Source organism: Salvia hispanica, chromosome 1 (genome assembly GCF_023119035.1).
Source record: "Salvia hispanica cultivar TCC Black 2014 chromosome 1, UniMelb_Shisp_WGS_1.0, whole genome shotgun sequence".
Classification (NCBI taxonomy): domain Eukaryota; kingdom Viridiplantae; phylum Streptophyta; class Magnoliopsida; order Lamiales; family Lamiaceae; genus Salvia; species Salvia hispanica.
Window position 1 is genome coordinate 33900280 of NC_062965.1, and position 62363 is coordinate 33962642.

At 35.7% G+C, this 62363-nt stretch overlaps 7 protein-coding genes across 11 annotated transcripts; 3 read left to right on the forward strand and 4 right to left on the reverse strand.

Moving 5' to 3' along the window:
* Positions 1-14452: 14452 nt before the first annotated feature.
* On the reverse strand, positions 14453-15211 carry LOC125205878 (transcription factor MYB56-like). Of its 2 annotated transcripts, none has more exons than XM_048105055.1 (2): positions 14882-15211; positions 14453-14795 (listed from the first exon to the last, which is right to left on the reverse strand). In XM_048105055.1, exons 1-2 carry the CDS (start codon positions 15164-15166, stop codon positions 14646-14648), a joined length of 435 nt encoding a protein of 144 aa, XP_047961012.1. In that variant the 5' UTR covers positions 15167-15211; the 3' UTR covers positions 14453-14645. The 2 variants fall into 2 exon arrangements, with proteins under 2 accessions (XP_047961012.1, XP_047961020.1); XM_048105063.1 differs by having other exon boundaries at positions 14453-14802.
* A 6878-nt stretch (positions 15212-22089) lies between these two features.
* Positions 22090-24970, forward strand: LOC125201667 (protein NUCLEAR FUSION DEFECTIVE 4-like). Its single transcript, XM_048099875.1, has 3 exons — positions 22090-22493; positions 22576-23393; positions 24221-24970. Exons 1-3 carry the CDS (start codon positions 22164-22166, stop codon positions 24693-24695), a joined length of 1623 nt encoding a protein of 540 aa, XP_047955832.1. The 5' UTR covers positions 22090-22163; the 3' UTR covers positions 24696-24970.
* Positions 24971-26912: 1942 nt separating this feature from the next.
* Positions 26913-29540, forward strand: LOC125202051 (endo-1,4-beta-xylanase 5). Of its 2 annotated transcripts, none has more exons than XM_048100367.1 (7): positions 26913-27179; positions 27256-27290; positions 27427-27571; positions 27686-27858; positions 27965-28081; positions 28145-28930; positions 29031-29540. In XM_048100367.1, the coding sequence occupies exons 1-7, from the start codon at positions 27113-27115 to the stop codon at positions 29364-29366; spliced, it is 1659 nt and encodes a 552-aa protein (XP_047956324.1). In that variant the 5' UTR covers positions 26913-27112; the 3' UTR covers positions 29367-29540. The 2 variants fall into 2 exon arrangements, with proteins under 2 accessions (XP_047956324.1, XP_047956325.1); XM_048100368.1 differs by having other exon boundaries at positions 27977-28081.
* Positions 29541-36837: 7297 nt separating this feature from the next.
* Positions 36838-39783, forward strand: LOC125201360 (auxin transporter-like protein 2). The gene is made up of 8 exons (XM_048099436.1): positions 36838-37029; positions 37097-37282; positions 37364-37476; positions 37534-37717; positions 37962-38059; positions 38701-38908; positions 39002-39259; positions 39377-39783. Exons 1-8 carry the CDS (start codon positions 36871-36873, stop codon positions 39662-39664), a joined length of 1494 nt encoding a protein of 497 aa, XP_047955393.1. The 5' UTR covers positions 36838-36870; the 3' UTR covers positions 39665-39783.
* A 1462-nt stretch (positions 39784-41245) lies between these two features.
* Positions 41246-43285, reverse strand: LOC125201362 (eukaryotic translation initiation factor 4B3-like). Its single transcript, XM_048099440.1, has 2 exons — positions 42218-43285; positions 41246-41445 (listed from the first exon to the last, which is right to left on the reverse strand). Exons 1-2 carry the CDS (start codon positions 43156-43158, stop codon positions 41388-41390), a joined length of 999 nt encoding a protein of 332 aa, XP_047955397.1. The 5' UTR covers positions 43159-43285; the 3' UTR covers positions 41246-41387.
* Positions 43286-44648: 1363 nt separating this feature from the next.
* Positions 44649-46028, reverse strand: LOC125194908. The gene has a single exon (XM_048093124.1). The coding sequence runs from the start codon at positions 46026-46028 to the stop codon at positions 44649-44651; it is 1380 nt and encodes a 459-aa protein (XP_047949081.1).
* A 3223-nt stretch (positions 46029-49251) lies between these two features.
* Positions 49252-52391, reverse strand: LOC125201361 (probable magnesium transporter NIPA6). 3 transcript variants are annotated; one of them, XM_048099439.1, is made up of 10 exons: positions 51977-52106; positions 51385-51454; positions 51083-51139; positions 50912-51002; positions 50644-50804; positions 50436-50563; positions 50182-50319; positions 49994-50086; positions 49809-49926; positions 49252-49717 (listed from the first exon to the last, which is right to left on the reverse strand). In XM_048099439.1, the coding sequence occupies exons 3-10, from the start codon at positions 51090-51092 to the stop codon at positions 49626-49628; spliced, it is 831 nt and encodes a 276-aa protein (XP_047955396.1). In that variant the 5' UTR covers positions 51093-51139; positions 51385-51454; positions 51977-52106; the 3' UTR covers positions 49252-49625. The 3 variants fall into 3 exon arrangements, with proteins under 3 accessions (XP_047955396.1, XP_047955394.1, XP_047955395.1); XM_048099437.1 differs by lacking the exon at positions 51385-51454 and having other exon boundaries at positions 51977-52391; XM_048099438.1 differs by lacking the exon at positions 51385-51454 and having other exon boundaries at positions 51083-51215; positions 51977-52107.
* Between the last annotated feature and the right edge of the window lie 9972 nt (positions 52392-62363).

Below are 62363 nucleotides of genomic sequence, written 5' to 3' on the forward strand. Positions count from 1 at the left end.
TTTGTACACATGGACGAATAATCAACTGTCATGTGGCAATCATAAAAATTGCTCAAGGGTAAATTTTCTCGGCCATCGCAATATCCAATACACTAGATCTAGTAATTTTTTCCCGCCTCATAATATATAGATTGGTACAGTCCGATAATATTGATATTGCGAGCCTAGCGTTTATAATATTGCAGTCTAGCGTGGTGTCACAGTGTTATTTTAAGAGTGTTGTCATTTTAACGCACCCCTATATATATATATATATATATATTATATTCTTCCTTTCCACCTAGCACACAAAATAAAATCTCCTAAAATCTCGTGTCGTCCCACAAGTGTGACATCTTTTATGAGGCGGAGGGGGTAATTAATTTCACATTGATTGGTCCTTAAAAGGAAAGATAGACAGTTCATTAATATTAGATGTAAAATACATGGTATGACATCAAACAAACTACATAAGAAATCACTTTCGATCATGAAAAGAACGGGTTCAAATTTTTACAATAGAGTACAGTTAAAAAAGATTCAAGGAAAACACACAAAGAGAATATGCTTGCCATGATGGAATCAAATGTGATTCTTATTTTCATTCCATTCATTTGCTTGGTATGATTGAATGAACGAGGGAATTGAATAAATTTGTAAAGGAATACTAAAAATTATCATTTCATTTTCACCTTCATTCCATTTCATCATACCAAATATAACCAAAGTGTTTTTCGTAATGAAGAAATGGACATTGCGATATGCAAACTTTCGCAAATTTAAATTAGACCAGAGAATGAGGATGATAGGGTGTTAAAAGATGAAAATGAGTGAGAAATTTCAAATTTAAATGTGAGTTTTCAAATTTTAAAAATATTATTCCCTCCGTCCCATAATAGATGTCACACTTTCCTTTTCAGTTTGTCCCACAAAAGATATCTCATTTCCTATTTTTGGAAAAAGTTTCCTATCATATTTATAAATATATTATTTTCTCTTTCCACTTAACACACAAAACAAAACCTCCTAAAATTTCGTGTCAATCCCCAAATGTGACAACTACTATGGGACGGAAGGAATACTTTTTTTGCTGAAAACTATATAGGTTGTATGCAACGCAATCGATTTTCTACTCCAACGCTTGTACTCACGTCTACAACATACCAATAGGCCAGCACCACCTATGAGAATGGGAGATTAACTGGGAAATCGGCGATTTCGAACAGACGATTAATTGTCAATTTACGATTTAAAAATATACAACCCTAAATCGTTCAGTGTAACCCAACAAGGTGCTTTCGGTTTGAACTAGGCACACTACTTCTATTTTTTGAACCGGACCGGCGGGCCGGAAGCAAGCACGCACATGTGTTCACAATTCTAATTTGATTATATTTTATAGAAATAAAATTGGTAGGAGTATTGTTAGGTTTAGTATACAGAAATGCATGTTTCGAGCAGGTATGGGCACGAATAGAATCTTGCTTGTATACGGAAAACTCTACAATCTACTAATGACCCAATTCAGTATTATTCGAGCAGTACGCACGAATAGAATCACTATTATTATTACATTGTGTTTGCTTGTGCATTTATAAGATGTTTTATAAACATTTAAATGTATAAGAAGCAAACAAAGTCTAAGTCTTTTGCTTAGTAGACCGGTTGTGGGCGTCGTCCACTTTAAGGTAACACAGTCGGTTCTATGCAATGTTTTGCAAAAGAAAAAGAAGAATTTCACAACCCAGATAGGCTTAGACTACCTATCGTGAAAGGTTGCAATGTCAGTCCGATTATTTCTAAGCCTTATTGAAATAAGATGACGTTGGTGTGGTATAGCACTGAATGGATCTAACAGCAAGACGTGTCTTTATGCTATCTACTGAAAGACGAGGTCTTGATAATTTATTTCTTAATTAATGTACGTTAGCATTGAGCATACGGAATTGATTTCCACTACTTTGACTTGCCAAAAGGTGCGGGTTTTTCATAATCCAAGAATCCTGGCATATTGGGTAGTGTAGATTAATATCTAGCGGTGCTAGAATTGCTATTATATTGAATCGTGCGCGAGGTGAGTCTTGTTTGATAATGTCCTCAAGAGGAGCACGAAACAAGGTTTTATTATTCGAGAAAACTGGCCAGTTGGAATTTAATTATTCCATGAATAATAAATGAGTGTTTCTTGCTAAGTCCACTCTTGGAATTAATAAGATGTTAATTAATTAAGTCTATAGCAGACACTAATTAATTAATGGACATTTCTATCTTAAGCGCGAGAAATAAATAACAAACAAAACGGAAGCCCGGATTACTTGTAATTTCGGATTTGGATGGGGAGTGCAATATTACTTCTGTAGTGGCTGCTCGTAATATTCCAATATAAGCTTGTATTAAATTGTGGGTTCAATTTAATTAGTAAAAGCTAATTGGGGGAGCCTATATCCAAAACCTTCCATAGATCCCTGACTGGGCCCAAATATGAGCTTAATATAAATAGGAGAATAAATGAGACAGAATTAAGATTGAGTAATTATGAAAATCACGTCTACTCCTTAATAGAGTAAGGGACAATTTTTTCATCACTCTTCTCCTCCGTGAGGAAATTTTCTGTCTTCTTTATGAGTCCTAGTATTTTGATAAAATCAGTCCACACAGATTTCGAAATACTGTTCGGGAACCAGTGAGAAGATCTGTGGTATAGTATCGAAGATCATCGTGGAGAAGGCGCGAGCAATCGACGATTCTTTGGAGAATCAAATTGGTAACTCTAAACCGTAGTATTCATGTTTTGGATTTATTTTCTTGGAGCATGAATTATTTAGCATGCAATTATATGTTTAACATGTGAATAGATTAATCGCATAATCGGTCAAATAGATCATCGTCTGATTTATTTGTTTTGTACAAATCCTCCGCTGTGCAAGGGACACCAAACCCCATCATAATTATTATTTTTAATTACTCTATGCTGCAACCATTACTAATTTATTCTCCGTTAATTTATTGGTTTAGAAAATCGTTAATTATTGAAATGGAAATTCGTTCGGTCTGTATTTGGGCCGTGACGAAATATTTATAAATTACCAAATGTGGCCTCAATATGTTACTACTACTCATGAAAAGCCCATAACATAATAGGGCCTGACTAGGGTCCATATAAAACGGACTAAAAACTTGTACACTACTAAATTAATGTTAATATCTTTACCTGAGATGATATTTATACTTTGTAGGTTAGTCAGCATGCAACTTTACCCCTAACTCCTTGAAAGGTCATTTAATCTAAATTCAATCATATTTTAAGAATTCTAATCTCACATTACGTATACTTCCTTCATCCCACAAAATTATGCATTTTTTTCCATTTAAGTCTGTCCCACAAGAGTATGCATTTTCTAATTTTTGAAACTCTTTCTTTCTAATGAGGTGGGACTCATCCTCTACTAACAATGCCGGTTCGTCGATAGCTTGAACCGTAACCGGCCCGGATACCGGTTATCCGGTTCCGGTTTAACCGCCGGTTACCGCCGGTTTTTCACCGCCGGTTTTTCACCGGTTCCGGTTCCGGCTCATTTTTTTAAAAAAATCTTAGAGTTATTTAAATCTTAGAGTTATAACTTTTATCTATAGTAAAATCCAAAGAGAATTGATAACGATAACGATAAAGAATTGCAATTTTATTGATTTGAAACTTTGAATGTAAATTTCTACAATACAATTACAAGTTACAAAATACAACAATACAAGTACAACTATACACTTGAATTTAAAATTTAAATACAAAATTACAATTTACAAAAAACATATTAAAAGTAAAGTTGAAACAAGAATGGGGTGAGTAGAAGTGATGAAGAAGGGGGTATTTATAGATGAAAAATGGGGGGAAAATCTGATATATAAAAAAAATAAAAATTTGAATTTCAAATTTGAAAACGGTCGAAAACCGCCGGTTTTCTCGACCGAACCGCCGTTTTCAGGTCGAGACCGAAAACCGCCGTTTCCGACACCTTTTCGCACCCTACGCGCAACCCCTACATGCGAAAGCTCCCGGGAACCGGGAACCGCTTTTGTGTCGACACCGCCGGTTTTCGACACATAAACCACGCCGCCTAACCCTACATGAACCCTAATCGCCCAACACAGATACCCTTCATCCCACAAAATTATGCATTTTTTTCCATTTAAGTCTGTCCCACAAGAGTATGCATTTTCTAATTTTTGAAACTCTTTCTTTCTAGGTGGGACTCATCCTCTACTAACAATGCTTTAATTATTATTTTTTTCTATCTCTCTCTTACTTTACCAATTTTGCATTAAAACTTGTGCCCAATCAAAAGTGCATACTCTTGTGGGTAGAGATGTCCACAGTTCCGGAACCGGCGGTTACGGTTCAGAACTACCGATTTCGGTTTTAAAAATTGTCGAACCGGAACCGAACCGCGAAGGTGTTTCGTGGTTACGGTTACGGTTCCAAAACCGGCGGTTTCACGGAGTATAATATTAGATTTGAATTCTTAAAATAGTGAAAACTTAGATAAAGTATGACCTAAAGAAGTTCAGGGGTAAAATTGGAAAAAATAAATGGTGAATGACCTGAAATATGATAAATGATTTTCTATAGACTTGTGATGATATTTTTTTAGAGTTTAGGACTTATGTGTAAACTTTATTTTTCAGGGACCAATTTTGAAATTCACTCTTACTTAAATGAATGATCTACACATTTAACCCTAGGTTTGAGCTTCTATCACCACAAACCCTTAACAAAAAAAAAATATCGTCATTCTCCCCTAGCATTTAACTTAATACTTTCGTTTCTTGCTAAGAAAAACGTTTCTTTTCACAATATTAAAGAAAATGTAATTTTGTTCGTTTAAACGGAAGAGAATAAAATAAGAGAGAATAAATATAAAGGAAAAAATGAGGAAAATTAGGTAAGAGAGAGAATAGAACAGTGAGAAAAAAGTAAGAGAAAGAATGCTAAAAAAGAAAATGACCCACTTACCTTAGAACTTCCCGAAAAAGAAATACCAATTGTAATGTATATGTAACTTACTTTTAATTTTTATTACGAACTTTATTCAATAATGGGATTGGCGACTTTACTCTATACCAATGTTAAGAACGAAACAAAACATGCCAAAAAAAAAGAGCAAGACAAATGCAACTATATTACGTAATGATTTTATTTTTTAGATACTAAAAAAATCCATTTTGTAATTTTAAGCTCATGTGTAGGTCATAGCAGGTGGTTATTTAATTCGTATAGAGATCTTTTTGATGCTATAAAAAAAAATTAATAAGAATTATTTAATTTTATTGCCAGTTCAGTCATCGAATTGATCTAAGTCTCACCCATCTACTTTTGCGCTAATATCAGCATGAGTCATGCTCCAAACAGAGATTGAATTGAAGGAGCATTATGGGAGACAAAGACAAGTCGAGCTTGAAATAATTGATCATTTTTTTTTTTAAAATTATTTTGAACAACATATAAAGAATTGAATTATTGTAAGGTGGCACTATAAGGTATCAAAAAGATTGAGGTTTTTGGTACCATAGTACATGTTTGATTCCTTATCAACCCAACGTATCTCGTCCAAAAAATATGTTATTGTAATAGTCTAATTTAGCTATGATCAGAAACAATATATGTTTCTCAGCAATCAATATTGTGATGTCATTTTTTGTATTTCTGTAGCATCTGCATATTTTATAATATTCCCTCCCAAAATCCAAATACTCCTATTTTGTAGTACTAGCTAGCTGAATCAACGGACTATATCGAATTGCATCTTACCTAGTTGATGGGAACTGGCAAAGCCAAATATACGTCTCTCTCTCCCAAATTTAAAATTTAAAATTTAAAAATTTAAAATTAAATTTTAAAATAAAAAATAGAAAACAATATTAATTTAACAGTTACAATAAAGTCGAAAAATCATGGAAAATTCGACGAAGTTTCCATTCACAAAGTCTCTATGTCGGCAGCTACCACCCATTCCAAAAAAAAATCTTAGATTTACATGCTTTATATTTAATAAACTAGTCATTTTAACTTGATGATTATGACAAACTTTTCACCTAACTATTAGTAATATATTTGTTAAATGTTAAACTATGTACATCTTAATAGAGATTGATCGTTCATTCCATGCACTTCCGTATCCACCACCTACAATGTTGATTTCAACTTGATTGGCATTTCAAATTTAATCTATCACAATTACAAAAATATCAATAAAAACTTTCATCAGTATTTTTATGTAATAATAACAGATAGCATAAGACATTAATCACTCTACGTTTTAGCCATCTCATTTTTCATACTCCATTCAATGCAATCAATTATAGATTTATAGATTCACAAGAAGCTGACTTTTATTTGGATAAAAAACACCAATAATTGGGTTGGAAATCACAAAGTAGTAAGTACACGCTTCTACATAGTACTAAATTTGGTGTGTAAAATAAACTAGTCGACCAACATACATCACTCATTTTCTTCACGTAATGAATATCTAACTAGTATACGTCCTCTAAAATCGACAAAAAAAATTCCAATTTTCATTTTGCATTATCAAATATAAACCACAAAACAGTTATGTAAACAAGAATAAAATACAAAGGAGAGTCGGTAATTTGGCTGATTTGAACAGCCAATTTTGTTATTTTATTTTTACATAAAAGATACTACTACAAAAAAAAAAAAAAAAAAATCAAATTCAAATCACAGCAAAAGTACAATTGAATTGGCGTTTTCCCAGAAAATAGCAAGCTGGACGCAACTTGCTGTTAGGAGAAAAGCGTGACAACGATGTAATCTTCAAATACACGACAAAACCATGCATACTAATTTCCCAGTAAAACACAACAAATGATTTCTTTATTTACTTAGTTAACCTAAGAAATTGATTAACCTTTTATTTATTATTAGTGTACTTATCTTTCCTTGTTTGAAGATTACAAGTGTTTAAATTTTGGCATGCCTGTTCCTTTTGTATTCGACATTTGTGATGATGTAATCTTCTGAGTATATAAAAGTATAGTTTAATAGTATAACACAATTATTATGAAATAAACTCCAATTTCATGTAACACAATAAGAAACTCAAAATCACCGTAGTACTATAACATAATAATAATTAATAGGACTCAAATCAATCTCATTTCATCGATAACTTCTACTAAAGGATAACCCATTTTCACTTTCTTGCAATCATAACTCAACTTTTCAATTTCATTACTATTTTTATTACTCTTAATTTTATATTTATATTATTTTATTTATATTTTAAATTTTTTAAAATTAAAATGAATGATTAAATATAATAAAATTACTTGATTAAAAATGTGAAGCTATTAGAAAAAACAGCCATTAAATAAAATATATATATTATAAAAAAACAGTCATTTAAACAAGATTTTAAGAGAAGTTATTAGGTGGAGTAAGTAGAGAGAAAAAAAGTCAGTGCCTTTTTCTTCCCTTAATATTTGTGGTCTGCAAATCTTATCACCTATGTGATAAGCAGCCGTCTCTTGATTAATCATTGTACCCATTTTCTATGTATCACATTATTTCTAATCTTCCTTTACTGAACACTTGATTAACCAAATCATCACTTTAATCTTATTTTGGTGCAAAGTGAAAAACGTTAAGTAATAGTGAAAGAATTTAGTAAAACATTTAATATGGCGACTTAGTGCTGTGATTGTATTATCATAAAATATTACTATAACTATAAATACGTGTAATATTTTGTAAATAAGGTAAGGATTAAATATCCTCAAAAATAAGGTTTCGCAAAAACACAACACATGCATTTGTTAAAGTTTTTTTTTACGTACACTTATGTACTGTTATTTAAAATAACACGGCATTTTCCTATTGAAATGTATTGTTCTTTAACTTTTATACACTTATACATCATCTTCAATAGTTTTTTTTTTTTTTTTTTTTATATTTTTATTTTTATTATGAGGTGCCTGCATATTTCTATTAAATTGGTGTCGATAAATACATATTTTTGTAGGCAAAAATACATGCTTATTTATAAAGATCCAATTAAAGAACATTATCGAAAGCAATAATCAAGGAATTACAGAAATTAAGAGATTATTAGTAGTCCTTTCTATTCTGTGATCATTGTAATTTTAGTAGTTATCTCCTTCCTCATTTACTTAGATCAATCATCTCCTATAACCATCTCAACAGAAAATGAATACAATAAAATCAATACTTGATCTTCCACTTTCTATATTATATATCCATCATAATTCATGTATTATAATTCATGTATACATATTGTAAAATGTTCTTTTAGCTGGTTTTTGGTTGTCTTTGTTGTATTTTAAACTTTATGCTAGAGCCTTATGCTTTATGCATAAAAAAAAATCTTAATTACTATTTTTTTTTTTTATAAATAGCAAATGCTCGAGCCACAAGACGACGAGCTACAAAGAGGCAAGCCCAAATCCGAGACCACCAATAAAAGCGAAACCCCCTACCTCCCAAAAAAGGGATCCAAAACAAGCAAAAACTACCAAACAAAGCAGCCCCAATAAGAGCATCCGCAGCGGAGGGAAAAAGCCGTCCGTCCGTCCGTGCCAGCGGCAAGGACGAGCTCGTCCGCCGCTGCAAGCCGTCCGTCCGTGCTGTTGAGCAGCCCTACGTGTCACGATTTGATTGGCCGTTGGCAAAATATGATTTTTTTTTAAATTTGAAATTAATATAAAAAATAAAAAAATATATTTTTGGATTCCGAAAAAATAGAGCCGTTTATGGTCGTTTTTTTAGAATTTTTTGAATTTTTTTTATCCCAAAATCATTTATAAATACACACATTCATCATCCACTTTTCACATCAAATTATCTCTCATTCATACTTTTAATTTTTAATTTTTAGGATTTGAATTATGCAATTTAATTTTTTTTTTTTAATTTGTAATAGTATTCCGGGTTTTTTTAATGAATTTTAATATTGTGGAAATGTTTTTATTAAATTAAATAGTGGAATGGTGGGACCCTTGAGCTTGTCCTTAGCTAAGTGTGCGGATGTGGGTGTTGTGCTCTTAGCTAAGGACAAGGAGTAAAAGTGGGTCCGGGCCCACTTCCGTGCTCTTAGCTAAGAGCACGGATGGGGATGCTCTAAGCATCAAACCACCCATCCTCTCACTGAGCCAAACCCATAACAAAGCCACAAAAGAAGGAAAAAACAACAAGAGCCCGGAAAATTTAAAAGTCAGCACAACCTACCTCTTCGTGGAGCTCTTGTTCTTGCCCAGCCTCTAACAGCCTTCAAGGCATTCTCTAACAACCCTGGTGCAAAGGGGAAATCCGGGCACCATCCTTTCGCCCAAGTTCAAAGGCGCCAAAAGAGTCGCTTCTTCTCGAACTCCCAGTTAGGTTTAAAATCTTGGAATGCCATTTTGTTTCTAATATCCCAAATTGTCCACGCGACAACATAAAACATGGTGGTCCACAAATGCTTATCAAATTCTTTTGAACGGAGTACCCACCCAAGAAAGCAGGCATGTCTTTAGATCTTTGGGAAGACAAAAAGATAAATCCCAACATTTGCAGCAGTGATACCAGAGATTGCTCGATGATTTGCAGCAAAAAAACAGGTGTTCAACAGTTTCAGTCTCTTCTTTGCACAAAATGCATCGAACATCCTCAATTCTAGCTGCTCCCAATCTGAAAAGCCTCTCTTTAGTGTTGATTTTTCCTTGAAGAAGAAACCAAACTTCAAGTTGTGCTCTTGGAGGAGCAATATTTCTCCATGCGAGCCTCCCTTGAGCTTGTGGTGAGCTCTCGTCCTCCATGATCTTGGTAACCTGCAAACCAAAGTCAGACACCGAGAAGGAATTTGATAAGTCACTCGACCACACCCTCCTGTCATTTACGTTTTCAGACAGCTTTGTAAGATTCACGACGCTGATGAGGTCTCTAAAGGATTCTTCTTCCCACGCAAAAAGATTTCGCCTCCAATTGAAGGCCCATCTCCACTCCTCATTCACCCATATACCCATTTCTCGAACAAAATCTTGTTTCTGTGTAGACAACATGAATAATCTAGGAAAGCTAAGTCGAAGGCTATTCAACCCTGCCCAATTATCAAACCAAAACCTCGTGTGAGCCCCATTGCCGATCTTCATCCGAATGCCTTTCGAAGCCACTTCTTGTACCTCCTTACTAAAGCTTTTAAAGTCCGTGATCTGCCCCCAAACACATGATCGGTTCTTGTTATTCATTCTAAGAAAATCCTCAAGGTGTGTGGTATCATGATTAGATTCAACAATCTCTTTCCAAAGTGTTCTTCGGTCGTTAGCAAACCTCCACCATCATTTGAAAAGAAGAGAGGCATTCTTAACTAGGATATCGCCTACTCCCAAGCCTCCTTAGCTCCTCGACTTTTGAATAGTTTCCCATGAAATATTTTTAGATCATCCGATTATTGTAACATTAACGAACTAGTAATAATTTTGTTGATAAGTTGATTACTTTACCTTTATATTTAAACTACTTCTGCACTGCTACTTTTGCTAGCCTTTTTCAGAGTAGAATATTTTGTAATACATCAAAACTACTAGCTCAACAAATTTGCCCATCATTGCTTTTTAACTTTTCATGTTAGATACTTTCTATAACAATAATATTCCCTCCCTCCAAAAATAATAGAGCGAATTATATAAATAACATGAATTTTAATGCGTAATTGATAACGCAAGAGAGAGATGGAAAAAAGTAATGGAAGTATTATTAGTAAATCACGGGATCCACATTATTAGTACTATTCTCGTCCCACAGTAATAGTCATATTTCACTTTTTATCATAAATGAAAAGTAGGTCTCACATTCCACCAACTTATTCCACTCACATTTTATTATAAAATAATATATATATATATATAGAGTCCTATTAACCACAAATCCACCCTTAAAGACCGAACTAGAGACCAAATTAGGACCCTTAGATTTAGTTTTTAATGGATGAGATTAGACAATACTTTAATAATTTCACTCCTTCATTAAGTAATTAATTTACTTCAATCCAGGGGTATTCACAGATTGTTCGTCTTCACTTCTCTCTCTATTTCTTCTCCAAATCGACGAAGCTCTTCTCCAAATCGACGAATCTCTTCTCCAAATCGACGCTGATTTCTCTCTGTAAATCGACGCTGATTTCTCTCTCCAAATCGACGTTGATTTATTTCTCTAAATTGACGGTCATCTTCTACTCCAAATAGACGATTCAAAGCTATTTCTCTGGAAAAATCGAAATGGTTGACACAAGGAAGTCCTCGGGCGATAGTGGACGCCAATTGCGCCACACCAGAACTTCCGATGAAGGTAATACACTTTTAAGCTTTCCAGATATTTAATCTTAATTTACTTCATTATATTCTGAAATTTGTTTCCGATTTTAATCGAAACAGATGTAGGACTAAAATATCATCGCAAGAAGACAGCTACTGGAAGAAAAATTTATGAGGAAGAAGGTATAAAAAATATTTGTTATGAAGTAGTAATTTGATAAAATGAAGTTAAAGCACTAATATATTATCCTATGAAGTAGCAAATTCGTAAAATGAGGTAATAAAGCATTGTAATGAAGTAATAGACACTAAATATGAACTATCTATATACTGTGTTGTATAGGTTTAGGGTTTTAGGATTAAACTTAACTGATGTGTGGTTTCCAGATTAAAATGAAGTACATATTCTTTTTAATGAAGTAGTAAATTGATAAGATAAAGTAATAAGTTATGATAATGAAGTAATATAAATAATCTGCTTATACAATAGGTTTTTATTACTAAAATGAAGTAATAAAACATTATAATGAAGTAAATGACTCTAAAAATGAAGTAATAAACTATTATAATGAAGTAACATGTTTAACTGATGTGTTGTTTGCACATTAAATGAAGTAACATAGTATTCTTAGTGAACTATATGTTGTAAATTTATTCTATATTCTTATGTATAGGAGAAAATTCGTCTCAAAAGAAGAAGAATGCAAGAATTTCTTTAGAACTGAATGAACTATTTTTTAACTTGGCTTTTATTAACTCTGTTTGAACTAATATTTCAGTATGATGAAGTAACTATCATACTGAATGCACTATTTATTAACTCTGTTTGAAGTAATATTTCAGTATAATGAAGTAACTATCGTACTGAATGAACTATCTTTTACCTTGCCTTTTATTAACTCTGTTTGAAGTAATATTTCAGTATGATGAAGTAACTATCGTACTGAATGAACTATTTTTTACCTTGTCTTTTATTAACTCTGTTTGAAGTAATATTTCAGTATGATGAAGTAACTATCGTACCGAATGAACTATTTTTTACCTTGTCTTTTATTAACTCTGTTTGAAGTAATATTTCAGCATGATGAAGTAACTATCGTACTGAATGAACTATTTTTTATATAATACTACTGGTTGGGTCTTAATGTACAAATGACAGATGTTACATCGCCATCAAACTTTAGTGTTTACGCAAGCCTTATGGAAAACTTAAAAGCTAATATAATGGAGAAGGTAAAATCAGAATTTTCAGAAGTATACATCTCAAACAATGAAATAGCTTGTCCTTGTAATGAATCATTTTCTAAATCAATATTAGTTCAACATGGATCAAATGTGAGATCGCATATAGATAATGAGCCAAAGGATGATGGAACCAAGTTATAAATCTAAATTACATGATTAAAAATCTTTATCACCCTACTACACACAACATACAACCATGTGACATGATCCCTTTACTTGTTTTATCCATGTTTACAATGTCAAACCTAACAAGCACCGAATACTTTTTACTTCATTATATTTATAATTTGGTTCATTAGGTAGAAGATCCAGTTCATTATGAGTTAACTATCTTATTTAATGAAGTATTTTGTTATGTAATTCTACTTCCATTTTGCTAAGAAATAGCATTGAATGAACTAACTAACCTATTTGATGAAGTAGTAAATTCATGGGATGAAGTAACTGTGTTGTATGCATATTTTGTGAAGAAATAACAGTTGAATGAACCAATTCAGCTATTTGATGAAGTAATAACCTCATGGAATGAAGTAATATAAACTGACTGTTTTGTATGTATATTTAGCTGTGAATTATACTTTTATTGAACTAAAGAACCTAAATCTTGAAGTTCCGAACTATTTTAATGATGTAACATAAACTATGTTTCAGACTTTGAATTGTTGTTATGTGTTTCTTGTATATAGGTGAAGAAAACGTTGGGGTCCTCCAACTCTAAGCTGGGTGAGAAATCAAATTTGAGGAGCGAGATGAAGAGTTTTGGGGGATGTAGTTGAGGCATGGTGACATGCTGATGAGGGCATTTGTGCAGTCCGTCCCCACGCCTAACAAATGGGTGGTGCCCAGAATCACGGCTCAGCCCATTGAGATTTGCTTGTGTGTCAATTTTGGATGATTTCTTGTATTGGACAAGTTTGTATTTTTTCTTTTTTGTGATGGAGAGTTTGTATTGGTTATGGGGTTTATACAGTGAGGATGGTTTGTTGCCGTTTAAATTTTTGGACGTAAAACAAAATCTCATTTCAAAAGCACATAATGAAGTAATACCTACTAGAAATAAATTACTTCATATGATCTGTTTATTACTACAAGCGTTAAAAAATCGAACGAAACCTACCTAGTGATGCTAATATTACTTCATTCAATCTGGTGATTACTTCATTTAGCTAAACTATTACTTCATACTGATTACTACAAGCGTGAAAAAATCGAACGAAACCTACTGGGGGGAGTTTAACAATTGAGATTGGTGCAGAAAATGTGATGCGGTTTGTTTGATTACTCAATCCGTTTGTTTAACAATTGAGGGGAGTTTTGATTTATTGAAGCTAGAGCTCTTCCGTGGACATTGCAGAAATGAAATATGCGTAAAAGCATTTGAAGTCCTAATGGAATGGAATGAAGTAAAAACCTAGTTCAATGAAGTAATTATGTTTTTGAATGAAGTAATAAATCTATTGGAATAAATTATACTATTGTTTACACTGAGTAAAGTAAAAACCTAGCTCAATATATTACGTGCTGGAATAAAGTAATAAACTTACTTGAATGAAGTAAAAATCAACTAAAATGAAGTAAAAACCAACTGGAATGAAGTAAAAACTTAGTTCAATGAATTCGAATGAAACATGTGTTAAATCATTGAAAACCTACTGCATGCAATGAACTAAAAACATGTTAGAATGAAGTAACGACTCATTTAAATGAAGTAATATGGAATGAAGTAAAAATCTGTTCATTTTCAATATATTACGTACTGGAATGAAGTAATGAACTTACTTGAATGAAGTAAAAACCAACTGGAATGAAGTAAAAACATTTTCACTTTAAATTTATTAGATAATGAACTGAAGTAATAAACTTACTGTAATGAAATAAAAAACTACAAAAATAAAGTAATACCCACTGAAAATAAATTACATCATATTGATTAATTTTTTGCAAACTATGCATACAAAACAGTTCAGTTCATATTACTTCATTATTTGAGCTTATAACTTCATCACGTGTGTTATTTAGTTCATTACAATACTAATTCTTCGCAAACTATACATACAACACAGTTCTCCATCCGTTCTTCTCCACTCCGAAAAATTCCTTCAATCTACCGCTATGATTTCCAACAAAAATCCTTCAAAATCCTTCAAAATACATACAACCGGTGCGCCGCCGTCAGCCTCTCTTCCTCCTCCGTGAACGCCCGCCGGTTTATCCTCGGGTTCAGCTGGTTGAACCACCGCAGCATGCAGCTTTTCCCTTCCAAATCACAAAAAAAATATTGAATTTCAATTTTTAATGTTGAGATTATTGAGAAAGAACTGATTAATTTAATTACCAGATCTTCCGTCCAATTATTAAGATTCCTATTTTGGTGGCCGTAGAGGGCAACGAGCTCCTTGAGTTTGGTGTCCTCGGCGGGGCGCCAATGGCCTCTGGCGCAGAGCTTGGCCTTGCCGCCGCCGTGGGAATGCATGTCGGAGAAATCCTGATCGTCGGATTCAACAGCGGCGTTGAGATCGATGAGATGATTGGCGCCGGAATGGGAGGAGGTGAAGCCCCAGTTTTCTGGTGCGACATTATTGTGGGCGATGGAGAGATTTCTCATGCCGAGAAAAAGCATTGGAGAGGAGGAGGAAGGGGAGAGTGATGAGAGGTCAGAGAGTGATGGGAAGAATTGAGGAGGAAGAAGGGGAAGTAATCATAATATATTGATTCCCCAAAATACCCTTCAGCAAGCTTTGTTGGGTAAAATAATGAAATAAAGGTAAATTAATCCTAACCACAAGATTTAGAAGATGGAGGGCCCTAATTTGGTCTCTAGTTCGGTCCTTAAGAATAGTTCGACATTGATCACAACTCTATATATATATATATATATAGGGGTGCAACTCATATCTCATTAACTTATTCAACTCATTTTTCTTTACATTTCTTAAAACTCGTGCCATAACTAAGACGGATGGAGTAGTATTTAACTGTTTAAAGTTTTCATATTTAAAAATTAATTTAATTTTGACTATCCAAAATAATAAAACTATTCTATTTTTGTGGACGGTAGGAATTTATGCTTAACTATATTTTTCATTTCGTTTAATATTGTTGAAGCTAATTTTTGGTTTATAATATATTGCAAATGTAGAAATTAAATTTAAAAATATCTCTATTCAACTACAAGTGGCCGTAGTTGTTGAAACTTGAAACTGAATTTTCTTATAAGTTGTGGGTCCTATAAAATAATTAAAGACGATAAACAGCATATATCACCTAATAGGACCAGTGTCTTATCATCTCACTGTCATTATATCTTGTCCAAGTTCTCATAACTCGCTAAAACGACAACGGCTTATATTTTGGTGTTAAACCAATATCATTATGTCAACATTTTCTGCTTAATCAACCTACTAAGTACTAAGAATATTTCCATTATGCTATATTAACATTGAATTGCATCAACGGAGATACTCAATTTAATATAATCGAGTTTACAAATTTTATGTATAGTAAAATACTCTAAACAAATATCCTTAAGGCTTAAAAAATTATTCCTATATGGAGTAAATGCTATTGCACGTATCTTTTAAATAGAGATCTAAGATATTTTATTTTTTAAAATGCACAAAAAAAATACACCCTCGGTTCTATTTTAAGTGAAATACTTTATAGTATTCAGAATGAGATTTTATGTTGTTTTAAATTAGAGATACTTATATTTTTATTTAAAAATGTACCCCCTCCGTCTCATAATAGATGACACACTTGGGAATTTACACGAGAATTTAGGTAATGTTGTTTTGTGTGTTAGGTGGAGAGAGAAAATAATATATTTATATTAATGTGAGAGAGAGCTTTATCCAAAAAAAAGAAATGTAATATCTTTTGTGAGACAAATTAAAAAAGAAAGTGTAACATCTATTATGTAAAAAGGGAGTATTAATTAAAAGGGGACATCTAAGAAAAATGTATCACTTGTGTTGAGATAATGATAGTTACACTATGCACATGTACTTAAGAATAATTTATATGTAATTTACATGTCAATAAGAACACTATTTTTTATAAAAATGATTTATATATTAAGATAACTAATTTCATTGTTACTGCATTGATTTTTTTATATCTTATGGTGATTTGCTTAAAAAAATAATGAAAAAATGAAATAATCTTTGGAATAACACAAAACATAAATAAAAAATAGTTATTAAATTATAAAACAACTATAACAAAATTTATGAAAATATATAGAGTACTAGTACTATATTAAGTTATAAAATAACTTTACAACTAAATGTAGTAAATAAGTTATGTAGTGTGTTACTTAATACTACCATAATTAATCCATAATCTAAATCAATGATTTTTTTTCCCTATCTAATCCTTCTCATTCTATAAATATATAAACTAGAAAAATAAATGCAAACATAAGCACCATTCAGTAAATATGCCAACATGGTTTTTTATTTGCAGGTTTTTTATGATATAGCAGTAATAGTACAATACATTAGATGACAACTTTAATTGACTGCGTGCAAATAATGATTGCACTGGACTTGAAAATATACAAAGCACCTGCGTAAACAACAGTGCGAAGTTGTTTCATTTTTACGAGTGGTACGCGGTTGCTGTGGGTTGTGGCGTTTGTGCTAGTGTAAGGTTGAGTAGGAGTTGTTTCTTTGTCTCGCTATTTTTGCTTGGTGTGCGTATATGCACACCAAGTGACTGTGATCTGTTATTTTGTTTTCTTTGTTTTTATTTTGTAACTCTCTGCTTGCCTCTTGGGGGGGAGGGAGGGTTGAACTGGTGCATCTAATGCACATATCAATAAAAAAAAGTGTGAAGTAATGGTATACTGAATTACTGTATATATATATGAAGAAAAATGACATTAGATGATGAACTCAATGTAAGTTTTGTGTCTCACATATGTGACATGTGATAGAATCCTAAATAGAATTGGATTTTAGTATAATATAATATTTGGTATAAGACACATTTTACCCTAATTAATTGACTATCAATTAATTATTGTCACATATCAATTAATTAAATAATCATATTATATTTCTCCAAAGAGAATATATGTCCATATATATATATATATATATATATATATATATATATAGTTGTAATCAATGTCGAACCCTTCTTAAAGACCGAACTAGAGAACAAATCTGGGCCATAAGATCTAGTTTTTTGATGAGATATGTTGCTGTGTAAATTTTTTTCGCTCTTCATTACAAGCCAATTTTACTTCATTGTATAGGTTTATTACTTCATTATGTACGTAATACATTGAAACTACAACATGTTTTTACTTGCTTCAAGTAGGTTTTGAAATGATTCAACATATGCTTCATTCGAATTCATTGACATGAGTTTTTACTTTATTGACATTAAAAAATGCAATTTATTCAAGTGAATTTATTACTTCATTCAGAAACGTTATTACTTCATTGGATAAGGTTTTTACTTCATTCCAGTAGGACTTCAAATGCTTCTACACATACTTCATTCATATAATTTATTATATTATTCCATGTGTTTATTACACCATATCAGCGTCGTAGCGGTGGTGATAGATATTGTAGAGAGAAAGAACGGCACGCGACGGCGAAACTGCATTTACGTACTAGAATGAAGTAATAATCCTATTAGAATGAAGTAAAAACCTACCGGAATGAAGTAATATATTATGGAATGAAGTTAAATATTCGTAACGTGTTAGTATGACTTATTTACCTTCGGATGAATAAAAATAGACTGGTGATGAAGGAGAAAATAATTTATAAATTTGTGAATCTCATCCATAAAAAACTAGATCTAAAAGTCCTAATTTGGTATGGTTCGGTGGTTCGGTCTTTAAGAGTGGGTTTGTGGATAATGGGACTCTCTCTATCTATATATATATATATATGTGTGTGTGTGTGCCGATTGATTGCCAATGATTGGAAAAGATTGATTACATAATCTTTTTATGGAATGAATCTTCATTCCCTTGGCCATCAAGTAAAGAATCGTGCGTATATATCATTAAGATTTGATTAGAATTGATTGTGATCAAATAGTAATATTAATAGACGGAAGATTATATTCTTGGTCAATAAGAAACGTATTTACTAATTATTTTGGGCCTCTTTGATGGAAAGGGCTTTTAAGGTTTCATAATTAGGGTTTGTCCTCTCTCTGCCTATAAATATAAGTGTGGTGATTCCATCAAATCACACACATTAAGAGAACACATAAACGAGGGAAAGAGAGAGAAACAAATCCTTGGAGTTGCGCCGCCACTACGCCGGAAAAGGTTCAAGGAAATCGTCTCCTCCTTCCTCAATCGCTTCCGCTATGGATCGCCAAGGTATATTTCGATCCTATTATGCTTATGGTTTACGTGAAATACATATTGTTCGAAGATCTTGCTTTATTTATATTCAATTATGTAATCTTGAATATATGATGATAAATAATGTCCAACATGTGGTATCGGAGCATGGTTGAGAACTCATGTATTTTCGTATTATTGAAACCATAATTTTTTGAATTTATTTTTGATAAATTATTATGAATTGAATCGGTAGTTTTAATATGGTCAGCATGTTGCAAATTGAAATTAGTAAATTCAATTAATGTATTACGTGACTTTAATGAATTCATATGCTTAATTGAGAATTATGTATTATTGTATATTTGGTTTCGGTAAATCTCTTTCGGCATTTTTAATTCTCTTAATTTCAATTACCAAGAAAACAGTTTAAGAAAAATATATATATGTTTTCATATAATTATGCACGCATCATATGCATATTGATTTTGAGGATTTATGTTTAATCAAAATCTTGTTTTCATAGTTTTAATCATGGATATTTTTAATTGATGAATTGTCAATTTATATTTGTATGTTCCCTATCGTGAACTAATGGTTTTCCTTCCATGTTTGAAATATATTATTTCCATATTGATTCTATTTATGTATATGGAATTGATTTGGGTATTTTGATTGTGTATATACTTTATGTAAATTGAGTTTGAATATATGCATTGATGAACTGAGATTTCAATTAAATGTTTCATGATTATGAATCTACCGAGACGGTGGAATGAATGATTATATAATTCAATTCTCGTTTTAATATGTATTTTGATTATATTATGTTTATTTTGCAATCACCAAAGTGAGGCAAAATAAGGAGAGTCTATAATCAAACTCATATTAAAATTTGTTTAAGCAATTAATCTTTATATGTTCTTGATTATATTATGTTTATTTTACAATCACCAAAGTGAGGTAAAATATTAGGAGTTTATAATCAAATTAAGTAAAAACCTGCTTAAGCAATTAATCATTATACATTCTTGATTATATTATGTTTATTTTGCAATCACCAAAGTGAGGTAAAATAAGAAGAGTTTATAATCAAGTTGATATGAAAATCCATTTATGCAATTAATCATCATGCTTATTGTGGCTATTCATTATCTTAAATAGTTTGTTTGTCATAAAAGGTCTAGATTCCCAAAGGAAATAGTCTTTGCGACATAATGATCATATTTATTTCAGAATAAATCGTGTTATATGATCTATTTATGATTAAAACTATTAAATATTGATTAAAACTAAAGCGTATGTCGTACCTTATTGATTAAATAATAGACACTATCAAATATTGATTAGAACTATTAATTTGTTATTTAATAGTAATTTTAATAATCAAAAAAATTTATTGATATTTAAAAATTGAAATTTAAAATTTAAGTTTATAAAACCAAATCTAATATTGATATAAAGGAACAAAGTGAAAGATGGCAAAAGAGAAGAAGAATGATAATTTTGAAATAATATTAGATTTAGTACATCACTGAAATAATATTAGATTTAAAATGTAAAAAGACTAAATTGCCCAAATCCGCCAAAACCCTCCAAAAGGGTATTTTCGTCACGAAACAGTGAAAAATGACCATTTTCGAGATAAACGCTTAGTCCAGGGTTGTCTGGGAATATTTTTAAAGTCCAGGATTCATTGGCGAGATAAACGCGTAGTCCAGGGACTATTTTTGAGTTCACTCAAGGAAATTAGGAATATTGGGGTGACAAGAGGTCATCCAATGGTCCGTAGAATGGTGGTGATGGCGAATCGCCGCAAGTGACATTTGTTGGCGATCGTCGATGTAGTATGTCGGACGGAAAAGTAAGTGTAAGGGGGAAATGAGTGCACCAACATGTGTTTTTTTAATCTTTAGTTTCCTAAACTAATACATAGCGCTGCCTCATTAAAATTCGTACACATAATTAAACATTGAAAATTACTGATTTAAATTTTGGATTTAAAAAATTACGGGACTGAGTCGACTAACTATATCAACCTAAAATTATGATATAAATGTCAAGTATTTATTTAATTTATTTGCTATATTAACGTTATTCTTTTATAGCAATCATGAAGTATACAACTATCTAGAATCAACGGCTGGTACCAGTTTAAGCATAGTATTATATATTGCAACTCGACGATTTCTCCTAAGGTGGTCCGCCACCAGTATTTGCAAGTTGCATTTTGGGTTTTGACTATACATAAAAGTTACTCCACTATAAACAATCTGTGTGTAAAGAACCCAAACATTTTTACGTGTGCTTGCTATTTCCTAGTCAAATAATATGTGAACGATGAAATAAACTTTATATGTATGTACGTTGAAACTTACAACAAAAGTCTACATGTATTTGGCTGATGATTGATATACATACGTTACGCGTATGTATAAATACCCTCATTTAAATCAATAAGATTGTAAAATACTTGTGGTATTTTTTTGCTTGACGCTTGATGAAAACTTAAGAAAAATATCAAATCAATCATTTTTTCAGTAAAGTCTTATCTGTTTATTTTGAAATTCTACTAGAAGACATAAACTACTACACTATTTAACAATCATAATCAAAAATTGAAAAAGGGTAACTAAAAGTTAGAAATAAAGTTGAAAATATCAATTTATCTAGGACGATTCCAAAGACATTTCTAAACTTCTCGAATAAAAGATGATTTTTCTAAAAAATATTATAACTCAAACATCATATTCTTGTGAAAAAGACCAAGGCAGCTTCCTTCCAAGCATACACACTCTAAAAAGCAAAAATATGCGCACATATAAATAATAGAGAAAAGATAACACATTACAAAAATGAAGTTTTACTTATTTTTTTAATTACCACCTCCAACACAGACATTCTCATGATGCAATCCCATATCTTATTCTTTAAGTTTCGCTGAGACGTAGTTTACGGAATAAAAATCTAATCTGTGTTCACATATAGAAAAATCCAACAACAAAGAATTATATAGAAAACTTATAAAATAAAAATACTGGTCAAATGTTTCCTGTTTTAATTTTTTTCATTATTTGTTGATTATTCATTTTCTATAGCAGCTGACCCACTAGGCCACCATGTACGGCGCAGTAGTACAACTCCGATTTATTAAAAAAAATTGAAAGAAAAAGAAAAAAGGGGAATAGAAAAAAATGGAAAATCTCTTTAAATAAAGGTGCCAAACAGACATGTCTCACAGCATTCAAAACCTCGATAAATTTCTCTATCATTTCCAAAGAAATATTTCCCACATTCTGCCATGGGAATAAAACTCTCGCCGGCGTCCCCTGCCGGAAGATGGCTCGGCCTTGTCACCGCCGTCTGGGTTCAAGCGATTTCCGGCAACAATTACACCTTCTCTAACTACTCCGACGCCCTCAAAACGCTCATGGGACTCACTCAGCTGCAGCTCAACAGCCTCTCCGTCGCCAAAGACGTCGGAAAAGCATTCGGCATCTTCGCCGGCCTCGCCTCCGACCGCCTCCCCACCGCCGCCATCCTCCTCATTGGCTCCGTCGAAGGCTTCGTCGGCTACGGCGTCCAGTGGCTCGTCGTTAGCGGCCGAATTCAACCCCTTCCTTACTGGGCGGTAAGTGTGCAACCCTAATTTCACATTTACACCAAAATCCCCAAATTCTGACTGAATTTTTACTCAATTGATTCAATTGCAGATGTGTATCTTTCTGTGTATGGGTGGAAACAGCACTACTTGGATGAACACCGCGATTTTGGTCACATGCATTCGGAATTTCCGGAAGAATCGGGGCCCTGTTTCGGGGATTCTAAAAGGCTACGTCGGTTTGAGCACCGCCATCTTCACCGACGTCTGCTCGGCGCTGTTCGGCGACGATCCGGCGAAGTTTCTGCTGATGCTCACCGTCGTTCCGTTGATCGTCTGCCTGTCCGCCATGTTCTTCCTCCGCGAGATCCCGCCGTCGAAATCCGCGGCGGAGGAAGGCGAGGAGACGAAATTCTTCGGCATAATCAACGTAATCGCCATTGTAATCGCTCTCTACTTGCTCGCATTCGACGTCACCGGCGCTCACGGCCGCTTGTTCTCGCAATTCTTCGCCGCAATTCTCCTAGTTCTACTGGCTTCGCCTCTTTTGATCCCAATTTACCTCAGCGTGAAAAATTTCATCCGTTTGGGCAGCGAAGCAGTCGACGTGGAGCAAACTGTGACGGAGCCGCTCCTGGCGGCGGCGGAAGAGGCGGAGAAGAAGGTGGAAGTGGTAAACCCGGCGGAGAAGAGGCGGCCGGTGATTGGAGAAGAACACACAATTGTCGAGGCGCTGCAAACCGTGGATTTCTGGATCTTATTCGGGTCGTTTTTGTGTGGAGTTGGAACGGGTCTAGCGGTGATGAATAATACGGGGCAAATGGGTCTGGCTCTCGGGTATGCGGATGTATCCATATTCGTTTCACTCACCAGCATTTGGGGATTTTTCGGCCGGATCTTATCCGGGTCGGTTTCCGAGTACTTCATCAAGTAAGTTTTACTATTACGTCTGCTTTGCTTACTTGCTAAGTTTTACTACAAAAGTTCCTCCTTTTCCGCGTTATTTCGATATTTCGATACAAATGAGAAATTGAGATTTTCTTGAAATGGCTAACTTGTTAACTCATGAAGGCAAGGTATTAAAATGTAACACATGGCATTAAAATATTAACTAAGTTTACATTGATAATACAATGTGATCATGTTAATAATTTTAGTACACTCCGTTTGATGATTTAGCAACTTAAGAATGATTTAGCAACTTAAGAAAATTAACTCCGTTTGATGATTTAGCAACTTAAGAAAATTAATATCTGATCACGACTTTGTGAAATTGTGTTATAATTTAATAAAAAAAATGAGTCAGTTTACATGTAGCCTTCCAAAAAGAAATTAATAGTGGGACTGAGGGACTTTTTGGCCACATGTATGGGTCGTGCGAGACATTATACTACTAGTAGTATTTATTGACCATTGAAGGCATTAAAATTGCATCAATTGTGTTAAATTAAATACAAAGTCTCCCTTACTGGTCGTACACTTCAAGCACAGCTTGAATCTACTTTACAAAGCTCTACTTTTCTTTCCAACACCCAACTTAGTAGTATTTTATATGTGGAGTATAATTTTTGATCCACTAAAGTAAATGGTGGCGAAACTTCCTATTCTGTGTCGTTCTATTATAAAGAGTCACCCATCGTAGTCACAACAAGTGGGTTAATAAATGCTTAATCAAAGTAATTAATCTTATATCAATGATAGTGGTTTGGTCATGATATTTGTAATGGTGTAACTTATAGAAATATTTGTAACTGTAGGAGGGCTGGGACACCTAGGCCTGTCTGGAATGCAGCTTCACAGATTCTAATGGCAGTGGGATATGTTGTGATGGCCATGGCTATGCCAGGATCACTCTACGTGGGCTCCATCGTGGTCGGGATCTGCTATGGAGTGCGCCTTGCCGTCACAGTCCCCACAGCGTCCGAGCTCTTCGGCCTCAAGTACTATGGTCTCATTTACAACATTCTCATTCTCAACCTCCCGCTCGGCTCCTTCCTCTTCTCCGGCCTGCTCGCGGGCTTCCTCTACGACGCTCAGGCGACTAGCACAGCCGGAGGTGGCAACACGTGCATAGGTGCCCATTGCTACCGGCTGGTGTTTGTGGTTATGGCGGTTGTGTGTGTCATTGGATTTGGCCTTGATATGCTGCTGTGTGTGAGAACCAAAACAGTATATGCCAAGATTTATGCTAGCAAGAAGTCTAAGAAATCATCATCTAATATTGTTCAATGAGATAGAGAGAGAGAGAGAGAGAGAGAGAGAGAAAGGGCTGACTGGGAATTTTAGTCTCGGAGATGTCCTATTGTCAAATTTGTGTGTTTGATTAGTATTTTTGGTGATGGGTTTAAATCAAATAGAGGGTGACTAACCCTTAGTATTTTGCTTAAAAATGTGATATTTTATTAAAATTGTCTTTTGCAATTGTCAATTTCATATACAGTAGAAAATTCATAGTATTGTATTGCCCCACGTATCAATGAATTAAGAGTATTGCTCAATTGTATTAATAGCATACGAGATCTTTTTACTTTGTGGTATAGTTTATAGTTTCTGATGTTTTCTGTATAGAAAAAAGTACTTTTCTATTTTACTAATAAGCATGCAAAATATGCAAGTATCCTGCAAGATGCACAGATCGCTTCATAAATGTTATCGCGGCCGAGCTAGGTGGGGTTAGGATCGGCCCACGCCACTGCCGGCCCTGGAGAACCCCCGGCAACGACCGCCACCACCAACCTGCGCCCCATCTACCGTGCAGATGTGCTGCCTGCATTTAATTTATCACTAGGCTTTAGTTTTGGGCTTGTCTTGTAAAATTCTTTCTAATTAATTTCAACATCCAGCCCAACAAATATATTGTACTACTACTATGTTTTACATAATTCAAAGTTTCAGATTTTTTGTAATAATGATAAATTGGAAAGTCATGTATTATATTCCTACTACTAGTACTATGTTTTACACATGCTAGACAATAAAAGCCATATAATCGACCGATCCGTCGTAGTGAATAAATTTAATTAATCGATCATGTCTTGAATATTGTAAATATTGATTGTGATGACTCGATTTTTATATTGATGGATAAATTTTTTTTGAAAAGATCTCAAGATTTTATCTAAAATTTCTTTTAAACAGAGCTCAAGATTTTATAGGTTTTTTAGCGATAGTGCTATAGTGTGTTAAACAAGAAGTACAACAGCTGGAAAATCCTTTGGTAATGATAAATTTGACGAGGTGAAATTGATGAGAATGAAATTGTTGTCTCGATCTCGGATACTATAAGATGTGTTATTTAAATTATAATTTATTTTTTTATAAAAGTAATCACTTGAAGCACATCGTTGTTTTTTCTTTTCTCGAAATTCCTCCTTGTTGTATCTCGAAATTCCTCATCACCAAGAAGCAGATATTTTTCTTTGTATTATTGATTTGTCAATAAATAGACTTTAAGAATCAAATGGCTGACTCAAGGAATTTTATGAGTAAAAGTGGTGTGGTGAGTGCCGATGAGGGGAGGAATTTCTCTATTATCGATAAACTTTAGGAAGCTTATATTTTCATACATAGAACCGCGTTTCAATTGTGCTATGAACCAAGAATTAGTTTTATCTTTATTTCAAAACGTATGATTTAATTTTGTTTTCCCCTTTATTTTAATCTCACCCCTAGTTACCCTCAGTCACGGTTTCCTGAATTTACTATCCTTGACAAAATACAATAATAATAAAATTCTATTTTTCAGAAACTAAATTTAAAGTCCGCTCTTCATTTTCTGGACTAATCCAAACCCCTAAAACTAAAACTCATCTCCCACTCCACCAAAATTTAGTAAATTTAAGTACATTGCTTCAACTTATAGTATAAATTTGGTGAGATAACTTTACAATATGAACCCAAAGTAATAAATTCTCGGTAATGACGGAGGTTTTCATTTTGATTTATCGTTAATAAATGCTTAATCACTCTATTATCAAAACTAGTTTTACTTTTAATTGAAAATTATTCCTGTAGATTTAAATTATTATTTGTAGATTTATACCGTTAGCTTGAGCAAGATTTAAATCAGCCCCTTTGTACTTATCCGTCACGGGAATGACACATCCCTTTTTGAAACATCAGATTCTTTTGCAATACAAGCATTCATTAGTACACACGTCCCATGTTTATATGTCTACTTATAATATAATAATGCAAACTTCCTTTCCTAGTGTCGAGGTACCACCTTTTTCAGTTGAGGGACAATCGAATGATTGATTAATTATATACAAAATTAACTAATTAAATTAATTGTTTAGTATCATTTTCTCAACTTAATTGCTGGGACATTTCAGTTGAGGGACAATCTAATTTTTGGTCCCACTCAATAACAGTAGTAGTAGACGTAGTAGTTTATCTAATCTAATACTGAAGATGCAAGAAAATAGAGCAAATGAATGAAGTTCTTACTAAAGAGAGATTAAGAAAGTAGTAATGAATTACTACGTCTGTATATAAGTGAAATAAAGGAGAAGAGTGAGAAATAATGAACTGTTTGGCTTGTGAATTCCGCTCCACTTAACTCTTTCTCATCATTCATTCCTTCTTTTTATTATTCTCCAGTCTCCACACAATTTTACATCTTTCTCTGCAACTCTTTCCTTCGAAGCATGTCTCAATCGCCAATCCTCGCTGCTCTACTTTTGTTCTTCATTTCCATCCCGGTTTCATCCTATGGTTCTCTCTCCCTTTCTCTTTCTCTTTCTCTCAATTTTCAATATATATACTGACGCTAGCTTCTTGTTTATTGCAGATGGGCCACTTTATGATTCATCAGCTTACACTAAGGTAGCCACCATTCTTTTAATTATTTATAATACGTTTTATTATATTCTAACTATGGCTACTTGGATGCTCCCTCAACATGCCTACACATTTTTTTTATCCACACATTTAGTACTAATTTGTTATGTATGTTGTACAGTGTAAAATACAACCTGAGCCACCTCTCTATAATGGAGGGATGCTCAAGGATCAGCAGCACACCATTCCAGACACCGGAGATCGACAAAAATCATCGTCGTTTTCTCTTAAAAACCTAGATGCTGCCACAAAATACTGCTTCTCCAGTTGAGTCTCGTATTTCAATCTCATATTTCATTTCATCGGTGCACACACATTTTGTCATGTCGGGTTACAACTTAAGTATCTCCGAATTTGAAATGTGATCGATCTTATTACAGTTTGGATCAGGATCAAGGATGCCGAATCAGCCATGATAACAGCCAGTCTAGTAACAGAAGACACACGCCTAAAATGCATCGGAACCGTGACAGCATATAAAGGATGCTGGTCATTTCTCAAGGGTGGATTTGTATTGTCTTCCCCTTCATATTCATCCACCCTTTACATCAAGGTAACTAATTAGTAACTAACACATGCACGTCTGTTGTAGTCGACAATCCAAACAACATTCATTTAATATGATCATATCCAATCCTACTATACTAAGTCTTAACTAGTCTGCACTACAGAATTCAGACAGTAAGGATGTCGTCGGTATAGAAATCGCCAGCGCTTCTCTGCAGCCTTTCACTCCACAGCAATGGAGACTCAATCAAGACACCAAGATCAATCAGGTAAGGCAACATCATAATCATTCATTTATACCAATATCATAAATCATCTCCTTTTATCTGCAGGCGAGAAAACGAGCCGTTACAGTTCATATTTCAGACAGGGAGGGCAGACAAGTGCAGGGAGCTTCAATAAGAGTGGAGCAGCTATCGAAAGACTTCCCCTTCGGATCAGCCATAGCCGAAAGCATCATAGGAAATCCTCCCTATCAGAAATGGTTCGTGGAGAGATTCAACGCAGCAGTGTTCGAAAACGAGCTCAAATGGAACGCAACCGAATTCATACAAGGCCAAGTGAACTACACTCTCCCGGACAAGATGCTAGAATTCGTGCAAGCCAACCAAATAACAGTGAGAGGCCACAACATCTTCTGGGAGAATCCACAATACATCCCCAATTGGGCTCAAAACCTGACCGGATCCGCCCTCGAATCAGCAGTGACCTCACGAATCCAGAGCCTTATGCACAAGTACAGAGGAGACTTCGTGCACTGGGACGTCAACAACGAGATGCTCCACTTCGACTTCTACGAGGACCGCCTCGGCCCCAACGCCACGCTGCGCTTGTTCAAGGCCGCCCACCAATCCGATCCCCTCGCCACGCTCTTCATGAACGAGTTCAATGTGGTGGAAACCTGCAGCGACGCAGAATCAACGGTTGATGCTTACGTTTCAAGGATGCGAGGCCTCCAACGGGGAGGAGTCACGGTGGGTGGGATCGGGCTGCAGGGCCATTTCGATGTGCCTAATCCGCCATTGATGAGAGGCGTTCTTGACAAATTAGCCACACTTGGCCTTCCTATATGGCTCACTGAAGTTGATATAAGCAGTGAATTCACCAAGGAAACACAGGTTAGATTACTTTTTTTTTAATAGGTAAATGAATATAAATTTAAAGGCCGCGTTAATTAGTTAAGTGAGTGTTGCAAATTGCAATGCAACCACCTAACAGGCTATGTACTTGGAGGAAGTGGTGAGGGAAGGGTTCTCGCATCCGGCGGTTAACGGGATTGTGCTGTGGTCGGCGTTTCGTCGGGGGAGGTGTTACCAGATGTGTCTGACGGACGGTAACTTTAGCAACCTTCCGACGGGAGAGGCGGTGGACAGGCTAATGAAAGAGTGGAGTAGTGATGGGTTGGAAGGGAGAAGTGATGAGCATGGTTCTTACAGCTTCTTTGCTTTCTTAGGTGAATACAAAGTCACTGCAAAGTATGGTGATAAAACGGTTGATTCCACATTTTCTCTCTCACAGGGCAGAGAGACCAGACATTTTAACATCCAACTCTAGCTGCTTTGCTTTGTGTTTTCTTTTGTAAGGCCCAACAGAAGGTGGTCTATACAACTCTTATGTTCATTGATTAGTTTCCACAATATATAATATACTTTTGTTCTAGAAAGTTTTTCACATTTTTTTCATTTGTATTCGTCCTACAAAATTTATTATTCCTCCCGTCCCATTGAAGATGGCTCACTTTACTTTTTAGTTTGTCTCAACAAATATGATCCATTACTAAAAATGTAAACACATTTCTCTTCACTTTATTCTCTCTCTCTTACTGTACTCTCTCCACTTCACACACAAAATAAAATTGCATAAATTCTCGTGCTGCTCAAGGAAGAGGTCATCTTCCTTGGGACGGAGGGAGTATTACATTTCAATATTTATCATTTTTAATAGTGGATCTCATATTTCACTAGCTCATTCCAACTCACATTTTATTATAAAATTAATATACTCCCTCCGTCCCTCTATAGTAGAGACATTTTTTTCGGCACGAGATTTAAGAAATTGTGTTAAAAATGAGTTAAGTGAAGGTAGAATAAAGTATGAAAGAAAAAAGTTAGAGAGAAGAAAGAGAGAAAAGTAAGAGAGAGTAAAATAAGAGAGAAGAAAAGTTGGTGTTTTTTATCAAAATAGGAAATGACTCAGCTACAATGGGACAACCAAAAAACGAATACGACTCAGCTACAGAGGGACGGAGGGAGTATAAAAGTAGGACTCACTCTCCACTAACTTTTTTCACTCACTTTCTATTACATTTCTTAAAATCCATGTTCGGTCAAAGTGTGACAAAATTTAAGGAACGGAGGGAGTAATGAATAGTTAAAATAGAGAAAGAGAATAATTTAAAGAAAAATATTTTCTACATTCTCTCTTATACTTTACTCCCTCCGTCCCATAAGCCGTATTTCCTTTTTTAATCCGTCTCATACAAATAGTCCATATCCATTTATGACAATTTTTTTCTCTTTTTTTTTACTTTATTATTTATGTGCCCCACTATCCATTACACAATTTTAATTATTTTTTCTCTTTCTCTCTTACTTTAAGAATTATACATTAAAATCCGTGTCAATACCAAATGACCTATTTCTATAGGACGGAAGGAGTACTGTTTATTCACTTTAACTATTTATTACAGAAAATGCAACACCTCTATTAAGGTTGTATGGAGTGGAGGGAGTATATATTTTGTAGACAAAGATAATATATAAAAGAAGAAACTACATTTTACTAATTTTTTAACTCATTTTTTGATATATTTCTTAAAATATATGCCCGATCAAAATGTGATAAAATTTATAGAACGGAGGAGTGAGTACTTACTCGATTGGATGTTTCTACTTTCTATTGGGCTACTCTGTTCCCGGCCTAACTATTTGGGCCTTATTCTGTCAAACGCCCAAATTCAACTGCCCACAATAGTGGAGGTCTTAACACCTTCTACTTCTTTTTCATATTCTTTTTTTTTTTTTTTTTTTTCTAATAATAATTATTACTGCTAGAGATACAAAACTTGGGCTCGATATGACTCTGACCCTGAACCTATTGATGGAAGAAAAGAAGTTTTGTCAACAGAGTTTGTGTTTTAGTTGCATTTATTAACCTCCTATTAGATTGCTTAAATAAATACTCGTTCATAAAAAATAATTTTATTTTATTATTTTAGGATGTTTATAAAAAAATAGTCTCATTTCTAAAAATAGAAAGATTTTCTTTCATACTATATCCATTTTTTCTCATCTCTCAGTTTATTCACTTTTTCTCCATTTTTCTTACTTTACCCACTTGTTCTCCTCCTCTCTTCCACGTTATTAACTTTTTATTAAATTAAAACTCATACCGTCCATAAAAATAGAACATTTTTTTGTGGAAGGAGAGAATAGATACAATAAGGTAAATATGACTTTCTACATTAATTTTGGTGGTTTTCGATAATCGTCTCACTCAATAATGGGCGCCTGATAAATTGATTTCATTTTTAAAATCTAATGCGGATCACCTATTTCAAATACACCAAAAGGTCACTCCGCAAGCTGTTAGAGTTGAGCGTAACGATGTTCATTCAATCTGATATTGATAATAAAAAAAATTTGAAAATCATGTTTCAGTCTATGTACAACTTTCACTAAGCTTTCCAATTGCTAATACGATTATTCACTACTGAAAAGGTGACGATAGTCTAGATTGGGGAAAAAAAAACAAGGGGGAATACAATTTGATTTTATAAGGTGTGACATTGTAAAATGATACTCCTAATTAATACTCTATTGTGTGAGAATTCAACAATTGATGAAATGGAGTGGAGGAGGCAGATTGTATGATATGGTGTGTAGTGAAATGATAGAAAATACTCCTATAATAATTGTAAATGCTTATTTGAGGGCAACCACAGCTATAGGTAACCGAAATTCATCATCAGCCTATTCTCTCTATTGTGTGTCAATGGACCTACATTTTGCCTTACCAATTAATGAAAATTATGTCTCTCCCACTAATTCATTATATTTTTACATTATTTTTTACTAAAGTATATAATTACACTCATTATCATAGTCGAAGTAATTAATTTTGTTTTTTCATCATTTCGGCACTAGTTTTTAAAGCTTTAACAAGCACTTTGCTCTATGGCACGCTTGGTCATTGTTGCAATTTGATTATTATGGATACAGTAAATATTAAATGGTTCTAGCTTACTAATTACATAAATTTAGTACTATTAATCTATTTAAAATTAAAATAGATCGATTACTTGGAACATTGGAAAATTAAAGAGAACGGCAATAATGGCAAGAAAAAATGAAACAGTAACTCGGTAACGCGGTAAATATCGTAAAGCATAAAGCTTGAAGGCTCTAAAAAAATAGCAAAGCTTCGGTAATTTCTACTGAAATCAAATAATAGTACTATAATCTATCATCCAATAATTAAATGCACTCACATTATTAGTGAATACTATCATAATTCTTGGTTCTATTATTGCTAGTCACAGGTCTTTTCTGACTCAAATAAGTAAAAATATATCACATGCATCTATCATGGTAATTGGAAAACTGTTTCCAAAGTATAGAACAATTGAACAATATGTACTTTGCCGCATGTACCTACATTTAATGAAATATGCCATCATGACCAAATTCACATACTACTATATATATGATCCAATTTTATTTCATTTTTACTTGAACTACTAATTAACATACATATTTACATACGAATTAATAAAACAATACTATACGGGTCCGTTTGATAAGGCAGTAATGCTAAGATAGAGATTTATATCTTGGCTTTTCTATTTGTTTGATATCATTGAAATACTTACCTCAAAGCCCAGTATAATGCCTAAACCCGTCTCGGCCCGACCAAATATACACATTTATGCTAAGTTATGTATCCTACCAATTTGGTGGGTTATATCACTTTTCTGTCAAGATATCCGATTCTACCCTCTCTCTCTAGCACTCTTCACCCATCCCACTCCCATATTCCAATGATTCTCCCCCTTTTCTCAATAAAGTTCATACCACCATGGAGCAGGAATGTTGACGTCCGCATCTGGAGGCACGATTTCGATTGCCAGAGGGCAGCAGGAAAACGATGCAACGCGGCTGGAGAGAAATACAGAGGTGTGGCGTCCATCAACACCGTCGGAACATCGTTGGCTGACGTTGATTAATGGCTTGGGTTTCTACCATGGCTGGCAAATTCTTCGAGGCACGTCGACTGTGGGGTGCGATTCACTCCAATTTTGGTTCGAATGTGGGATGGGTTTCTCCCATGGGTTCTACGATTGGACGAATATGGTTCTAAAATCTGAATTGAGGGTTTCTTTGTTTCTTTTTCGAGATGATGAAAAAATCTGGGCAAAGATGTTCTTGTATGTTGACAGATTTTTCTCTTCGACTATTTAATTGGTTCAACTGATGTTTCTCTTTGATTGTCTGTGACAACTAGTATTTTCTTCTTCAGTTTTTTGTTAATGAAAGATGTGGCAGTGATGATTTTGTGTTGTATACCAATTTTTCACTTTGATTTTTTTCATTCAAATGGTCCCAAATGCTTCTTTGATTCTCAAAAGTAGTGATGATACTGTGGTTATATGAGCATATTTGATTTTTTAAACAAATTGCTCTTAAAAGGATTTTGGATTCACAGTGAGGTTTGCTACGTTTCTTTAGGCAAACTCCCACTGCGACACATTTTTTAAAAAGGGCAATTATGTTATTTCATGTGTTATCTAATACATAAGTTTAGATAATATCTCGCCTATCAAACAATAACGTAAAAATTTTATCTGGCCATATATTGACACGAAGCCCATATTACTTATCTTAATTTACATATCTTTCTATATCCCACCTTTCTTATCAAACGGACCCTACATATACACACGATAATTAACTCCAAAATATGAACAAAAAAAATGCTGAATTTTTTCTGTCGAATCATATGTCTTTATTTCGATGGGCTTCAAACATACAATCTGATTGCATAAACTGATGATGAAGGAATAAATTATTTCTAAAAGCAAGAAATTGGTCGTTTCAGAAAACACAAAACCAGTCAAAGGAGACAATATTTTCAGGAATGTAGCTGGTCCCAATTATTGTGAAACGTGAAGAAGAGTGACAATACTAGCTACTCTTTTGATCTCAAACAATAAATAAGTTTGCCTTCATTTATGCATTTCTTTGAAAATGTTTTGTTATGTTGGATATAAATTAAATTAATATTGTCATGCGGTGACTAATGAATTAGGTTGGAGGTCGATAAAAATACATGATGAGAAGAAACAAATAAAGATAAAGATTGGTAAAAGATTGTCTTGTTGTACTTGAAGTGGGGAAAAAGACAATGGTGGAATATAAATGATGATGCTGATCAAGTATGCTACAATAAATCATACAGCTTAGTAAAGTAAATAGGAAAAGAAAAATATTCGTTCTTCACTTTGCTCCATACACTATTCCCTTATTTTATTTTCTCATTTGGCTATGAAATGTAATTTTGGGTTGCATGGTTCAAGCATAGTATAGATCACAAGACTACAAGAGGGAATCACAAGTAAATTTTGGAGTAGTAGTATAAAATATTGGTAGATTTCAAATTTTTAAGTTACCTCTAAATAGAAAAGGATATACTCCCTCTGTCCCAAGAAAGATGACTCATTTCTTGAGCGGTACAGGATTTTATGTAATTTTATTTTGTGTGTTGAGAGGAGAGAGTAAAATAAGAGAGAGAATAAAATAGAGATAAAAGTGTTTTTATTTTAAGTAATAGATCATCTTAGTTGGGATAAACTAAAAAGGAAAGGGAGTCATCTTCAATAGGACGGAGGGAGTACAGTTATCTAAACTTTTCCCTATAATAGATTTAAAAGAGTAGGTGTAATAATTTTGCTCTACTTACACCACTGGCCAATGTACCATTCCAAGAGGATAATGTATTAAATTTATTCAATGCACAAATAGCTATTATTTTAGTATACAATTGACGTGCACCTAATCGGGCACCGTTTAATCATCGGAAATTAATTTCATTCGGAAATTGAACTTAATTCCTATGATATGCGTCGAATGAAAGATTAACAAAACAGGATAGCAATCCTTTTATAATCAAAACATGAATTTAGTTTTTCATCAAAAAAAAAAAGAACAAGAAAAGGAAAAGGAAAAAGAAAAAACAATCAAACCAAATTTGGAAAAAGAAAACCTAAATGGCCGTGCAAATAATACTCCTATACCAATTAGCTAGAAAAAAATAGAATGCTATTAACCCTAAACTAGAACATTTAAATTTAATTTTTTTGCTAAAAATTCAACATATTGCGTGAGAAATATGAACGTAATAGTATTTTGGTTTTTAATTAGAGAAAATGAAACTAATTTCCCAAGAGAAGAATTTAAATTATATGTCGTGCTTTGATATATTTGGGAGGGTTTGGTATATAAGGAGGGCATGTGATAAAAGTGACTTTCTTCTTCTTCTTCTATAATAAGCGACAAGCGGCCACGCCCATTATCATTTCCTCTACTTTTAATTATTCCATCACTTTTCAATATTGTAATTCATTTTATACTTTGCTCCATTTTCATTGGGATATAAGTGAATTAAATGTTTGATATATTTCAAATTTGTGGAGGAACATCATATGGATTATGGATGTTGAATAGTATAGGAACTCTTGCAAGTGCATATGCATTCATGAAGTGTGATTGACTCGTGATACCTTATTCCAATTAGTTGGAATTTACTAAGTATATTCCATCTACCTAAGTCATTCGTTCCGACTTAATTTCATTTATGAAATGATTTTTATTTTAAAGCCCTAGATCTTTCTTATAAAGCAAACAAATCATATTCCAATCACTATGTCCCCCTTAGAATAGAAACCACAAAAATACAAACAGAGAAATAGATCTAATTCATTTTTTCGACAAAGGAGAAACACTAACCATCTAAAAACACTCTAAAAATCCTATGTAACATAAATTCTGTAAAAAAAAACATAGACATCAAAATAATAAGCAAATGTTGTGCGGGCACATATGTTACAAAACATTGGAGTTTCTCTGTGATCTTTTTCACTCAATTGACTTATTAAATTGTTTACAATACCCTTAGCAAATGAAGATATATATATACATCTGATAAAGCAGTGCAAAATCCCAATTAAATTAGTACTCCAAATTTTCTACAAACCACTGGTTTTTATATTTCTTTTGCATTCCTCGCATGATATTTGGCATGTCTATTATTAAAATCCCAAAATGTTATTTGTCAGATCTATTATTAAAACCCCAGTCCTCCCAAGAGAAGCAAATATGGTAATTTTCAATTGTAAGATAATGATTAAAAAGAAGGTTGGGTGGTAAGGGTGTCTCCAACGGCGCTCCTCCCGTTCGCTCGTCGGGGACGGGCAACCTGACGGGCGCCATAGTGGGCGGGAAGGGTGCCCACGCCCGTCCCGTCGACGTCCTACCTGACGGGCGCCACTGTGGCGTGGGTAGGACGTCCCATTCGGACGTCCCACCGATTTTTTTTTTAAAACTCTATAAATACGGCTCGTATCGAAATTTTAATTCCATAAATTTTAATTTTAATTGTGAATTTATTAATTTTATTGCGGAAAGTCCTAGTGGGTAGGGCTAGTGCAGTGGGAAGGGCTAGTAATATGGCAGTGGAATGGGAAGGGCTAGTGCTGACGTGGCATGGGAAGGGCTAGTGGGAGGGGCGCACCGGAGACACCTAGTAATAGTAATAATTTTTGTATAAACGTTGGAAATGGAGAAACCCAAGTGGTGCGTACAGGCCTCCCACGCTGCTATAATTACATTAATCTTAATATCAACCTTTTTCTTATTTAGCAGAAAAAGACAAACAAAGTTTAAGCAATCAACAAAAAGCGACTTCTCCTTCCCATCCCCCTAAAAGCGTGGTTCAAAAAGCGAGTATATATATATTGTATTGTATTCATGATTCATCTGTGCTGAAATTAGATCACGCAAAGATGGCGGCGTCGGACAAGGTGGTGGAGAGCGTGATAGCCGGAAGCTACGAAGAGATGGAGACCGACGGCAAGCCCCGAGACCTCCGATCCACCATTTCCAATTTCTTCTGGCATGGCGGCTCCGTCTACGACGCCTGGTTCAGCTGCGCTTCCAATCAGGTTAATTAATTTCTTAGTTAATTAATTGGAAGTTTGAGAGAGTAATTTGTTGGATTTTGAATTGCAGGTGGCGCAGGTGCTGCTGACGTTGCCGTACTCGTTCTCCCAGCTGGGGATGACGTCAGGCATTCTGTTTCAGCTGTTTTACGGCGTGATGGGCAGCTGGACGGCCTACCTCATCAGCATTCTCTACGTCGAGTACCGAACCCGAAAAGAGCGTGAAAAAGTCGATTTCAGAAACCATGTTATTCAGGTTTATCATTTACTAACAATTTAATTTTGTTAATTACACTTATATAGGAGTAATTTAATTTGAATGAAAAATGAAAAACAGTGGTTTGAAGTGCTGGATGGGCTGCTGGGGAAGCACTGGAGGAATGTGGGACTGGCTTTCAACTGCACTTTCCTTCTCTTTGGATCCGTAATTCAGCTCATTGCCTGTGCCAGGTACGCTACACCTATACAAATCCAGTTGAATTAATTTAACATCGACTTTAATTGCAGCAATATTTATTATATAAACGACAATTTGGACAAGAGGACCTGGACCTACATATTCGGAGCATGCTGTGCCACCACCGTCTTCATCCCATCTTTCCATAATTACAGAATTTGGTCTTTTCTTGGCCTTATTATGACTACTTACACTGCTTGGTACCTCACCATTGCTTCCTTACTCCATGGACAGGTAATTATTTACCACCAATTATTTGAATTAATTAATAGCTATAGCTAGAGTCACTGATTTTATTAGGATCTATTTTTAGGTTGTTTTATAATTTACTCCAATAATACCCCAACCGAATCCGAATCTATTTTGCGTTTTCATAGGACAGATCTCAACTCATTTTTTTTTAAAGAGTCAAGATTCGTAGTCAAAGATGTGATTGATTATTGAGAAATTAGTCTAATTAAGTGGATAATAATAACAGGTGGAAGGTGTGAAGCACTCGGGCCCCACCAAGTTGGTCCTATACTTCACTGGAGCCACAAACATTCTCTACACCTTTGGGGGGCATGCTGTCACAGTGTAACTCATTTTTAAATCCTCAATATTTTATTTTTATCATTGCCATGGAGTATGGAATTTAATTATCGAAATGTGTTTTATTATGTTTATATAAAATGGTAAAAAAGATAAAGAATTTCAAGTGTGAAAATACAAGCTTTATTGTTTTGCAGTACGTCGTAATGAAAGGGACGCAACGTTATGTATTATAGAGAATGACATTATCTGAGCATATAATGCAGTAATCCATTTTATTTGCTTGTATACTGCAAGAAATTGTCGATATGTCATTTTCTTCCATTATAAAAATACGTTTTCTACAGTGCCCTTTTAGGCATGCTAGAGCCAAAACAAAAGTTGCACTTTTTTTCATATCCTTTCTCTCACGTAGTCTACTAAAAGTGACATATCTCTACTTCTCTTAAAACGAAAACCATGTTTAATTTATTCCTACGCTTCATGATTGATAACATAGTCCCCTTTTCTTATAATAAAAATATGCATCTCCAATAGGCACGCTTGAGCAAAAAGTGGCACTTTTTGGTACCCTGGCCAAATCCTATAACGTAGTGTAATTCCTACCAAAAACATGTTGATTAGAAGAAATGAAGAGTTTAGTTGAAGAGTTGTTTATATTGATGAAATGGTTGAAAATTGGACAGAGAGATAATGCACGCAATGTGGAGGCCGCAGAAGTTCAAGGCAATATACTTGTTGGCAACAGTATATGTGTTGACGTTAACAATTCCATCGGCATCAGCTGTGTACTGGGCTTTTGGTGATCTCCTCCTCAACCACTCCAACGCTTTTGCCCTTCTTCCCAGATCACCCTTCAGGGATATTTCCGTCATTTTGATGCTCATTCACCAGGTCCATATCATACAATATTATTTAAAGCAATTATCAAATTCATTTCACTCACAACTTACCTAGCTACATTAATTAATTACTTGTTGCGCGCAGTTTATAACGTTCGGGTTTGCCTGCACGCCCCTCTACTTCGTCTGGGAGAAGGCCATCGGGATGCACGAGTGTCGGAGCCTGTGCAAGAGGGCGGCCGCACGCCTGCCTGTGGTGATCCCCATCTGGTTCCTGGCCATCGTCTTCCCCTTCTTCGGCCCCATCAACTCCACCGTTGGATCGCTTCTTGTTAGCTTCACCGTCTATATCATTCCCTCTCTAGCCCACATTTTCACCTTCCGAACATCTGCCGCTCGTGAGGTACGTACAAACTTTAGTATATAAATTCCATATAGTTTATTTTAATTAAATAGTTTTTTTCCTAATAAATAAGATATGGCTAAAGAGTCTAATTGTTGTGGTTGTATTAAATGGCAGAATGCGGTGGAGCAGCCGTCGAAATACATGGGACGATGGGTGGGGACATATACGATCAACGTATTCGTAGTAATATGGGTCTTGATTGTCGGGTTTGGCTTTGGTGGATGGGCTAGTATGACCAACTTCATCCATCAAATTGATACATTTGGCCTCTTCACCAAATGCTACCAATGCATGCCCCAGCTCCCGCCGTCGTCGCCGCCCCACTTCCACAATGCCACTGCTCCTCTTCACCCTCCGCCCGCTAACCTCACTCACGCGCCGCCGCATCTTCACGCCCTATGAAACCAAAGCTTAATTATGTCTTCAAATGTAATGGAATGTTGTAGTTTAGGATGTCTTAATTCTACTTTATGAAAACTATGGATCTTCTAATCAATGAAAATTTGTATCTATGTTTTATTTGTTTCTCGACTCAAGGAAAAGGATGCAAAATGGATGAAGCCTTTTTTTAGTATCTCAAGTGGAGTATTTAGATATATAGAATTATCTTCTCAGATAAAGTGTGTTTCAAACCGGCCTAAGTTCATTTTTGCTAAGGTTAATATCTAGGATTTAGGTATAGAGACTTTTGTATGGTATTACTAATTGCTAAGATGAACTAGCTACTCCATTTCGATGCCATTGATTTGATTTTTCTTTTTTCTATCGTGGTTAATTAATTACTGCACGTGTATTTCCTAAAGCCATGTCGTAATTGGTATTCACTCGAACTTGGATTATGTGAATTCAGTTATTTGTTCGCAATTATCCTTTAGCAAAAAAATAAGATCGCAATATGATTGGCTGTTGTAGTAATATGTTGTTCTGTATGAATAGACAACATTTTTTCTTTACGTATGGTGACCTACATATGGTTTCTCAACTATGATACATCAGATACAATTTCACTAAAAAATTAGAATAATTGTGAACAAATTCAAACTTCATGGTTTTTCTAGTTGATTATTTAAGTTTCGGGACATTCACTTCAATCATTTGCCCTGTTATATACTAATATCTACTACTAATGTATTCACCCCTGTGCAGCTGCAAAGTGCTTATATTTGTTAGAATCTAACTTTTTCATTCTTTCTCATACATCATCTAGAATGCTTAAAATCCTATCAGAGTATTTTATATTGATAGCAAAATAATCTTGCTCATCTCTCTGTTCTTCCTCTCTTTTTTATTTGTTTACCGCGTCAAGCTGATCAAGCTGCGGACACTTCCTTCTTGCCCTGCAGGTAGGTGGAAGATATCGATACAGAATTGTCCGTGAATTTGCTTTTGACCACAGCCTCGGCAAGCTCAGAACAGAAGACTTCACATTCTTTGAAGAACTTAGCTGAAATTTCCTTCTATTGTATTAAAGGGTGTTCTGCTATGGTATTTGCTCTAGTTCAGAATATTGTAGGATGTTTTGTTATCGCTGTTTCGACTAAGGATATTTTTCTTAGTGTTGAGTTTGACAATAGCTGATAGTAATAATGCTCAAGATTTTGGGCTGCTGCACACTGTAAAACACAAGCAAATTCTGAATATATTGATATGGTTTCGATGTAAATCCAGACTTCGATCTTACTAAAAGATAAAATCTTCTTTACATCTGAACTAATCTAAATCCGGATATAGATGTTGCAAAATGAGATAAATATTCACTATTGATCAATGATCCAATTTTTGAGTCGCGCACTTGGTAGAAATCAATTTTACATAAGTGAAATACAACATTATATGTTGAAAAATGATACTAGTATAAACATTAGACTTGGCATTGAAATGAAATATTGCAAACTGTAGTCGAACAAGTGAGAAAGCATTCCATCAACGTTGGCGATTGGCCGAATTAGCAAAAATAGTTAGCAAAGGAGGAACAATCTAACGTGTTACTAAAGTTGTGGCTTTATTATAAAGTTAGTGCACAAGGTAAAGGGAATTACACAAACTATAGTGTTATGTTTATCAGTGCATCATCACATCTCTTTATGACAAAACTCAAAGCCGATCCACCTTATTTCCATAAGCATCATATTTCACAATCCTTATTCTCAGAATCATCGTTGTCAGCTTCAGTTTCACCAGCACTGCAACAGAATAAATATCTTTATCTACAATGACAGATACAGCTTGAGGAACACGATACTCATACTCGAGGCATGCTAATGAGGATATTATTGATAACGATAAGGCCATTGTAGTAACATGAAGAAAACAGAGATGAAAGGAGTGAAGAAGCAGTTCAAATTCAATCATGCCCTCGCATCCATGGTTTGTGAAGACACTCATGCTAATTTTATTGGCCAGAAAAATGCAATGCATTCAAACTCACTACAACTCCCATACCAACACAAGTGACATGATTGGACAACAATAAGCTTTGGGGGTGTTCGGTTGCCAAAATTAAATCCCATGATTAAATATGTATCATGTTTGGTTCATGGGATTGAACCCTACAATTTAATCCTAGATTGATAGTCTCATGATAATTAGTCATAGCCTCCCCCCTCCAACTAAAATAATCTTACAACGTAATCCTAGATGGATAGTCTCATGATTATACGTGCAAAAGATAACAAGTACTCTACTGAAAGAACGAACAACTTGAAATGCCAAACGTTCATCTGCTCGCACTAAAAGCGCTAACCCTATGAGCAATTGCTTAGCATGCTCATAAATCTCACCAACTATTCAGTATGATGCATCAAGATTTCTGAATGCATCATCACAGAGACCAATTGAATTAAACATACCATCATTCATAGATATAATATACTACTATATGATTCCATGGCTAGTTATTATATCAAAATGTAGAAAATATATCAACAAATCATAATGAATTAAGCACGCACGAACCTCTGTGGAGGATCAACCGATCCCGGCTTCCTCCAAACGCTCTCTGCAGAATCAACGCTAACGCCCTCGAGCCTCTCCTCAATTTGCTTGATATCTTGAGCCTTGTCCTTGAGCACCTCCTCCCTCGGCCTCGCCTCACCAAATGGATTGCTGCTCCCCTTGGACTTCACAGCACTATTACTGCCTTCCTCATTCACTGGCAGCGTCCTTGGCTGCAGATTCAACCTCGGCCTATTGCCGCCGCTTTCTTCTCTCTTCCTCCCCCAGCTCTCCGGATCCGCCTCCATTCCGCCTCTTCTATCCCTCAAGCTATCAAAAGCTCCACCGCTCCTCTTCCCCCAATTACTCGAATCAGAACCACCATCACCCGATTCCATCCCCAATCCGCCTCTCTTCTCATACCTCCTCGCCTCCGAATTCTTATTTGTCGCCCAATTATCGACCTCATCCGCCCGCGATTGCGAATCCCCAAAGAAACCCCCTCGCTCTCTCCTCTCAGATCCAGAATTCGCAGAAGATTTCTTATTCGCGCCCCAATCATCAGTCTCGTCAGCCCTAGAAGGCGCTAATTCCCGATTGAAGCTCCCCTGACGGCGCGGCTGCTCATCCCTGCCGCCGTAGGATCTAAAACCGCCGCCGAGCTTATTCCGGTCGAGCTCCTCGGCGGAGCGCTCGCGCGGACCGGTGGGAAGCGCCGATAGCTCATCGTGAGTCAATCCCTTGGGCTTTCCGGAGCTGTAGGCCGAGAATTCCTGAAGCGACAGCGCCTGAGGCTTCTTCTTCTTAGTCTTGGAGGAGGCGCCGGCGGAGAGTGACGGAAAATCAGGCGTTTCAGCGGCGGAATGATCCTCCTGGGTCTGGTGGAGAAGCGCGGACTCATTCTGTTCGGCATCCAATGCCCACGCGCCAGGCTTTCCCCACGCGCTCACCGTTGCCGCCATATTTTCTACTACTAATGCAAGGAAGGAGGGCTGTTTGGGTTGCGATTAGTAGTGAGTGTAACGATTTGGTTTTGTGAAGAATTTGCGTTTCTTAAAAGCCAATACGAACATCTCTCATTCTCATCTAACGCCACCAATTTCATGCAAAAATAAAATGCTACGTCTACGGTTGTGATTTGGGAATTTCGCTAAACTTTGTCTTGAGGTGACGTTACATGCGTTAGCTGTTGCCACCTCTCATAGTAGTATTATAACAACTAACAAAAAAAAGCTTAGTGCCATTTACTATTTTAGTACTCCCTCAAGTCACATGTTAGTAGAATCATAATTTCAATTTTAATTAAGTTATTTTTATTTTTGTCAAATATTAATTTTCTTTTCCTTAAATTTTTAATTTATTTTTCTTATTTTATTCACTATTTATTTAACACACTATTATTAAATTCAGTACTAAAAACAGATGCATTTATTATCAAAGAACGAAGGGAGTACTCCACAAACTATTCACGGGTCTTTTTCATATTTAGAACATCCTTAATGGGGTAGAGTTGTCAAAATGTGCCGAGACGCATCATCACAATGCAGCCCGTGTTGGGTGCATTGATCAATAATAACCTTAAATATGATAGTAGATGCGAGCCTTATATTGGCGGGTGAAGGCACATCTCCAAACACCAGGCAATTTTCGGAAGAGTTGGGATGCATTTTGCTCATGTTCATCACATTGGATGTGATGCACCATTTCATGTTCATCAAATTGGGTGTGATGCACCATTGACCTTCTCAAATATGCGTTGTGGAGTACTTTGATACCCTGCAACAAAATCGTTTTTAAGGCATTCTAGCATTATTATGTCAATGACGTGCAGATACTTGTTGAATTGATTTAGAGTCTCATCATACCCAAGCTGATGTATGATCGCCATACACCTTTTGCAACATTTAGAGTCTTCATCTAAGACCATGAGGATGATGGTGAAAATACTCATCATTTGGTTTGGTGGCATTGTTGTAGCTATGCACATGAATAATAATTTTGCGTACGAAACAAGTGATAAAATACATATGTATCCTATCGCTCACAGTGCATGTACGATTTCTGAAAAGTAAAGTTGTTTCTAAAACACTAATAGGGCACTCCCAATGGTCCGGCTAAAAACTCTCTTATTTCTTCCTAACTCCTGCCACATCAGCGCCACATCAGCACCATAATTTATCCCCAGTTTTTAATCAACTTTTAGCCAACTGCTTCAATGGTTTCTCCCTTATTTCTCCCTTATTTCTCCCTAACTCAACATTTCATTTTTACATCATTACTAATTTAATTGTTTTATTTTTGTATATAATAAAGCTAGCTAATTTAATTTATAAGACAAAACAAATAATAGTAATAAAGTTCGTTGTATTAAACACGAGTAAACATTACAACGACAAAAATTAATAAAAAAAAATAGTACAGGAATGGAAAAAAAAATTCAAAGTAAAAAAATTCAAGGGCGGTGGGCGCGGTTTCTATTTGCCCACAATTCTTCGATCATATCGTGTTGTAGTGCTCGATGGGCCTCCTTTTGGTGTATGTCCATGAACGCCTTGAACCGTTCATGTTCGTTGTACGGTACACCCCGGCGGGCGGACTCGGACTCGGTTGAGACACCGTGACTCGATGATGCAACACTGGTGTCATTGGTGACGTTGAGGACGCCTTCGTGTTCATCCTCGATGATCATGTTATGCATGATGATGCACGCATACATGATGTCGGCAATATCCACCTGGTAGTAAAAGCGCGTCGGACCATTTACCAGTGCAAATCGTGATTGGAGCACCCCAAACGCCCTCTCCACATCCTTGCGCACAGACTCTTGCGCTCGGGCAAAATACTTTCTACTATCTCCGATTGGGCATCTGATCGTCTTCAAAAACACGGGCCATTGCGGATAGATGCCGTCAGCCAGGTAGTACCCCATGTTATGCACATTGCCATTGGCCGTGAATTCGATAGAGGGGCCTAACCCGTTGACCCGCTCGTTGAAAAGGGGCAAGGAATTGAGAACATTTAGGTCGTTGTTCAACCCGGCTATACCAAAATAAGCATGCCAAATCCAAAGCCGTTGGTCGGCAATGGCTTCAAGAATGATGGCGGGATGCGTACCTTTGTAGCCGGTAGTGAACTGGCCTCGCCACGCGGTTGGGCAGTTCTTCCACTGCCAATGCATACAGTCGATGCTGCCGAGCATCCTCGGAAAGCCGTGGGTCCTCCAGTGCCAATCCAGCAGGAACTGGCAGTCAGCTGCGTCCGGCGAGCGAAGGTAGTGCTCCCCAAATATCTCTCGCACGCCCTGACAAAAATTCTTCAGGCACTCGTTGCCAGTCGTCTCGCCGCATTGCAGATACTCATCGAACATGTCGGCGGACCCTCCATATGCCAATTTTCGGATGGCAACAGTGCATTTCTGCAGGGGCAATAGACCGGGCTTCCCTGTGGCGTCTCGCTGGAGCCGGAACTCGGGGTAACGCGCGGACAACGCATTAACAATGCGCAGGAAGAGGGAGCGGCGCATTATGAATCGGCGACGAAATACATCTGCCGGATAACGTGGTTTCTCAGCAAAATAATCGGCAAACAGCCGATCGTGCCCACCAGCGTGGTCGCGGGGGATGTATCGGCGCCGCCTGCGGATTGGCCGTTGGGGTGGCTGCTGCATTCGAGCAAGCTCGCTTTGTATGAAACGGGAGATATAGTTGTTGACTGGGTTGTTGGCGAAACCCGCGACATCCCATCCGGTGGGAGCGGGAGGTACCTCCTCTTCGGAAGAAGAATGAGATATCTCCTCGTCGGACCGAGAATGAGAAGATGATTCAGAATTCATTAAATATAGATGGAGAGAGAGAGAAATAAATGAAGAGAGAAAAGGGATGAGGATGAGGAGAGAATGAAGAGAGAAAAGGGATGGGGAGAGAATGAAGAGAGAAAAGGGATGGGGAGAGAATGAAGAGAAGGTATGTATTTATAGGGGGGAAATTAAAAAAAAAACATAAAATATTTTTATCGCCGAATTATCGCCCACAGTGGTCGGCGATAATTCGGCGATAATCCGGCGATGAATCGGGAGTTGGCGATGAATCGGTAGAATTAACGCCGAATTATCGCCGAATTCACCCCAACGCCCGGCGATAATCCGGCGATATTCGGCGATTTTTCGCCGACCCTAACGCCTAACCATTGGGAGTGCTCATAGTGAAAGCGTGATTTTTTTGTAACCACCACCAACTAGAGAAGAAACTAAACTGCGATTTCTTATAACCATTACCGTCAATTGTAACGTTTCTAACATCTTTTGTAATCAATTCACACTTGAATTAGTGTCATTCTCGTTCAAAATCTACATCAAAGATGATTCTTATCATATGCCTGTCAAATCGGGTACCCTCGGATACCCGATCCGAAATTTTCGGGTACCAGATTCCGAAATTCCCAAAATCCCATATCCGATATCCGATCCGATTTTTATTTCGGATATCCGTATACCCGACTCGGGTATCCAATCCTAAAAAATCGGATACTTTGAAAAAGCTCTTAATTTTTAAAAAAAAAAATCTTTCGCATTTGTGCTCTTATCTTTGAAACCAAAATACATACTCATTTTTTTTTGTCTCTACTTAGTTAGCTCCACATAAGAGTTATCTACGAGAACCCAACTCTTTTAATTTATTTATCATTCTAATTCCCTCAAATATGATTCATTGGACGAGGCCGTGCGAACTGACCACTCTGCATGGGGAAGGATCCTCTACTGTGCATAGCAGGGGGTTGTGCTATTATGCACATACACATTAAATTATTTTATAATAAAGGATATTAATATTTTAATATTATAACTTAAAAATTAAAAAATGCAATGGGTGGAACAGTAGTCCCTATTGTGCTATCAGCCACAACAAGAGATCCAAATCCCTCTGCATGCCTTGCGTGCAGACGACTGCTACGCAGTCAGCAGCGCGGATCTATGCACCGCGACATGATGCCTCGACTTGCACCTCTTCCCGTCCCCATTGTATGTGGCCCTTACTTAGACAATCATCATCAGTCACCCTTACTCGACCCAATCCAATCAACTTTTTAATAAGATATTCATTTTTTATTCTTCCACATATACAACCCCCAATTTACTAATCTTTTACTTTCATTAATGACCCCAACGCAGTCCTATTAAATGGAGTAATTTTTATATAAATATTTTTAATCAATATAAATGTAATATTTTTTTCATATACTTTTGGAAGAATATATGGAGATAAATATAATAAGTAATAATTAAATAAATTAAATTAATATTTAAAAGTAATAAAACAAAAAAAAGTAATTTAGCGCAAAATGTTCGAGATTAAAAGTGTAAATCCGTGATGTATAATTATATACTTTTTGTTATTATAATATAAATATAAGTTCAAATTTATACAATACCAAAATTTGTATATACTTTACGAAGTAATAAAATAAATTAATAAATAAAAATATAAAAACAAAAATAAAAAAATTTGTACTAATAGGAAAAAGCCATGTGTACCTGCCCCCAACTTTTGCTTGGAGCGGCAGGGTGACACAAGAAGTAGAGGGGGTTGGGTTTATTTAGTTTAGAATTATATTTATTTATTAGTACTATTTTGTCTTATACGTGTGACCCTTACTTCATAGTCACCTTTGGAGGTGGTCTAAAAGCACCTGCATTGATGCTCGATGATAAGGCGGGGTGCTGTGCCGCTAGCGCGGCAAGCAGCTGCTCGCCGTTGTACTCTTGCCAGCGGCACGGCCCTGCTCGATGCATCGAGCACCGCCATGCCGCTAAGCAGACTCACGTGGCGCCTCCTGATTAGCTCGTTTTTATTCCGTTAAATTTTATTAAAAAAAAATTCATAAAAAATTAAAAATAATATCGAAAAAAGAAAAAAAAAATATAATCGGATTCCCAAAAATATAGCCGTTTTTACCCTTTTTTCAAATTTTTTTGATTTTTTTTGAAAAAAAATTATGCCAAAATCATTTATAAATACCCACATTCATCATCCATTCTTTACATCAAATTATCTCTCATTTATACTTCAAATTTGTTTAGATTATGAATTTAATTATGTAATTTTTAATTTTTAGGATTTTAATTATGTAATTTTTAATTTTTAGTAATTTGTAATAGTATTTCGGGTATTTTTAATGTATTTTAATATTGTGGAAATATTTTTAGTAATTCAAGTATTTAAATTGAATGCTTGAATGGTGGGACCCTTGAGCATGCTCTTGTGAAATAGCGATGTGAGTGTTGTGCTCTTGCGGAAGAGCAGAGTGTAAAAAATGAATAAATGTGGATCCGGACATACATCCATACTCTTACGGAAAAGCACGGATGTGAATGCTCTAACCCCAACAACCGTATCCCATACTCATCATTTTCTTCTATTATTATTGGGTCTGTGATTCACTTCAAAGTACTAACATAATTAAAATTCCAAAGACAAAATGATTGAAAGCGGAAAATTGTTACATTCTCTATGCCTCTTATTTTTGTGAGTTCATAGCACCCCCCATTGTGAGTTTTGTTGTAGTATTAGTCATTTGTTCATCCCCTTACTTTCCCACGACCATAAGTTTTAATTTTATCTTTTATTGATTAATTTTTTATTGTAATTAAATTATAAGGATTAATTGTGATAAAAATGTTAGGTTTAATTGTCATCACATTGTTATTCAGATAGTACAATTATTCATCAACTTGATTGTTTCATAATTTATACACAGATTAGTTGGGGTGTCATATTTCTAACTTTTTAAGTTGCTAATTCATTAACACAATGTATTAAAAATGTCAACACAATGATATAAATATGTCTTAACAAATAATGTTAACACAATTTATTGAAATGTCAACAAAATATGTGTTCACATTTTAATATCATCGTATTTTTATTTTTAATACATCGCGTTTATGAGTTAGCAGACTTAACAACTTAAGAAAGTTAGCAATTGATCACACCCCTTAGTACCCCTTAGTTCATATGTATCCAGTTTATATATGTATATGAGCGATCGACAACGAAATATGCACTCAAGTTACATATATTGATCAATACATACATTTTCATTTTGATGGGAAACTACAACCTCAGATGGGCAAATGTAGAAGCCACATTTGTCAAAAGAATTGAAGAAACTACAACCTCAGATGGGCAAACCAAGAAACCAAACCAATGACCACACAAACCTTTTACCAGAAACAAATATAGGAAAACATCAAGATATGTACAGAATCCGAGTCCTGTCGGATGCAGTTCCGAAGCCATTGCAAACTCGTCTTCTCCCCAGCGCAATGAAGATCGTGCAGTCTAGCTTCCAAATGCATTACACAGAGATGGGGGTGCTCAACGGCTGATATGGATTCATTGCAACGATATGATGATTTCTCATAAAATAATGATCAATCAAAGTAATCAGAATTATCCAATGTAATGAAATGAGGTTCCTCCCGAACTGCTTTCGACCGGTCTCCATCAAACCAAGTTACAGCTCCTGCACCGATTCAGCAATGTGATATCATAATCACAACAAAACTAATGATACTATCAACTGATCTGAGCGAATCTTGACCCGATATGCATACCTGTAGCATTAGGCTGTTCCTCTTCTCGTGTCATGTGAAGTATGATGGTTCCGGTGAGAACAGTAATGAATCCACATATCTCAGAGGCAATGCTGCTCGCGTCTTGACCCGACCAGTCCTGCAAATCGGGCTTAGTACTTCCATTCCACCGTTATTTAGCTAAAAACTGAGTGAATTGATGTTACCTTGAACATTATAGCACTCGCCATGATAGTCAGAGTGGTGAACATCACATAATATATAGGAGAAACAATTGCTGTATTGAAAGTGTCAAGTGCCTGAACGTAACATTTTGCAGAAGAAGATGAAAAGTTGAGAAACAGAAACATGAAAAGAAAGGATCAAAGGTGAAATTAATGAAAAACTTGGCTACCTTGTTCAAATAATTCAACTGCATGATCACAAAGATTACTGCAACTGAAATGAAGAACCAAGTCTTTGCATATTTAAATTGATTGATCCCCTCTAAGGTTAGCTTAATGGCGATCCCAATCGCCTTTATGCTGACAACCTACATGATTGAACTCATATTAGTATCGCATAGAAGAACAAATTTTCAGCAAGAACTAGCATAGAGTTGAAAATCGATTTAGAGTTCAATTGATGCATGTGAAGTAGAGCATCTACCGTAAGTGCTCCCATCAAAGAACAAATCCCCAGGTAAACTAAGATATTCGTCTGCCCATAAAGAGGCTCGAAATGCAGTATCAGCACTAGTGTGATGGATAATGTGGCTGCTACATATATAAGAAATGCTGTCGATAGAAGCAAAGGGCAAAAATAAGCAATCATGTGATTTAAGGTGGTGGAGATGGATACGGGAGGTGGTAGGAACCTGGTTCAGTAGCCAGCTTCCAGACTTCTTGTACCGAACTAGGAGTATGCTCTTCTGGCGCATGCAAAACAATGACGACGGACCCTACAATACATGAAACGCATCCCAGTATTCCCATCTGTCGCAAACGTTCCTTCAATATAAAGTGTGCCAGAACAGCACTTTTGAGATTCATGAGATGTGTCAGTGAAGAAGTGATCAAAGATGTCTGACCAAAAGGTTTTCAGTCCATCTCCGATGATAATAGTCATAACGTTTGAAGACATACCTAACAATAATACTTAATGCACCAAGAGGGGTCACAAGAACAGCTGGAGCATAAATATAAGCAACGAAATTGGCGACCTCTCCAACAATCACTGATTACAACGATAATTGAGGATTACAAACATAAGAAATGGAAAGCTTGTATATGGAAAAGAGAGAGAGCACAACATACTCGTGATCATTCCTGCCCACCAAAGAGGTTCTAACAAGTACGTGTAGCCTCCACCTCCTGCAACAATAAAAGCATGGATGGTGAGTATGCAAAGCAGATAGACAGCCGCAAAAAGTTGTATTGACAGGGTATTCTGCTTAAGTAACAAGGTGTAACCATAAATTTTCACAAGCAATCGAACATACAGATCCTATCTAGTGTTGAATGCAAATGAAGTACAGTTCATCTAAGCAAGGATAACTATATTAATATGGCAGCACATTTCCTAAAAGAATATGGAAGAAGAGGTTAATCAAGCTTACCTCCTGCACTACTAGACTCCTTTAAGAAGGTTACACTTAAAAGTATAAACCAGAATTCCTACCGGACTCCCTATCATCGAGCAATCACAAAATAAATTTAATCAGGACTCAATGTTTCCACCATTGTTCCAACTTAAGCTTATTTTTTAACCAAGCAGATTTTGACAATAAGCACCACCACCATATTACTACTGTGGTATGTAACTGCAGACGATTATCACGATTGTCATTTCAGTTCGACAGCAAAAAACTCCTACTCTCAAGAACAAACAGGGCCTTTTCCCTAATCCCCAATGCCAAATCACGATCCAAAAAACACAACTATTCTCCTCAATGCCACACCCTCAATCCATAAATACACCTATCACAAACTATAATCACTTCCAATTGAATCAATTAAGCACATGATGATCAAGATTGCTACAACAAATCACAAATCAACAAGCTCTCTCCAATACAAAAAAAAAGGCCTTTCATGATAAGCAGATTAATCCAATAAAAAAACCCTACATGAGCCCAAAAGGCTGAAATTAAAAGCAAAAAACTGAATTCAAATCCAACATTGATAGATAAGTAAAATTGACATTCCCACCTGCGCGCGTGCCAGCTGCAGCGGCTCTCCTCAGACCTTTCTTCTTCAAGATGAAGCTCATCCCAACAAACAAACTCGAAACCACTGCCAGTATCAACCCCCTCGAATTATCCGAAACTCCCATCTCCTTAATCACTCTCTCTCTCTGATTACGTTTACGACTAATCCTAAGTGGTTTCGAACCAGTAAAGTTGACCCAACTACTGAAATCGAGTACGAATCTCGAAAAACAGAGTGAATCTAGGATTCCAACAGAGCAGAGTTCCCGCCAGTGATGAGCAAGACAAATTTGCAATCCTCCAATTGCCGGAAAAAGGAAAAAAAGGAAAACGAGTAGGATAGAGGGGGTGACGGCGAGCTGTCTGGGACCAGTGGAAGAGGGATAGAGCAGCTGTTAATGGAAATATACGACTGTGAATAGATGTTGACGTGCTACTCCCTTTTTCAACCAAATTATTTCACTCTCAACGAATCTATTACCCAATTAGGCAATGTATTTTCAACTTCAATGTGAATTTATAGTTTTCTACCGTAAAAAATAAAAATTTATATCAGGGGTACAATTTTCACTTTTTATGAGTGATGGTAATATTTGCATTTTTATTTATTAACAATTAAATTGAATTTGAAAATGTAATGTTTGAAAAACAGAGTGATAACATAAAAATTAAAGTAGAAAATAAAATGAGGGATTAAGTTTAGGTAAGATATTAGCTTTTGCGGCAATCTTCTCTTCCGTGTTGATGACGTGTCTGGTTTGTCGGCACTCAGCAGAAAAGTTAAAAATCTAGTCGGCTATATATCTGCACTAATCACTTCCAAAAAGTAAATCGGGATATCCAAAACCAGCTTGAACAAATGGGTTTGGGTTTGGGTTTGGGTTTGGGTTTGGGTCAGCAATTCAGCAGTCACCAATTTGAATTTCAAAATAAAAGATGATTCCACATACGCATACTATTATAAGCAGTATGTTTTGAAATTTTGCTTTAATTATTCATGAGAAATATTAATTGAATAATTTGTTTAATGCCATATAAGATTGAGCGACAGTTTTTATCAGCCATATATTTTTTAGGGACATACGATTTGTCTCTCATAATTTTAGGAAAGTGACATTAGCATGATGCTATGATATAAAATATGAAACTAATTAAATACATGCCATGCTATGATATAAGATATGAAACTAATTAAACACATGCCATGCTATGATATAAAAAATGAAACTAATTAAATACATGTGCCGTAGCAAGTAAAAGATACTCCTTGCGTCCGTGAAATATTATTCCGTTCTGTTATTTTGGTTTGTTTTCAATCTGTTGTCCATTTTTGTTTTTTCCATTTTTGGTAAATGAATTTACTTTCTCCTAACTCATTACACTCACGTTTAATTATAAAACTAATCTCTATGTTCCATAGTAGTGGAGTCATTGTTTCATTTCGGAATATTCCATCATAATAGAGTCATTTCCTTATATAGCATAAAATAACATTTTCTCCATCACTTACTTTATTCTCTCTATTTTCTCTCTTTGCTACTTTATTATCTCTTCACTTAATATACTATTTAATACTCCTATCTCTTTCTTAATATCTGTGCCGAAAAAAGTGACTATTACTATGGAACAGAAAGAGTAATATATAAATGTGGGACTTATATCACACTATTTTTTTTCATTCACTTTTCTTCACACTATTCATCCGTTCTCACCGCATCTTACTATGCAGAGATGTTATACAAGCACGAATAGCATGCCAAAATTCACTAAGGCCATGTTTGGTTTGTTTGATAGGTCAAGTTAGGGGTTTTAATAATGCCAATACAGGCGTTTGGTTTGTCTGAAACAGATTACGGCAAGCCCGTTGAACGGGCTCAAGCCCAAGTAAAAAATGTTGTAATTCGCCTATAGTGTATCTTGATGGGGGCACCCCGTTACTGCCTGTTTCGCATCAAGCAATGAAATGCTACTTTCGTTAATTACCTATTTGCCCTCAGATCATCATTCCAAAATTTGTTGTTCATTCCACTGGTTTCAAATTTTTACAAAATCCTCTCTCTACGAATATCTCTGAAATTGATTTCTTCCGACAGCGGAGGAGAGACGGTCGAAAGCCAGCAACCATTCCTCGACGGTAATTTCCTTTCACATCCACGAGTACACACCGATTGGTATTTGCCTCTGTGTGTCGGTCTGAATTTGGGTCTCTTTCCTAGGGTTTCCTTATTTTGGTTCTAATTGATGGTTTTCAATGTGTTCTTCCCTTCTACTTCATCTCTATTGTTCTTCTGCTTGAATGCTTTTTGGATCCAGTTGATTGTCTTCATTGAACTCGTCCTTTGTTTTTTCTAGTTTTATTATTTGTTTTGAATTTTTCCTAAAAAATAAATGTTTTTGCTTTCTCCACTAAGGCACTCATCATTCATAAATTTTGGTCACTCATGACTACAGACCAAACGTGGATTACTTGTGTTCAAATAAATTAGACATTAACAGAATTTTGCTTCTTGCTTGTGTTATATTTTAAAAGATAGGTCAAATATCTACAAACACACTAGCAGCCTGTGATCGACACATGCGGTTCACATATGTTCTGCCCGGTTGGGAGGGGTCAGCTGTCGATGCCCGCGTTCTACGTGATGCTGTTAATCGTCCACACGGATTGAGAGTACCGCTTGGTATGGCTATCCGTGCAGTTCTTACTTTTGTTTCATTACATCCCAATTTTTGTTTTGCTCACACACTTAATCGAATGATTCCCACAGAGAGCTACTACCTCTGCGATAACGGCTATGCAAACACTATTAGGTTTGGTATACTGAAAAGCATGTTTCGAGCAGTTTCGCGCGAATAGAATCTTGCTTGTATACGAAAAATTCTACAATTCACTTTTAACCCAATTCAGTATTATTCGAGCAGTTTCGCACGAATAGAATCAGTATATTATTACATTGTATTTGCTTGTGCATTTATAAGATGTTTTATAAACATTTAAATGTATAAGAAGCAAACAAAGTCTAAGTCTTTTGCTTAGTAGACTGGTTGTGGGCGTCGTCCACTTTAAGGTAACACAATCGGTTCTATGCAATGCTTTGCAAAAGAAAAAGAAGAATTTCACAACCCAGATAGGCTTAGACTATCTATCGTAAAAAGTTGCAATGTCAGTCCGATTATTTCTAAGCCTTTCTGAAATAAGATGATGTTGGTATGGTATAGCACTTTGAATGGATCTAACAGCAAGACGTGTCTTTATGCTATCTACTGAAAGACTAGATTTTGATAAATAACTATTTCTTAATACATACGTTAGCATTGAGCATACGGTATTGATTATGCACTACTTTGACTTATCAAATGGTGCGGGTTTTTTCGCAACCCAATAATCCCGATGTATTGGGTAGTGGAGATTAATATCTAGCGGTGCTAGGATTGCTATTATGTTGAATCGCGCACGAGGTGAGTCACGTTTGATAACGTCCTCAAGAGGAGCGCTGAACAAAGTTTTATTATTCGAAAAACTGGTCAGTTGGAGTTTTATTACTCTATGAATAATAAATAAATATTTCTTGCTAATTCCACTCTTGGAATTACTCCCTCCGTCCCGCTTAAGATTACACGTTTTCCTTTTTAGTTTGTCCCAACCAAGATGACTCATTTCCTTTTTTGGTAACTTTCTCTCTCCAATTAATACACTCAACCACTTTTTCTCACCCCTATTAAAATATTCATCTTTCTTTATCTCTCTACTTTAATACTTACACTCACCTTCTCTCTCTCAAATTAAACACTTTAACCAATAACTCCTAAAATCTTGTGCCGGCTAAATAATGTGTCATCTTAGCCAGGACGGAGGGAGTAATAAGATGTTAATTAATTAAGCCCATAGCAGGCATTAATTAATTAATGGACATTTATATCTTAAGCGTGGGAAATAAATAATAAACAAAATAGAAACCCGGAATACTTGTAATTTCGGATTTGGATGGGGAGGTCAATATTACTTTTGTAGTGGCTGCTCGTAATATTCCAATATAAGCTTGTGGGTTCAATTTAATTAGTAAAAAGCTAATTGGGGTGAGCCCATATCCAAAACCTTCCATAGATCCCCTGACTGTGACCAATAAAAACTTAATATAAATAGGAGAATAACTGGAGACAGAAAATACAATTATTATTTCGTTGAAATTTTCGTCCCCCTCTGTTTGAAGAGGAGCTCGAAAATTCTTCAGCTCTCCTCCGTGAGAAAGTTATGTCTTCTTTATTCGAGTCCTAGTATTTTTATAAGATCAGCCCACCCTGATATCGAGATACAGTTCGGGAACCAGTCAGAAGATCTGTGGTCTAGTATTGAAGATCATCATGTGGAGAAGGCGCAAAGCAATCGACGATTCTTTGGGGAATCAAATCGGTAACTCTAAACCGTAGAAATCATGTTTAGGATTTATATTTTCTAAGCATGAATTATTTGTTATCTAGCATGCAATTATCTGTTTAACATGTGAATTGATTAACCGCATAATCGGTCAAAGATCCGTGTCTGGTTTATTTGTTTTGTATAAATCTTCCGTCCACTGTTATAAAGATCCAAATACAGAGATGTTCGTTACCACTTGAAGGAATGGGGGCCGGCTGCACATAAGCCTAAAAAATGCTACAGAGTTATTCAATATGCAGCACACAAAGACTCGCAATGTTACTTCCTACTGCCCTATAAAGATCCAAATAAGGTTGATAACAGCTTGTTTCATATTACATAACTATATTCATTCAGTGATGGCGGTGGACCCATTGGATTACCTTCTCAATGGATGAGATGATAGTAATGACATTGGTGAGGACTCTCGTGCCACTGAATTTGTTGACACAGTTGAGGCAACTACCGAGTGGAGCATGACAAGAGATGCAATGGCACAAGCAATGTGGAATCGTGTAAGCCAAATTTTGATTATATACTAGTGGCTTAGATTACATAATGAACGACTAATTGATTGTGTAATCCAGATGAACAACGAGGCGGTGTGACGGGTTTGCTCATGGGTTGGCAAGGAGAGTGATGTGATAGGCAGCTGGATTCAATGTCTTGCAAATTTGTGAAAATGTTATGAAAATTGTTTTAAGTCATTTGTTTGTGTTTGGTGTAGATGACTTCTGGATTATCATGGTTTCAAAACTATTTTTATTTGAGCTTAGCTTGGTTTTTATGTACTAATAGTATTTTTTGGCGTTAATTCCCCTCTGTTTGTTCATCTCTTTTTCTTTTCTGTCTGTACATGCAATCTTTCAAGATAATGTATATACTCCCTCCGTTCCCTCATAGTTGAGGCGGAACTTTTCGACACGGAGTTTAAGAAATGAATGTTGAGTGTGTTAAATAAATAGATAAAAAAGTAAGAAAGAGAAAAAGGTAGAGAGAATAAAGTAAAAAGTGAATAAAGTAGAGAGAATAAAGTAAGAGAGAGTAAAGTAAGAGAGAGGAAAAAATTACTATAAATGAAAATGACTCAACTATGAGGGAACTTCCCGAAATGGAAAAATGACTCAACTATGAAGGAACGGAGGGAGTACTAGAGTAGTGTTGGGATCATCGACTGCACATTAGTTTGATATTGTCCGCTTTGGGTTGAGCCAAGCCCGCACGGATTTGTTTTTGGGTCACCCCCAAAAGGCCTCAAACTAATTAGGGATGGATAGCACTTATATACTAATCCAACTTCCCTCACTCATCCGACGTGGGATAGGTTTGCATCCAACAAACTTCCCTCAAACCGAGACCACATCGGGAACACATAGTCGATACATCGAGACATTACGGGCCTAACTCAAACTAGAGTCATCTAGGGCCCCACTCGATCATAGGTCATCCAGGCTCGACCCTTTGGTCAGACAGGGTCCAACCCAAAGCCACCTTGGCTCTGGTACCAGTTGTTGAAGCAACAGAAGCTGAGTTTGTTGCAGCTACGGAAGCGTGCAAAGAGTTGTTGTTTTTGAAGAGGTTATTGAAAAAACTTGGTTATTCTCAAGAAAGGTATGTCTTACTTTGTGATAGTCAAAGTGCAATACATCTTGCAAAAGCATCCTACTTTTCATTCCAAGTTTAAACATATTGATGTGAAGTATCATTGGATACGTGATGTGCTTGATGAAAAGCTGATCGAACTTGAGAAGGTTCATGCGGATGATAATGGGGCTGATATGATGACAAAGATTTTTCCGAGATGCAAGTTTGAAGTTTGTTGTTCTCTTGCCGGAATGGCAAGATCCTTCACACAGTTGTGAGGGGGGAGATTTGTTGGGTTAGGGCTCCCAACTTATGGAAAAAAGACCCAAATATTATTGGTCCATTTATTTACTTAAATAGGTCAATGGAGAACTTATAAATACCTACCAAGTGTATAGGAGCCGCCACAATTGAGAGAAGAGAGAGAGAAAAACGTGTAGAAGGAAAGAAGGGGGAAAAGAGTGTTCTCCAAGTTTCTGCACTGCGCAGTCTCGGGTTTTGTCGTGATCAGAGGTCCAAACGTTGTCCGGTCGACTTTAAATTTTAACTGTATGTAGAAGACTCATGGTTCTTCATTCTGAACGAAGGAAATTGAATTTGAACGGTTAGATCTTCAGTTATAAATTTCTGAACGTGACTGTAGTTTCTTGAGATGTTTATTTAATCTATTTTGAAGTTGTATTGATTATCTAGTGCCTTTGTTGTGTTGTTAAGGATTAGATATCATTGTAAACTTCTTGGTTGTATTCTCTCCTTGGTGATAGTGGATTTGGTGGACCGGTGGGTCTCGTGGTTTGTATCTCTTCACATTGAAGAGAGTTTTCCACGTAAAATCTTGTTGTTGATATTTTCATTATCGTTTCTCATTATCATATTATTGATTCGTTCACATTATGTACTATTATATTGTGCTCCTATCATATTCTTACAATTGGGGAAGTTTGTTTATCTGCTGTGCCTCAGAATTAGGCTATTCCTCCCAACAAGTAGGAGTATGCATTCACATCAGTAGAATAAATTGCACGGAATATGTAAAACCAATTTTTATATGATATATGTCCTCGTGGATAAAAGTACAATGACGTAGTGTTATTGCTAAATTTTTATACACAAGTTTGGCATTATTCCATTGTAAAATTTCCTAATGTTAGAATGTTAATTGGTATTTTCCCTTAATCACTAGGAAATTAATCACTATTATGTAGAATAATAATTTAAATGACAATTTTCAGTTAAATTTTAATTGTATTGGGTAATTGTGAAAAATATAAAAGTCACTATGATCTACTTAATATTTATTTTAAAAAGTTATGACACTGACCAAGAAGTCAGCCAAAAATTATAAAATAAATGGCAATTTTTCCAAGTCTAAACTATTAAAAAAGATTGGATTACGTTCGGAAATCCTTTATGATCTGGCCGGTTAGCCTAAATCGTTAGACTTCATTTTTTAGCTGTAAACAATGTTAATGTGTTCCTATCAATATTAATAATAAATATATCAAATTAATTAATACTCCCTCCGTCCCAGATTTATAGTCACATTTAGTTAGAGCACGGGTTTTAAGGAATTGGTGAAGTGTGTAATTAATGAAGTGAGATAGTGGAGTGTGTAATAAATGAAGTGAGATGAAAGAGTGTGTAATAAATGAAGTGAGTTGGTTGAAGGTGGGTCCCTTGTTGATTTTTTGGTTTTTTATTTTTGTTTTGGTTTATTTTTGTGTTGATAATGGCATTTGGGTGTAATTTTAGTGAATGATGGGGTAAAATTTTATGTCCAAATATGGAAAACTATAAATGTGACTATAAATGTGGGACGGACTTTTATGGCAAAATGTGACTATAAAACTGGGACGGAGGGAGTATGTTACTCATTCTGAATTAATTTAAAAATAGTTAATTAAATGTATATCTGCATAATTATTTATAAAAGGAATTGAATGTTTATATGATTTCATTAAATTAAAAAAAATTGTGATTTTCTTTTCGGGCAATCCTTTTAGATTTGTATTTAATTTAAAAATAAATATTAAAAAATTTGTGATATTCTTTTCGTGCAATCCTTTTAGATTTGTATTTAATTTAAAAATAAATATAGACACGGGCAACTTTTAGGGAAGCGTTTAACATGAAGTTGTTTTCTTCAGCACAAATTTTGGATATTATGTAATTACGTCTAAATAAGTTATTCAAATAAATTGTTGCATATAATAGGATTCAATATGAAATGTCATAGCTATGAGAAATAGTTATAGAATAGAAGGGAATTGAGTCATCAACATAAAATATCTAAGCACATACGAGAGAAAGATGAAATAAAGAAAACGAGGGGAGTCAATTAACAAACAATAGCCTCGAATGAAGCATAATACGGCTTGTTAAACCCTAACAAAAGGATCACAACATAACTTCTGTCTCCACGATCGAAGGGTGCATCTAACACTCGACGTCCGAATCATCACTAGAAGTATCCCTAGCACGACGAAACTCCATTGCTAGGCCCTCTGCGGCTGCAAAATAGCTACCTATATTTTAAAACTTGATTTACTTATAACCCAATCAATCAACAAATAATAGTTAGGAACTATGAGTACTTCTGAGGTCTTGCATCAGCATCCACCCTTGATCATTGAATCGCGTTACTTGGAAAACGCCTTGGCCATTGCATAGGAAAACAAGATAATCATTTGGTTCTATCCGTGCGCCACGAACGAAGTCCGACCATCCCCCATCAAAGCGCCAAGTGACATACCGTGACTTAGTCACATGAACGGGCCATTGCAGTCCATTGGGAAGCTTCGACTGGCATGCGTCCGGAGTCATGTGCCCGTGTCGCGAGACCCACTCGCGAGGAATGTTCGATAGAAGAGTTGGCAGTATCGAGATTCATTCACACTTTACAAAAAAAAAAATTATGAGTAAAAATAAACTCACAATGAACTCTCCGTCATGGTAAACGGAGTAGTGCTTGCTGAACGCCAGTGTGATGTGCCTGCGAGAATTGAACTACGGTTAAATTGAGAACACTTCATGGGTATGGAGTATGTACGAACGCACACACACAAACGCAAAGACTGGCGTGGGAACGTAGTTGGAAGACATGGCTCTAAGGAAGAGATAGAAAGAGATTGTCAAAATGATGTGATTCAAATGAGTTGTAGCAGTAGCAAGTATAAATACGAACCCAATTCCCTTGATGTATCATATATGAAGGAAGAAGACAAAGAAAACCCTCACGTGAAGAGATATGATTGACAATCCATATCCATGCTAAAGCTTACAAAATAACATCACCAACAACTTAATTTTTATTCCATGCGCATAGAATGCAATTGACCCACCAACCTGGTTTTGCCAATAGTTGTGCCTTCACGTCAGGTTATAGGGTAAACGAATATGTAGACTATGAATTGAAATAAATGAAATCATAAATTAAATTTTAGTTTTTTCACTCTATATAATTGATTTCATGGTATGCAAATAGGACAACAATTAAAAAATACTCACTTTCTACAACGTGTCGAAAAGAATACCAAGTCAAGAAACTTTCTTCTACAAGTCCAATTGGTCTACAGAGGTCGATAACTTTTTGCGAACCGTCATCATACGGCTGAAGAATAACTTCAAGGTTGATCGCAACGTGTTTCCAATTCACTTCTTCCAACAAGCTGCGACCGAGATAGCGGAGAAATTGGGTGTGCGTTTCTCGTGGCCGGAGTTATATGAGAGGTTCTAATCGTTCGAGCAACGCTTCATACTCTTCGATGATGTGGTTAACACTGCAGGAGTGTCATGGAACGTCAACTTCAACACTATGGCAGCTGCCACTCCAGTTTGGGAGTCGATACTGAAGGTATTTTTTTGGTATGGTTCTAAGTTGTTGTTTTATATTTATTTGTGTTTAATATTAGACGTTTACATCTTAGATAAATGCATTGGCCCGTGCTTACTACTATAATGGAGAGCCGGAGTTTCCCAAGCTAGCCATTCTGTTCAAGAGTAGTCCTATCAAGACTGAGTCTGTTTCTGCGTCGAAGACTCAAGTAATTCTGATTTTGGACTCTACTAATTCACCGGATGGTGGCAATCGTGGTCTCGGCACACACGCAAAAGCATGCACAAAGGCACATAAAGCAACATTCGGGGAAGGGAGTGACTCTGTCTGTTCACCACTCATAACCGGTCCACGTCGTAAGCTCTTCACTGAAGATGGGGAAAGTGAGATGCAGCGGCAACACGAAGCCTCAGAACCTGATGGGGCGCTTAGAAGGAGGCTCGAAATGGCTCCTCCTCCAAGGCCGAATAATTCGAAGGCGTCGCCGCATGGTAGCTCATGCGAGTCTTCAAGTCCGACGACTTGGTGGCGGAAGTATGGGCAGTAGCCCGACGT

Bases quoted from the DNA above. Each gene is read 5' to 3' on its own strand.
- LOC125205878 (XM_048105055.1), bottom strand. From the start codon at position 15,166: ATGCTTTTTCTCGGCATGAGAAATCTCTCCATCGCCCACAATAATGTC. The intron at 14,796-14,881 runs GTAATTAAATTA...GGAAGGGAAAAG, and splicing joins ATAATTGGACGGAAGATCTG to CTGCATGCTGCGGTGGTTCA.
- LOC125201667 (XM_048099875.1), top strand. From the start codon at position 22,164: ATGGGAATAAAACTCTCGCCGGCGTCCCCTGCCGGAAGATGGCTCGGC. The intron at 22,494-22,575 runs GTAAGTGTGCAA...ATTCAATTGCAG, and splicing joins AACCCCTTCCTTACTGGGCG to ATGTGTATCTTTCTGTGTAT. The intron at 23,394-24,220 runs GTAAGTTTTACT...TTGTAACTGTAG, and splicing joins GTTTCCGAGTACTTCATCAA to GAGGGCTGGGACACCTAGGC.
- LOC125202051 (XM_048100367.1), top strand. From the start codon at position 27,113: ATGTCTCAATCGCCAATCCTCGCTGCTCTACTTTTGTTCTTCATTTCC. The intron at 27,572-27,685 runs GTTGAGTCTCGT...ATCTTATTACAG, and splicing joins CACAAAATACTGCTTCTCCA to TTTGGATCAGGATCAAGGAT. The intron at 28,082-28,144 runs GTAAGGCAACAT...TTTTATCTGCAG, and splicing joins AAGACACCAAGATCAATCAG to GCGAGAAAACGAGCCGTTAC.
- LOC125201360 (XM_048099436.1), top strand. From the start codon at position 36,871: ATGGCGGCGTCGGACAAGGTGGTGGAGAGCGTGATAGCCGGAAGCTAC. The intron at 37,477-37,533 runs GTACGCTACACC...CTTTAATTGCAG, and splicing joins CAGCTCATTGCCTGTGCCAG to CAATATTTATTATATAAACG. The intron at 38,060-38,700 runs GTAACTCATTTT...AAAATTGGACAG, and splicing joins GGGGGGCATGCTGTCACAGT to AGAGATAATGCACGCAATGT.
- LOC125201362 (XM_048099440.1), bottom strand. From the start codon at position 43,158: ATGGCGGCAACGGTGAGCGCGTGGGGAAAGCCTGGCGCGTGGGCATTG. The intron at 41,446-42,217 runs GTTCGTGCGTGC...ATTCTGTTGCAG, and splicing joins TCGGTTGATCCTCCACAGAG to TGCTGGTGAAACTGAAGCTG.
- LOC125194908 (XM_048093124.1), bottom strand. From the start codon at position 46,028: ATGAATTCTGAATCATCTTCTCATTCTCGGTCCGACGAGGAGATATCT.
- LOC125201361 (XM_048099437.1), bottom strand. From the start codon at position 52,100: ATGGGAGTTTCGGATAATTCGAGGGGGTTGATACTGGCAGTGGTTTCG. The intron at 50,564-50,643 runs GTTCCTACCACC...TTCTATCGACAG, and splicing joins GAAGCTGGCTACTGAACCAG to CATTTCTTATATATGTAGCA. The intron at 49,927-49,993 runs GTAACATCAATT...CCCGATTTGCAG, and splicing joins CGAGTGCTATAATGTTCAAG to GACTGGTCGGGTCAAGACGC.